General features: G+C 43.6%; 1 protein-coding gene across 1 annotated transcript; it reads right to left on the reverse strand.

The window, feature by feature from the left end:
- Nucleotides 1-31533: 31533 nt before the first annotated feature.
- KCNK17 (potassium two pore domain channel subfamily K member 17) lies at nt 31534-59550 on the reverse strand. Its single transcript, XM_076335554.1, has 5 exons — nt 59335-59550; nt 46776-46890; nt 36135-36301; nt 35400-35568; nt 31534-32379 (listed from the first exon to the last, which is right to left on the reverse strand). Exons 1-5 carry the CDS (start codon nt 59548-59550, stop codon nt 32084-32086), a joined length of 963 nt encoding a protein of 320 aa, XP_076191669.1. The 3' UTR covers nt 31534-32083.
- Nucleotides 59551-60948: the final 1398 nt, after the last annotated feature.

Here is a 60948-nt window from a genome sequence, read left to right on the forward strand (position 1 = left end):
ACTAAGAAAAGCTTACAGAAAGGACGAAAAAAAAAAAGTCAAGGCAGACTTTAAAAGATTGTCTGCAGTAGGTAGGTATGGGGATAGGCCCCTGCCTTAAACATTGTATAATTTCTGAAAATAAAAAACACCTGGAGATGAGGACTGTCAGGGCTGGTAGTTGTAGTTAGGATTCAGATTCCTGTTTGTTGGCTGATCAGAATTACAAAATAGTTTTACACTCAGGAGCATGGTTCTGCTATTTTAGCAGGCTCTTGGCACAAGAATGAAAGTTAGTTCCTTAATATGAAGACAGCATGAGGACAAATGCCTGAGATGGTGGAGGTTTGGCTTCACTACTTGCTTTGGGGGTATTTGGATCATGTAACGTTAAGCACTTCACTGTCTGGGGTCCCTCTATAATCAATGAAGAGAGATAAGGACTCCTGCTCTCCATCACTCTGAAAGAGCTTATGTCTCCCTAGTGACCATAGAGAAAGCCCAAGAAGATGAGCTAACTGACTTCGGCTGTACTTTTACATTACAAAGAGTTTCACAGCTATTCTGGTTTAAAGTATCATCTCCTTCCTCTCCTTACAGACCCCTCCCCAGAGATGCCTTCTCTCATTTACACCCCATCCAGTGGCGCGCTATCCCTCAGTTGTGCAGCTGTGCTGTAAACAGCCTTGCACAACCACTCCAGTGAGAAAATAAAAAAAAGGAAATTATTTTTCGGATGGAGTCTTCCAATCTGGTTCACACAGTGACCGCACAAGCAGCTCTATCAGCACAACTGGTGCACCCTTGTCAGGGGCAGGATAAAGCAGCGAAGGGAAGAAGCAACAGCACTAGCTTAGGGTAGTCATAATGTCCCAGAGCGCCTTAATCTGCCTCTGTGCTTCTAGAAAACACATTCATATTCCTGGCGCTGGGACATGTCCCAGATATGTCCAAGGCCCTTAACAGGGTAAAGCTTGAGCATGCACCAGACTCTCTGCTCTGTCTTTATCTTCCCGTTGTCCCTGTGTTCATGGGAAAAAAACCCAGAAGCATGGGTGAGACCGGAGCAGGGGTGTGCTCCCGCCCAGTGGTGCGGGAGCAAGATCCTCTGGCACCTGTTGTTGAATCTACAGGCATCTACTGCGAGCCAAGTCAGGTGCCTAAAAATTAAGTTGAGCAATTTCAATCCCTGCACTAGTGTGTCGCCTTGGGTAGGCATTTGCTTGAGAACCTCCTTTTCCCATATCAGATTGGAACAAGAACACTTTTCCAACTTTCCAACTCATAGCAAGAGCTGCTATAAGGACAGAGGCCACCAGGTCAGTGAGGTTCAGGCAAGCTCAGAAAACCTAGAAGTCTGTAGTTCCTTTGATGCCAAATTTGTTGATAAGACAATTCAGTGTAAGTGGGAGCCAAATTCTGCTCATGACAGAGCTTTCTTGTGGTGTGGCTTTACTCTGTAACTGCTGATTGTCAGCCTCTATTGTAACATCATTCTGCAATAAGGCATCCATTCCTCAGGGGCAAAAGAAAATGTATGCTTTGCACCAGTAATGAAAGTGCCATTGATTTTGCTGAGAGTTGTTATTACAATTATAAAAAGGTTCCTTCAGACTTGCATACTGACACATGAGGCAGTGAAAATCAAAATCACCCTCTCAACTGCAAACAAGCAGTGTGCTGGAAAGGGGAGCAGAGTAGTGGGAGTCAACTAAAACAACTATGCAGTCATATTCTGAGATATTGCCAGAAGCAAAGTTTACAAGGGCTTTCAGAAAAAGAAGGGGTGTGATGGCCTGAGTTTGATGGTAGGCCCAAAACATATCAGAATAAAAGCATCAACTTATACCAGAATTTTTAATTCCCTCAATGGAAAGGAGCGCAAATAGTATTCAGAGGCAAAGTTTTAAACAACAACAACAAAGCCCCTTGCCTTCAAATCGGTCTGCAATTCAGCAGCCAGCAAATATGGATGTGGAGTTCCATGATGGGAGCAAAACTCTGGCAACAGATCTTCAGAACGAATGCTATGATGTACACCTTCTCTGCTGCTTAAAACAGTCACAGGATAAATAGGCATGTAGCAGGTGCCAGTTCTCACCTTACGACAGCTTACAAAGCCATGGTAAAATGCATGTGGAGAGCGGGGGAAAAGGGTGAGTGAGCTGCAGTTACCTTTGTGGGTCTGTGTCACTTGACCAGGAACTTGCACACCAGACTGGACTACGCTTATGGAGAGAGTATGCACCTGCAGCCTGCTACAGCTGAACAACTCCTCTCCACCAGCAGACATAAAAGAAGAGCAAACCACTTAAAGTGGTCCCTATTCAATAGCTGGATTTCTATTTTCTCAGGCTGAAGGGTGAGCTAGCACAAATGCATCCAACACCACTGGTATTGCAAACAAATTGGCAGAGAGTACATCCTCTGTAAACATTAGTTTAGACTCGGAAGAAGCCATTCACAATTTGTAGGAATCCTTGATGCAGCAATGCAGAATTGTTCCCCAGCGTTGGCTGGCCTTTTTTTTTTTTATGTATGAGTGGGAAGCAAAAGAGATCTAGTCACAGAAGCATCAGCATTTAAACAACCCCAACTTAATCTTACCTAATATATTGGATCTTTTGCCTTAATTTCTTATGATAGCATTTTCTCATATAGACCTGTAATCTGGACATCATATTCAATGTGATTGTTTATCTCCTTAGGCCGGTTGAGTCTACATCTTGCAGCTTCTCACAAATATTTCCACTTATACAGCCAAAGTTCTCTACTAAGCTATTGTCATCTCACACCTCGATGACTACCATTTCCTCTTTTCCTTTCTTCTTCACTCTAAAAGCAATTTTTATTGAGCCCTGCTTAATTCTATACTACTGGCTTCATCCCTATTTAACGCTATAAGGGTTTCCTGGCCTCCTACAGCATGGTGCCTCATAAGGAATATATCTTAAGGTGGAAGTGCTCAAAGGACCCATCTCTTACTAGCACTCCAATCCTGAGAGATGAGTTTTGCATATTATGTTTGCATCCATCCAAGCCTGTGGACTCTGCCTGATTAGGGGGCTTGCTGCCCGTGTTAAGAGTGCAGAATCAGTGCTTGAGAAGAGACTGTTACAAAGAGTATCCACAATGGTATCAAGGACTGAAAAATATGATAAGAAAATAAGGGAGAGTTTAGAAGGATGACGTGTAAGATCTGATGCTTTTGCTTCTTTCAAGATACAACAGCTCACTGTGAGCTCAAGTGCTCACAGATTTATACAAGGAATACAGGCACATACTGTCCAGCACAGCTCCCTTTGCTTATGGCCTTGTTACAGCACAAAAATGTCCACACAGAACACTAGCAGAGTTACTGTGGTTGTGTAAGTACCTTGATAAGCAAATAGCAGTATATTTTTGCATAGACAACTCCTACAGTAATCAAAAAACAAATGTTCAATCTGGAAAGAACCCCAGAGTGTGAATACCACTGAACACAAGAAATTGCTGCATATATTGTTACTTCTGCTTCTTGAAACATATAATGTTTGGCTTTAATATTGCTTTCTACATCTGTGTCCTCAACTATGTAAGCTGATGTCTTACCTTTTTTTACTAAACTCTGTACGGTAGTGTAGAAGAGAGAATCAGTCAGTCCTTTGGTTGAGAAAGAAGTGCAAGGCTGGAGAGGCTGTCCGTGTGCAAGGCACAGCAGGCTGTCAGCTGGAACACTAACAGAGTGGGACATGCACTCACACTCATGAGTAACGGAGCTGTTACCTAGTTATGCACAGGCTGATGAGGGCTTGATATTGATAAATGCCAAGAAGTAGTGTGAAGCATTAAAGGTATGTGGGGGAGGAGGAAGAAGAAGAAGAAGTAAGACATGATATTTTCTATAAATCAGAGGGGAAAAAAAAAAAAAAGCGTGCAAAGAATGGGAACTTTTAAGCTACAGAACATGTGGTATCAAGGTGACCATCAGAGATGCTGAGGACATTGCAAGTGAACTGATAGCTCTTGTTTGTAGCATAAAGTTAATTACAGAAGGGAGCCTCTGCCCTAAAACTGATGAAACTGTCCTGTTGGCAGATGTACCAGTATGTAAGCATCCCTCTAACAGCTTTCTTTTCAGGGCTGCAGGCATCCCCAGATTAGGTGCATGGCAATGATGCCACTAAAACTTTGATGACCCAATCGGAGCCAAAGCAGAGATCTCGCTGCTATGTAGAAACTTGCAGGTTCAAGGGCCTGTGTAATCAAAGCTGTGCTGCAGCCAGGAGGGGAGGAAACTGGGCTCTGGTCTAGCACTGCACTGACAGCCAGCTAAGGACAAAGTCCTAAGCAGCTGCTCTTGTGTAAGAAGTCTGGGTTTTGGCAGCTTTACATGCAAAAAATGTTTGTAGCTTGTTTCTGGGCCAAGAGATAAGATGAACAAGAAAAAATGGAATTAACCTTTTATTAGAGAGATGAATCATTACTAGTCCATGAGGTTGCTAAAGGGGCTTTTCTGGACTCAAAGTCTGGGTATTAATGTAAGGTGGAGTACACAGCATCATATCATCAGGCACGCTAGCTAAGCAGGATGAATCGAAGCATGAGTTAGGGTGTGTGTAAGGCTCTCAAGGGAGGTGCATGCGAGTGGCTTTTTACGTGACAGAAAAGAAGGACAGCATTTTGGGAGCAGATTTTTTCATGGGACGACATGGGAGCTGAGGCTGCTCAGTGAAGGCTGAATTTGGATTTGGCCAACAGGAGGAAGTGTGGAGTTGGAAAAAATCAGTCTTGCAAGCAGGACGGTGTTCACACACCACCAAGGAACTGAGGTGAGCTAGCTGCTGCAAGGACTCTGTGTGGCACTGCTCCGCAGAAGGTGCAGAAGACACACCTGGCCTGGGACATCCCACAGATCTGCCCTGTTATAGAGAGTGTCCTAAGGCTGTTATTGTGCTTTGCAGAGTGCTAGCTGAGAGTGACACAGGGCATTCAAAACCCTTGGGAATATGCCTGTTGCACATTCAGTTTGCCAGTTCCTCCAAGTCTGGAAGATGAGCCCAAACACAGGCAAAACTCACCGAGACACATGAAGGAGTTTGGTCCCATTTCACATTCAGAAGAAAACAGATAGTTAGCTTTACCTTCAGATACTCGGGCTGTTTCTAGAGAGGGAACTTCTCACTTTTGCACTAGCACTGGTGCAAATGTCAGCTGAGGGAATACCTGTGTGGCAACACTTGTGCTGCCACTGTGTTAACTAGGCTGGTCATCTTAGCTGGAAAACCTGCGACTGTAAATATGAGACCAAACAGCATATGAATAACCACCATTAATGGACTATTTTACACTGCATGTGTATGCATGTGTTTGTGTGGGTGGTGAATGCATACAAGATGTTCCTACAGATTCTTGTAGAACGGAAATTTGAAAGTGGAATTGAAAGTGGTGAAATTACTGTGTGCTGCATGAAAGTAATAGAAATGTCATGCAACCAGATGATTTTTCCATAAGTCTTTGCTCTAGACTGGTATTGGCCTCACTATATTAGTAAGATTATGTTTGCTGGTAAATGTCCATACCAAACTGATGATGCATTAAGGAGCAGTGTTTTTAATCAATAAGTGTTTGTCTGTCTATAATGTTAATTTTATTCTCCCCAGCACATTCACTTTCATAGTGGAAAGATCCTAAGATGAATGAGCTCCAGCATCAAAAGAAGATGTCAGAAGAATCTTTAGAGGTTAGCATCTTTTATGTGGATTTGGAGGTTTTAGACACTTGTTAAATTTAGGAGTTAAAAGAGAACAGCTTTGACTGATGATGCAATGCAATGTTGGGATTGCAGGAAAAGAAGATCCCAGCAGAAGGCCAGCACACAGATGTGTCAGATGATACTGCATTCCACAGACTAGAAGTCACGATCTCCTCACTGAGCCATCAGCAGCATCGCTTCGGACTTCCTTACATTTGAAAGCATTCAGACACACTGGAAGAAATTCCAGTCATTGCAAATAAATTTAGCCTATTGCTAAAAAGCCAGAAGGTGCCTTGCAAAACACTCTCACTTTTATAGTAAGTGATAGTACCCATGTTCTTCACCTGGAATCAGTGAGCTAAGAACAGAATAATCTGGTCCATTTCAGTAAGTATTTTACTTTCCTTGTTTGTTCTAATGGGGTAAGGGAATTATTTTGTGACTTAACAGTTATGTATACTTTCCTGACTGTCTTGTTCTCTTTTACTTTTTGGGAATACAATACACTCAAGAAAGACAGCCCATGAAAGACTTTCCAGCCCCAACACTTAAAAGTCGCAGAACCACAGACTAATTCAGGCTGGAAGGCACCCCTGAGGCCATCTGACCAGACTACCTGCTTATAGCAGGGCTAACTTCAAAGCTAGGTGAGGTTGCTCAAGGCCTTGACCAGCTGAGTTTTGGAAATCTCCCAGGACTGAGACTCCACAGCCTCTCTGGGCACCTGTTCCAGTGCATGGTCACTTTCAGGATGAAATTTTCTTTCCTTATATTCAGTCAGAGTTTGCCTTACTGCAAACTGCATACATTGCCTCTTGTACCTTTCCTGGTGCATCTAGAAGAAGAATCTGGCTCAGTCTCCTCTGTAGTCCCCCCTCTAGGTAGTGGAAGACGGCAATTAGCTTTCCTATTCCCCTTCTCTTTTTGAGGCTAAACAAACCTTCTTGTCTCAGTGCCTCCTCCCATGTCATGTGCCCTCAATCATTCTTGTGGTCCTCTGCTGGACTCCCTCCTGTAAGCTGGACACAGTTCTCCAAATGCAGCCTCATGAATACCAAATTGAGGTAGTTGTCCTGCTGGCAAGGTTCTTGCTAAGAAAGATCCTCCTTCTTGCCTTTCTTGGAGGTGGGTGTGACATTTGCTTTTCTTCTTGACATTGGGGTCCTCATCCAATTACCATAATCTTTCAAATATGATAGAGCATGGCCTTGCAATGACACCAGCCAGCTCCCTCATAAGCCTCGGATCCATGCCATGCCATGCCATCCCATCCCATCCCATCCCATCCCATGGACTTGTACACATCCCCATGCTTATGCTGATGCATTTGTTTACGCAGTCTCTGACTTAATCTTCCCCTACCATTAGCAATATTTGTCTCCTTCAAACTCTGCCACAAGGCACGCAGCTCTGGGAGGCTGAAGGCAGACTTTGACAGTGAAGACTGAGGAAAAGAAGGAAATGAGATCTTCAGCCTTTTCTGGGTCCCCCATTACCAGGTCTCCTGCTCTATTAGGAATTGTTCTGACCTGGCAATGCTTTCTCCAGGGGACGTGTGGGTGTCCAAGTTCTGTAATAAATTTTCACTTTTGAAAATCTGGACTGTTTCTGGCATAATTTCAATAAAAAAGTTTTGTGAGAGAAAAGAAAGCAGAAGGCTGTGAATGTTTGCAGAAAAAGAGAGCTATAGACCCAAACAAACGGTCTCTTGCTGGGCTGTTACCAGTCAGGTTATTCCTCACGTAATGGCAAATATTTTCCATTTTTTAAATTCAGTTCATAAAAAAAATCATTATACAGGGGAAAAAAAATACAAACCCAACAACTCTTAATTCATTCCCCAGACTGTAGCTCAACACAAAAAGAAAACACAGATGTTTCATAACACAGCTGTAGAGTGAGCTTTTCCAGGTTTGTGAATTTGGCACCCTCCTGCCTCTTTGGGACCCAAATTAATGGCTCAGGGCAGATGGCCCCACTCTGGATGTGACAAGCAGGTTTCTCAGTGCAGCCATGACTGTGATGCTGCAATAGGGATCAGGAGGTAAGCACAAGCTCCACCAGCACAAGCTCTTAGGATTCAAGGGAGACTGAACCTGAGATAATTTGTGCCATGGGTTTCAATGTTTAGGTTATGCCACAAAATCATAAGTCATTTGCAACTACATAAGCGATAGACACTGACTTCACAGCCCTAGGCAGGCTACCTAGATTAGAAATACAGGGAATTTGTAGGGTTTGTCACCAGTTTAAGCCATTCCTAGAATATATATGGTAGAGAATGGGTGTAGCTTTTGCTCAATCTTTTGTGCATTAGTTGGAGTTGTAATCCAGTTGCCTGAGGGCTGCAGTGACTGTTGTTGGTATAGCTGTAAATTATGACTTGCTTCAAGTGAAGAGAGGGCAGGAAGGCTACTATTGTCCAAAAGGGTGTTCCTGAGGCAAACTGCCTTGATTGTTCCTGTTAACAGTGATGATAACAGTGCTGTTAACATATATTCCTTGCTGGAAGCAGGTATTTCTTTACTGAAAGAGTGGTTAAACATTGGAACAGGCTGCCCAGGGAAGTGGTTGAGTCACCATCCCTGGAAGTATTTAAAAGACATGTAGATGAGGCGGTTAGGGACATGGTTTAGTGGGCATGGTGGGTCGACAGTTGGACTCGATGATCTTAGAGGTCTTTTCCAACCTTAATGATTCTATGATTCTATACCTAGTCACAGTGTGGCTGCCCAACATAGGGTTGCTTCCTACATGCATTCAGTGACTAGACTGAGAATCTCACTGCTTTACAAAGCATTACTTTCCAAATCTCTGCCATTCCACAACTGCATCATGTAACCTCCTTCATGTTCCCGTTCCTGCAGCCAATTCCTTCCAGATGCAAAGCCTGCAGTCCCCCCTCACACCTCTCCTAAACCACATACAGAATCAAACATCTCACTTCAAATTCACCTCATTTCAATACACTTTTTCATCGCTAAAAAGACTAGAATTCTATGTCTAATAACAAAAACAAAACAAAACAAAAAAAAAAGAAGTCTTGATGCTGAGGGGACAAATTATAATTGTTGGAATGAATTCTCTGCAGTCTGATCCTTCAAAGTAATCAGGACTATCAGTTCCCATTGCCCCCAGTGAGAGTGAAGGATTGTCAGTGGGTTCAGCTATACTACATTACAGAACCAATGTATTAACAGGATTACTTGTTGGACTACCGAACAAAGATTTCCTCTGTGAAGAATTAAGATGAATAAGATTAATGATTTGTAGAAAGGGAGAAACTCTGGGTACCAGGCAGATCCCCTGTTCTGTAGTCGCTACGGTTTATGCAAGGAAGCACAGCAATGCACTAAGCTTTCTCCCTTTGGGACCACGGAAATGGATCAGTCTTATCTTTTTGATGTGCTTTATCCAGATTTGTTTGGCACAGCAGCAAGCGGACACTTATTGATTTCTTCTGAGCTTACGGTTCTGTCATAATAGGGTCAGATTTTTCACAAGGGATTACTTAGCCTCGAGGGACAGAAGGGGACGGGAAAACAACATGACATTTTTAAGAATTAGACATTGCTTTTCTGCTAATAGAGTGCACAATGAAAGCACGTTTGATTTGCTTCTAGAAAATAGATGAAGAAAAAAAAGATTTGGATCAAGCAGAAAAGAATGGGATTTGTTGGTAGCAAATAGGCAGCATTTTTCACCTGCTGAAATACCTAGCATGCTATTTGAAGTAGATACGATAATTATGAGCACTATGTCAGTGCCCATAGAGACAGAAGAAAGGAGTCATAGTGTCTCTTACTGGATAATTAACCTCCCATTACCATCCAAAAGGGTGGGATGAGATAAGCTGTGTATGTGGCAGGTGGGAGGAGCAGAGCAGTGCAAAGAGGATCGGAGATGTGTGAAGGCAAGAAGCTAACCAGTACACAAAAGTGAGAAATAAGGGTCCAGTAAAAAGAAATGCTTCAATTCACTGCCTCCTCTTTTGCCTATGGCAAGCGACACAACATCAGAAACTAGGATGTTGTCAGCTCCTCAGCTCTACTTAACCTTCTTTAGCAATGCTCGTGCTCCAGACCTCTTTATTTCCTAGCAAAATCTTGTCATTGTCCCCAGGGAAATGGGCAGTTACGGGGTAACAGAGGCCAAAGATGTAAATGTATTCAGCTACAGAAATCTACTTTCTAGGATTTTTCACAGCATTAAGTCACCTGACTGTTGTTTGATTCAATAGAAGTTAGGTATGAAAGGACTTCTGAAATATCCACGAACCACTTACTTACCTGCCTTTTTAGGCACATGTGTACCTTTAAAAACGAGACACAAGTGACTCCTTTCTAAAAGTGATATGGAAGCTTAAGGCTGTGCCTTATGGTAGGTCTCCGGGGAGAAAGGTCATAGGAGTTAGGCTTTAAGCATCCTTAGGTATCCGGGTCTTTGCAAACCCTTTGTAGGTCCTGACTTTCAGCTTGCCTGGTAGGTCAAGCTAGTTGCTTAGCAAGAAACCTGAATTTGACTGTTCATAGATGGAAAGAAAAAATATCTGACTGGTATAAAGATGACTGCATAACATTCTCAACTCAGGGCCCCTGCTTTGTCTAGAGAACGGCTATGCCACCTCTGACACGGTGGCCCGACCACCTTGACATGACCTCAGACTCCTTAAAGGTTTATTAAGTGGAGGACTAAACGTCATTACAAGGCCCGGTTTATAAATAGGAGATGCTACACGCAGGAGGGCTGATTCATTTTGTCTGGCTAACTCTGTGGACCAAGGAGGAAGGCCTTTCACAAGGACTCGCTTGGCTCGGCCTTGTGTCTTCAGTTTCCCGGGTCTGCTTCATAACAATAAATTCAGGGTCTATAAAATAACTCTGGTGCGTTCAATATATTTATCTTGTTGAAAGCACAGATGTCCATTTCTTCAATGGAATAACAGTAATAATAGCTTGTCTTCCTTAGAGACTGGAGTGGTGTGAATAAAAGAGCTCTGCTAGACAGCAAAGTGTGCCAAATGGGCATATTTTACTAGATGAGAAAAACAGCTTGTCACTTCTAATTGTTCAAATTATATGTGATTCAGTTCTTCCTGCAGTTATTTTTAAAATGTTGTTAAGAGGGTATAATGTGCAGCTAAGAATAAAAAGGGTGTGAAACTGTTAGCTCCCCTGGTAGGTAGGTGGTAATAATGAACATTTCATAAAGTTCTTGTTAACAGACAAATCTCTCTAGTGCTGAGGAAGTCTCTCATAGCGCTAACAGTCTCTCACTAAAGTAATGGTTCTTAAGGAATACACACAGATTTTGACCTGCTGCTTTTCTTTTTTTCTCTTTTTTTCTTAATTATGACTTACAGAAAAGAGCTAAAATCAGAGTGAGGGGTCAGAACTCCAGGATAGCAAGCATTATGTCGGTGTCCCAAAATGGCATCCAAAACTGCTGATCGGGACCCTAGTGGATGATCTGCAGCTGGCTCACAAGCCGCGTAGTCTGCTCGGCACTGTGCCCGTCCCTCTCCACAAGAATAGCTGCAGCAGACACTTCTCTGCTTGCGCGGCAGGCCATGTAACAGGTCTCATTTTCACAGCATGGCCCACAAGTCCGGCATTTGGGAACTATTGGCTTAGACCTTTTCTGGCCTGTTAACTCCTCTTGTCCTTATGTGGGTATATAAAAGGCCTGCTAAAGTAGCTAGAATTCTCTGGAGTATCAGAGGAACTCAGCTCACACTGGTAATGAAGACATCGGGCAAGATTATTGAGGTTACTGAACCACTACAGTTAACAGCCAGATCTCAGCCCTACACCTCTGCCTAGTGTGGCAGGGCTGGGAGAGCAGTGGTCCCTGAACCAGATGGCCATGCCAGCAGAAGTCTCTTGTGCTGATGCCGTTTTAGCAGCAGAGCTGTGCTTCATCAGTAGAGCTTGGCTTGTCCCTGTGACTTCACCTGCTGCTGTTTCGCCAGGCCATGGCTGTGCTTGCAATATCTGCAAACCTACGGGCAGCAACCTCTGCACATGCCTGGGCTGTAGTCACTGAAACTCATGTAGCAGTGCTTGAACTAACTTCAGAGTTGTTAACATGGGTGCAGGCAGATATTAGCTTGGACGCCGGCAGTGTAGTTGTGGCATGAAAGAGCTAGCACGAGCCAGCTGCACTAGCACCTATCCAGCCTCACAACAAGTGTTACAGCCATTGCTGCCTGCAGGGCTATGGTGACTACAAATGGGGGCTTTCTGTTCTCGGGGGAGAAAATCCAGGAGCTTCTTTTTAGATTAAATAATCGCTACTCATCTGTTCCTTCTGGGACACAGGAATCACTGTATGGAGCAGAGATTGAAACCTGGGATACGGAGGGGATGGAGAGATGGAAATGGCAGTCTGGAGTGCAAGAATCAATGGAAGCCTCAAATCCCATTCAGGCTGTCCCAGTGCCCTTGGAATAAGACTAACTCATAGTGTGGACAGAAGGCAAAACCCATCACTGCTACAGGGGACATCACATCCTCACACATGCAAGTGCTCACAGGGCTTTCCTGCCTGCACCTCTGACATGGGGGCATTTACAGGCTGGGTGTATCAGTCTCGTAAACATGCCCTAGTCTGACTAAAGGGCTTTTTTTGCTAGGCTCCTTCATGGCCTTATCGTGCTGACCTTTGTTCTTGTTCAATTAACCAACTTGGTGGATAACCAGAGCCCCTTCAGCCTATGCCATACCTTGTTTTTCTGGCAAGTATCTTGCAAATCTTGTTATTGGCATTTTAAGTGCAAGCTTCCTGCAAGCATTACAGCTTCTGACTGTGGGTCTTGCAAGTGGCGACTTCTCCAACATCCTGCAAACATCATTTCTTTTCTGACTGTGGGCTCTGGCACTACAGAGTTCACTTCACAGGGTGATCTCCACATTTGTACTCACCTTGTGTGTGGGATCTCATCCTCTGGGGGAGCTTATCTCATCAACTTTAGATGTTTATGATGTTAATCTCTATCTGAGGTAGTCATGCTAAGCTCACTTTATAGCTAATGGAAATAGATGCTTTTATAATGAGATTTATCTGCTGTCTTTTCACCAGCAACTTAGGAATGAAATGAATCATGTCCTAGCCAAATCTTTTTTCTCTCCATTAATTATCAGGGGCACTTAGTACCTCTTTCAGATGTAAGTGTCTACATTGGATGAATCTCACCCTGTGCGACTCCCTCTGCTAGGTGTTTGTAACATCACCTGATTGTAATTTAGTTTTCATTGACATAATTGTAACTAAAAAATCTCATCAGTTAGGTCTAGTTTGAGGTTAATGAGTGATTTTCTTCCCATGACCAATTTGTCTGGGTATTGGAATTGATCTGACCTACAAAGCAAAATGAAAAGGGCTCTCAAGGCATGGGAGTAGGCTAACATTTAAAAAAAAAAGTCATGACATATCTCTTTAAAGAAATCTGCATCACGTGTTTGAAAAACACATTGCTGAGTAAGCAATATTTTAAGACTGGAAGAACTGTCATCGAGACAGGACTTCCGAGTCTTACTTCTACCTGTAGGATTGACTTTGTGGTCTTCAGGTCACTTACAGACAGCCAGTCTCCCAGCAGATAGCGTGGACTTGCAGCAGAGACAATAAAGAAATAAAATGAATTCTCAGTATCTTGAAAATTAGTTTAACAGAAGTCTCAGACTCAGTGCATAACTGTGATGAAAAACAATTCAGAGGACTGATCTGAGGCTTAATTATCGCAGCCATAAAAGGCTCTGTGACTTAGGAAAAGACAAGAAATAGCAACCTCAGTCCTAATCCCACTGATTTCAACAGAATTACAGCTAGTATGATCTGAGTTTCCAGACTTTGTTTTTAACCATTAGTTATTCCAAGCCCCCACAAAATGCAAGGCGCGTGACGGACAGTTCAATAGATATGTTTCTTTCTTGGAAGAGCTTAGCAGCCCAATCCATGTGCAATTTGCCATGCTCTGCCAATGCACCATTCAGGAGCCAGCTACCTCTAAGGTAAAGGATTTTGGTTCTCCACCCTCTTCTGTAGAAGCAGTCCTTCTTGGATGCTGTAATTTTTAATGGTGTTCGTAGTACCACACAAACTCTGGTTGGGAGCAGGAAAGGGAGAGGGGTTTACGAGTACACAAGCTGAACAAAAACTACAATATCAATTTTCTGCACAACCACTTGGGAGGAATGAGGAAACAACACTTAATTTCCTTAACTGTCTGGTCATCGTTCAGGTTCCTGGTTCACATTCCAGATAAGGTTAAATTATAATCCAGTGGGCAAATTACTTTGAAAAGAGGAATTTATTTACTATGGTGAATAACAGATGTTTGTTTCATGGACAGAACACATCACTGGTCAAATTCCTATCTTGAATTATTAAGGCCCCTACTTAATGGTGTCAGGAAACAGCAACGTTTGTGGACAGATAAAGGGATTCAGATGGGTCTTCCTACATCTCAATTCATCAGCAAAATTGTCATCAAAATCACAGCTTTGGAGCAGACAAAGTGAGTAACCTCACACACTAGCTGAGAAACTAGGGGCAGCAAAAATGTTAATTTTCTGACATGATATACTTGGTATTTGCCAGCAATAATTATTGGAAAAAACTGCATAGTAGAGAGAGTGATGAATCTTAATCTCTTAAATATTATTGGAATGTTAAGAAATTTATGGAAGAACAGCAACTCCTGTCCTGCCTTGCCAAGAAAAGAGACTCAAACCAGCACCAGTCATGGATTAGATAGGGTGTGAAATAGGGTGTGAAAGACAACTTTCGCAACACTCAGCTATCCCAAAGTGTGAGAGATAAAAGGCCCTCGTATTGAAGCAGTAGATTTCTTTGCTAATGATTGAAGCAATTCATATTAGGTAACACACATGGGCTACAAATTAGGAAAAGACTCCCTGCGGGGTGGGTCCCTATCTGATGGGAGAGTTTCGGAAGGACTGCAGGCTTCCTGCCCTGGCGCAGCAGCTCCACTGTTCCTGCGAGTGAGAGAGGGCAGGAGGAAGGGAGACAGCTTGGAAATTCACGGAGCCAGTCACACCAGGACTCTTCACTTTGGTACCTGAGTGAGGTACCCTGGCCAATAACTGGATGACGAAGGTTGTATGGCTTGCAGGGAAATGGGAGATTGCTATGTGTCTTACAAATCATTTTGGTGCCTGCTGTGCTTGCCTGGCTCCTGCTTGGATGCAACCAGTAGCTACTGTGTTCCCCTGCATGGTAGTGGTGGTGTGGGGGAGCTCTGGGATACAAATGATTTTAGTCAACAATTCTTGTCAACCCAAGAATACATAACAAAAGGCATTCCCAGGAATCCACTGATTAGCAGCTGGGAATAGCTTGAGCTTTATCACTTAATCCAAGCCACACAAGCAAGATTTTTGTGCAGACGCAGTAGTGGGTTTAGGCAAATGCACAGGCAGGAGCACAGTTTAAGACAGCAATGCAGACATACCCTGAAACCCTGATTCCCTTGACTTGAGTACTTACATCCAGTACAGACTGTGAGTGAAACCCATCAATCTGAATAGACAAGATGAACAAAGAGAGGTCCCAGGGTCAAGCAGCAGGTCAAAATGAAAACAGAGAACAGAATCCAGACCTCTAAACTACCAGCTAACCACCCAGTTCGCTGGTTTGCACTCATCTTCCCACAACACACTTCTGAGGCTAACACGAGACGTGTTCTGCCTCAAGTAATGCAGGCAAAGAAAAAGCTGAGATTTAGCGTATGAATACAGATGTTTTTGGTGTAGGTCTACATATAGGCTTGCATGCTTTTTTAACAGAAAGTGTGATCCAAATTGATATCTGGCTTGTCTGTGTGAGCGTGCATGAGTGACCCAGGAATAGTAAACTAACCCATGCATAATTTGGTGTTCATGAGCAACAGTACAATACAAAAGTCATACAGGCCAGTTCTTGCGGGCAGCTCTGTAATAATGAAAGGGCAGGCATAGCCCAGCATTCACAAATCACCTTACGGTAATAAACCCAAATACCTAGTACATATGACTTCCCCAACAAGAGCAAAACAGCTTGTACAGCTCCTGACTCTCATAAGCACCCCTCTCATCCCAGAGTATCAAGAAATTCCCACCAGAGATGGGGAAAAGCCTGGATCAGGCAACCTTTCTGCTGCAAGGCTGCAAAAGATGATATATAAAGAGAGGGGAAAGACAGTGATATTGAAGGTAATGGAAAATCCTTTCCCAGATGCCTGCTCCAAAGAACAGGGTGTTTTGTCCTTGTTTTGGAGCCACTGAGATCAGTAACAATAAGCAGTGGAATAACAGCAGGCCTGAGCCTGGCAGCCATGAACGGAGCAGTGGGGAAAGAGAGGCATGTTTATGGCTGTTGTATGGAAGCCATTCAAAGAAAAATGAAGGATTTTACAGCCTGGATAACCTACATCATTTAAAGCTGGACAATGTTGTCGCATGCCCTCACTTCATACCACTTGTAAACTGCGAGAAGAAAAGGTGAATTAGATTTCATCACTGCCTCATCAACTTCAATGCACTTTGCCACTGGCATTACTTTGCCTCGGCTCTGACTAGCTGCTCTGCCATTACCAGACTCCCATCACACAGAGCACCCTCGGCATGGCCTTCAGGAGCTGTATGGCTCTGTCATGCCTGGGCTGCTCCAAGGGAGAGGTCTTCCCCCGCAAAGCACAGCATGTGTCAAGTGAAGGAGCTTCCTATAGCTGAAATCTCAGGAGAGAGACAGGGACCTATCTCAGGCCCTGGGGATGTCTCTTATCTTTTGTTGGGGTGATCAAGAGAAGAAGGATGGATCTAAAACCACCACTGCCCATTGTGGTTTAATTGGCATCCCTGCATCCAGCAGCCCACTCCTTTTGTGCTCTCTTCTGTTCAGGTAACCATGACTTCTGCGCTATGCTCACGTCTCACCCGCTAACCTGCTCGTTCATCTATCTGTCTACTTCCCAATCTATCCACCTTAAAAATCACTTAGAAACTGACACAAAAGCATCCACTCAGACACTGATGTTAATTTAAATGAATCAATCTGGATCATCGCCTTGGGTCTGACTCTCATTTATATTTAAAATCACATTTCACAGAGCCAGGAAGTGGAAAAGTAGATCTTTCGAATTAAATTGGCACTTTCCATTAATGCCAGAAGTCTGCTGTTTAGTGCGGTGGCAATCAAACCAACCCAACCCAATGTTTTGATTTCTACATTCTCCAACACTGTGAAGAAAATGATCTTTAAAGAAAAAGGCTGAAAACATTTTAGCTGAAGAAACAGAAGAGGCTAAACCATTTAATGCATCTATTACAAAAAAAAAGAATTAGCCCCTGCAGATGACGTTATTTGCTTTTGGTGTCTGATGGTGTTATCTTTGAGCCAATTCTTTCTCACCTGCTTTCTTCATCTCCGGTGGCACTAGACTTGCTATGTCTTTCTTATCCATAGGGAGACATCCAGCAGGCCTTATTCTCCTCAGTCTTGATTTTCCTATGCAGGAGAAGTCCATGCTCAAAAGATACGGGGTAGTAAAACGTTTCAATAGTCTCTATATGGAACATAGAAAACTAAGAAAGAATCATAACAGATACATTCCTGTAACTCATATCTCTGCCCTCAGAGAGACTGGAGAAACCAATATTACAAGTCAGGTTTGTCCAGCTTCTTAACAGCTGGGTACTGAATTATATAGTCAGATAAATACATAATTTAAACCATTTGATTAAAAAAGAGAAGCTGCTCAGGGTACAGATAGACTCATCAATGGGTTGGAAGTGGCTCTTGGGCTGCCTATGAGCACCCCTATATTTAGGTTATACTGTGCAAATGAGAATGTGCACATCTCAAATGAAACATTCCTCGAACAACAGCAGCATAGACCAACCAAACTATTTCAAACAGGTAAGTGGTCTTGTCCAGATCCAGTGCCTGCTTTGTGTCACAGGGAGCCTCTTTTGCTTCAAGGGATGTAGCAGCTGCTGTGTCCACAAAGGAGAGGGAAAAGTGGGAGCTGAAATCAGAGGTGTCCCTCCTACACCAGGAATGTAGAAGACGCCACTATTCTTGACTTGGGGCTTAAGTGGAAGGAGCCCAGAGCTCCTACCTGGCCTCCAGTATGAGAAAGACTGGACAACCCTGACTGACCTGCTATCGAAATCTCTTACGTTTATGAGTTAACTTTCAATTCCAGCTGAAAATGTGACTGTGGGCCTACATTCTTGGCTGAGATAAGTTTGTACAAATCTACATTGTTTGAAGATATGATCCACTGCCTTTAATCACAATATGCTCATTTATCCCATCAAGTATCTGGCGTATATTTAGTGTTCTTCCATTATCTTGATCTCTAGACTTTTATGAGGGGGAGGAAGCATGCAGACTGGATCTGCAGTTTAACTGAGAACTTCTCAATAGGAAAATGGCTGAAGCGAGACTTGGCTTTTGTCCTGGTTTCGGCTGGGATAGAGTTAATTTTCTTCCTAGCAGCTGGTACAGTGCTGTGTTCTGGATTCAGTATGAGAATAACGTTGATAACACACCGATGTTTTAGTTGTTGCTAAGCAGTGCTTACACTGGTCAAGGACTTTTCAGCTTCTCATGCCCTGCCAGTGAGAAGCTGGGAGGGGGCACAGCCAGGACAGCTGACCCAAACTGGCCAAAGGGATATTCCATACCGTATGACGTCATGCTCAGTATATCAACTGGGGGGAGTTGGCTGGGGGGCGGCGACCACTGCTCGGGAACTGGCTGGGCATCGGTCGCCGGGTGGTGAGCAATTGCATTGTGCATCACTTATTTTTATAGAATCATAGAATAGTTTGGGTTAGAAGGGACCTCTAAAGGTCATCTACTCCAACCCCCCTGCCGTGGGCAGGGACATCTTCAACTAAATCAGATTGCTCAGAGCCCCGTCCAACCTGACCTTGAATGTTTCCAGGGATGGGGCATCCACCACCTCTCTGGGCAACCTCTTCCAGTGCTTCACCACCCTCAGCATAAAAAATTTCTTCCATATATCTAGTCTAAATCTACCCCCCTTTCATTTAAAGCCTTTCCCCCTTGACCTGTCGCAACAGGCCCTGCTAAAACGTTTGCCGCCTTCTTTTTTATAAGCCCCCTTTAAGTACTGAAAGGCTGCAATAAGGTCTCCCCGAAGCCTTCTCTTCTCTAGGCTGAACAACCCCAATTCCCTCAGCCTTTCTTCATTGGAGAGGTGTTCCATCCCCCTGATCATTTTTGTGGCCCTCTTCTGGACCCACTCCAACAGGTCCGTGTCTTTCTTATGCTGAGGGCTACAGAGCTGGACGCAGCACTCCAGATGGGGTCTCACCAGAGGGGCGGAATCACCTCCCTCCACCTGCTGGTCACACTTCTTTGGATGCAGCCCAGGATACGATTGACCTTCTGGGCTGTGAGCGCACATTGCTGGCTCATGTCCAGCTTTTCATCCCCCAGCACCCCCAAGTCTTTCTCAGCAGGGCTGCTCTCAATCCCTTCATCCCCCAGCCTGTATTGATACCGGGGGTTGCCCCGACCCAGGTGCAGGACCTTGCCCTTGGCCTTGTTAAACCTCATGAGGTTCACACGCACCCACTTCTCGAGCTTGTCCAGGTCCCTCTGGATGGCATCCCGTCCCTCTGGCGTGTCGACCGCACCACTCAGCTTGGTGTCGTCTGCAGACTTGCTGAGGGTGCACTCGATCCCACTGTCTATGTCACTGATGAAGATATTAAACAGTCCCGGTCCCAATACGGACCCCTGCGGGACGCCACTCATCACCAACCTCCATCTGGACATTGAGCCGTTGACCACTACCCTCTGGATGTGACCATCTAACCAATTCCTCACCCACCGGACAGTCCACTCATCAAATCCCTACCTCTCCAGTTTAGAGAGAAGGATGTTGTGGGGGACCGTGTCAAAGGCCTCACAGAGGTCCAGATAGACGACATCTGTAGGCCTTCCCATGTCCACTGATGTAGTCACTCCATCATCGAAGGCCACTAGGTTAGTCAGGCAGGACTTGCCCTTGGTGAAGCCATGCTGGCTGTCTCCAATCACCTGCCTGTCCTCCATGTGCCTTAGCGTAGCTTCCAGGAGGATCTGTTCCATGATCTTCCCAGGCACAGAGGTGAGACGGACTGGCCTGTAGTTCCCCGGCTCTTCCTTTTTTCCCTTTTGAAAAATGGGGGTTATGTTTCCCCTTTTCCAGTCCGTGGGAACTTTACCGGACTGCCACGACTTCTCAACTACGATGGATAGTGGCTTAGCAACTTCATCCGCCAGTTCCTTCAGGACCCGCAGATGGATCTCATCGGGTCCCATGGACTTGTGCACCCTCAGGTGCCTTAGATGGTCTCGAACCTGATGTACTCCCACAGTGGGCAGCTCTTCATTCTCCCAGTCCCTGCCTTTGCCTTCTGTGGCTTGGGCGGTGAGGCTTGAGCGCTTGCCAGCGAAGACTGAGGCAAAAATGTCATTGAGCACCTCTGCCTTCTCCGTGTCCCAGGTAACCAGGTCTCCTGTTTTGTTCCAGAGAGGGCCCATATTTTCCCTCATCTTCCTTTTATCCCCGACGTACCTATAGAAGCTTTTCTTGTTGCCCTTGATGTCCCTGGCCAGATTTAATTCTCTCAGGGCTTTAGCTTTCCTAACCTGATCCCTGGCTGCTCGGAGAACTTCTCTGTATTCCTCCCAGGCTACCTGTCCTTGCTTCCGCCCTCTGTAGGCTTCCTTTTTGTGTTGGAGTTTGTCCAGGAGCTCCTTGTTCATCCATGCAGGCCTCCTGGTGTTCTTGCCTGACTTCTTCTTTGTTGGGATGCATCGCTCCTGAGCTTGAAGGAGGTGATCCTTGAATATTACCCAGCTGTCTTGGGCCCCTCTTCCCTCCAGGGCTTTGTCCCATGGCACTGTACCAAGCAGATCCCTGAAGAGGCCAAAGTCTGCTCTCCTGAAGTCCAGGGTAGTGAGCTTGCTGTGCGCCCTCCTCGGTGCCCTAAGGATCTTGAACTCCACCATTTCATGGTCACTGCAGCCCAGGCTGCCCTTGAGCTTAACATTCCCCACCAGCCCCTCCTTGTTGGTGAGAACAAGGTCCAGCATAGCACCTCTCCTCGTTGCCTCCTCTACCACTTGGAGGAGGAAGTTATCATCGATGCAATTTTGTATATTCTTTTATCATTTATTATTATTATTTTCCCTTCCTTTTCTGTCCTACTAAACTGTCTTTATCTCAACCCACGAATTTTACTTCCCCCCCCCCCAATTCTCTTCCCCATCCCACTGGGGTGGGGGGAGTGAGTGAACGGCCGTGTGGTGTTTAGCTGCCTGCTGGGATAAACCACAACAGTTTTTATAAACAATTTACGGTCAGTGCTGGCTTTAAACACTCCCTATGATTCCTCTTCGGACGCTCCTAAGAACATATTAAGGCTCCTAAGAACAGCACTCTCCATTGCATGGTAACGAAGCGGGAGCGACAGCAGCGTCAAGTGATGGCTGCTGGTGTGTCTATGTCACACAGCAGAGCATGGGCACAGAGACACCTCGTCTAGCAGCATTACAGCTAGCAGCACAAGCACGACAGATGCAGTGTAGCACAGCACCTGGGAAGGAGGGTCTTTCCAAGGAAGCCTGCTGCTTTTAAACCAAAGCTAGTTTCTCCAAAGACAGCTGCTGTGCATCATTCAGATGTACCAGCTTAGGTAGGAATAGGTCAGTGTTAGTCCACGTGCCTGTGTTGCAAGGGGTATACATGTCCATGCCTTTTCCAGCTCCCAAAACAACTGGGCTGTTAAAGAAGAGTTTTAAAAAAACTTCTACCTCCATCAAAACCAACCACAGAACCACACAAGAATCCTGGGTGAAGTGTGGAAAGAGGAGATCTTTAAACATACGAAGGGTATAGGAATAAGCAGTTTGAGCCTGGAGCTTACATTTTGGGGTAGAAAACCAGAAAACCATTTTACAAAATGTGAAAGTAAAGAAAAATGTTTGAGCTTTTACCTCTTTGTAAAGAAAATAATTGGCTTGGATTGAGCCCTTCCCTGGCAGTGTTTGCAAACCAAACATTACACAGCTGCCAAGTGCCTGAAAACCAAAATGTGAAACGGACCTCAAATAAAAGCAAAAGTGATTGCTTTATTTCCATCAACACAGAAGACGACTAATCAGAGGCCATCAGAGGCCTAGACACAGGGCGAGTAAAGACCTCTGGGATGTGATTCATCCGACATCTTAATGTGCACAATGCCAAGGCCTCCCATACAAGCAAGTGAAAGACACACACACTATTCAGGTGAAATTCATCTCATCCTAAAAGCGGGTCAGAGAATCCATACCCTTGAAGTGCCTTTAATTAAATTATATATATATATATAAAATATATTAGGTATCTACCTAATATTGGGTGAGATCAGTTCTTTGCCTAATCTTTAACATAAATCCATCTGCAACATTACAGTGCCCTTTTCAGTCAAACTAAGCATTTTAAAGAACAGTAGAAGCAGAAACAAGAACAAGATTTGAGAGATGGACAAGATAAGGGAAAGCTGGAACTGCCCTGTGGTATCTGTGCAGTGGCAGCGATTCCCCAGGTTTCTTGTACACTGAAAGATTTTACCAAAGCTACCTTTCACTTGCCATTTGGGACTGCATGCCTACAGCCACATGCATTAGCTAAAGCTTAGCATAATATGCCTGATGAAGCTTCAGGTGTGCTCAGACATTTTTTTCCCCACAGAAATGGGAACTAGAGTACCTCTGAGAAACTGGCAGCCACACAGACCACGTCTCATATTCCTCGACAGCTGCATGGATGCTGCCACCAGCTAGAGACAACACCCAGTTTAAGGGATTGTGTGGGTGCTCATAGCATGCTAACGGCACTCCACCGCATTAGTGGAGTGCATTAGAGATCTTATTTCTGAAAATATTGTACAAATCTTAAGCAGTGACTTCTCTCAGTATTTCTGAGAGCTACAGAATAAGGAACATTAATTCCATTTTATGATTGGCAAAGTTGAATTACAGAGAAGCGAAAGGCTAAAGAGAGGTCTTACTCCTCCTTTCAAGATTTGCCAACCTAACTGTGTTGGCCCAGAGAGTGAATACAGCAGTTACTGCAACAAGATAAGCCTTTATTTCCTTAGGGAAAGTAATATGAGCTTTATACTTGTTAGGAGGGTTTCCTGGTATAGCAATACCGATCAAAGTTAACTGGCAAATACTTCCTTGGGCAGATAAGGTTTGAATTACTCCAGAAACACATGCTCCTACAACATCATCCTATATTTCCCCCCTACTGTACTTCACCATTTCTCATATGCATAACCTATTGCATTCAAAACCCTGCTCCTACCTTATTGTGCACCACTGTGTGTCTGTGCATGTTTCAGCATCCCTCATGTCTCAGGTTAAAAGCGCCCTGATGCACAGCAACTTGCTGAACCGTACAGTGAGTTAACAGACATCTAAACCAAGACCTAGAGTAACACTCTTGTGCCTGTCTTGAGTGAAGGCATCTAGGGCTGCAAACTTGAAAGTTAGTACCTGTGTTTGTTGGTGAGAGTGAATCAACAGATTGCTGTGCAGGTCTCAAACCAGATGTAAGGTTAGTCACACCAGACCCTGCTTAATCAGCTGGCTTTGCTTGGAAATACGATAAGGGAGGGCAAGGCTGCGAGATGTAGCTCCTATTGGCAGTCTCTGACAGCTCCCTTTTATTGCAAAGCACATGGTGTGGAAGATTATAGGTGAGAAACGTGCTCACCCACCCACAGTTTGACTTTCTTTCTGCACGTCATTTATTTGTGTAATGGCATTGCACAGTTTTTCCAGCTGTATGTACAGCTACATCCTTTAAAACAGATCATTCAGGTCTGATGTAACTTAACTGAGCTCAGCAGAGCTTAACCATGCTCTGCAGTTCTGCATCATAGCTGGCATCCTCAGGGCTCTCCAGTGGCAATTGCTCTGTAGGTGCCTCAGGCCCCCTATTTATGGGCTAGTGACCTTCTCAAAATTGCTACTAGCTACTCAGCAGGTGCTCACTTGGGATTTGGGGCCAGGATTTGAAGCCTATGCCCCTCCTGAACTGGAGCTGCTAGGTACCTTGAGTTGAGTCTTTTTCATTCTCTGCAGGTACACTTCTTTCTCCCACTTGGTGTAACTATTTAACATTCACGGGAATGGATCCTAAACATCACATTTTCACATCTCCCATACCTTCACAAGTGAGTTATAGAGTCAACCACTGGCTCTCTCCTTTCTATTCCTGCAACAAACATTTAGCTCAGGAGGCTGAGAAAGGCTAACTTTTGTTTAGCCTGGGGCCTTTGCTGTGATACAGATTTAAATCCCTTGATTTTAATCACACAGAAATATGAACCTGCATCGCTTTGACCTAAATGACTTTCCTAACCATTTAGCTGCTGGCTGTTTTGAGGTGTCTCTGTTGGGTTTCCACAAACAGAAAAGTCACGTGTAGGTGTCTGTCTCTGCCGAACGAATCGTGGCCAAGTGCTGTGCGGAAACAGGTACCTGTCTGAGTCAGTCAGACATTTCTGCATCTATCCTTTGCTCTTTTCATTTCTGTTTGTTTTTGCAAGCGCACATGGACAATTCCTTGTTAAGGAACATGGGAGGTCTCCCAGTTATGTATTTAAGCATTCCCATACATTGTATGGGGAACATGCTTACCTTTCATAGGTCTAAGGGCTCCACTACGGGACAAGTCCATCTAATACCAAGATGTTATAGTGACTGAGAACCAACAAGCATCTAGACCCATGAGAGCTAACTCAGCGACATCTGTGACAGCAATTCTTAACACCGCTTGCTACTGCTATCCAAGCACTGGCCTATTCTTTCTTTTCCTATTATAGTCATTCCCTAAGGGCTAAATCCGCATAAAGATTTACAGATGTAGTGATTCATCAAGCAAGAGAGAGGGCAGGTAATAGTTCCCCACCTCATGGCCAAGTTAATAACTTATGAACAGTGAAACAGCTTCAAGAGTGGCTGAGATGGCCTGCCCATGCATCTTAGGTAGATGGCATTCATGTCATACTGCTGGCCTGCCCTACCTGAGTCAGAATGGAGACTTGAAAACGGGTACCTCCTTCCCAGATACGAGCCCCAAGCACTTTATTACATTTTTTCAAGACAAAACACTGGCTTTACATCTAACATCTGGACATAGTCCAGACAAAGGCACTTCACTATGCTTGAGTAACACTGGGGACCTGTCCACCTGTTTGGCTTTTTTTTTTTTTTTACTGGCTTGGTTAGCTCCTTTCATTATTTGCTGGATTCAGTGAATCCCACTGTTAGCTACTCCATGCACAGCATTGTACTCTTACCCTAAGAATTAGAGGTTATATAGGGGGTCATGCAGATAGAGTGGTAAATATCCTTATTTGTGAAATCATGCAGAAATTCTGTGACAGGTCCCAAACTTTCCAAAGTTTTAGTCCAGTGTCATAACAAGAACACTATACAGTACACTCCTTTGAGGCTACTAGTTGTCATCATTATATTTTATGTCATGTCAAAAGACATCCTCATATTCAATTGTTATGCCTTCAACTCATTGCTCAGCTGAAACATTCTGTTCTGAGCTCAAAGGGTGACAGTATCATGGAACAAATAGCAATAACATCCAGGGTTGCTGGATCTCAAGAGAGATCCCCGGGGAAGACTTCCCTGCTCAGTTCCCTAGGTCACTCGTTGCAGCATGGTGCTTCCTCAATTACTGCAGCTAATGCTGTCTCAAAAGGAAGACAAACTTGTGTGAAGCCATCACCACCTTCCTTCAGGCTTTTCCTGAAGATCTTAAGTGTTGCCAATTCCTTCAAATTCTCCGAAAGCCAAATGAGTCTGGAGCATGGCTGCAGCTGACACCAAAAGCTTCAGCTTTCCAGTGAATTACAACCCACTTGAAAGCAAGCCATCTGAGACTGTCTGGACCCCCTTGCTCCCCTCATGGAGAAGACTAGCAGATCAGAACTGGTGCAGATATCAGGGAGATCTCAACGCTCTCCAGAGTTGGGATCTTAAAGATGTTAACTTTAAGAGAAGAGAGTGGGAGCAGGAAAAGTAGTCCCTTCAAATCCTCTGCTCCTCCCCCTTCTCTTTGCTTTTTATACAATGCTGGCCCCAGCATAGCAGAGGAGGACTCTGCTGTACATACTTCTTCCTGGCACAGGAGAAGGGTTTGAGCACGCAGAGGAAACGCAAGAGGAGCAGAGCTGATTTTGGCCCAGGAGTGGTGAGGGAACTCATGCGGGAGCAAGACTGATTAGGCAGAATCTATCCTTACTGTGCGCCTCCCTGTTCGGTTTTCGCATCTGTGTCTTCTTCAGTTTTGCCTCTGGTGGCAGATTTGTACAACCCCGACTTTATGCATTGGTCCTTTTTATTCACTCAGATACATGGCTGTCTGAAGTCTTTCCATAATCATTGACTAAATACAGACTGATTCATTTATTTAAGAGATGGTTTTTAAAGGCATTACCAAAACAAAAAAGAATGTATGAACCTAATCAAGTTTGATATGCAGGTTCCTTAGGAATGAGTAACAAACTCCACAGGCTTCTCTCCTTCTCCGCATCTTCTTTCCTATTATTTTCCCTCCCTTTCTGTTTTCATCTGTTATAGCTTGCTTTGGTAAGCATGCTCTTGTTTTAATTTAGAGATTTTGGAAACTTCTGTTACTCAAGAACTAAATCTTATGTTCCAGTGAGTTTAAGTCAGTAGCAGGGAACATGGAAGAAACAGGTACATATTACCATAGAAAATAAAACAGTTTCAAAGCCTCTCTAACTTACACTGCATTGCTTCTGCCCCAAGAGGTAGCTCCAGCACCTAGACTCAAGCACTATGGATCTATCAATTTTTTACTGGGAATGTTTTCTTGTACAACTTCCCTTAAAATAAAGGTACCTTAGCTCAAAACTTGAAAAGGAATAAAAAGTTTTAGAGACCATATCTGCACATATATTAACTTCAACAGCTTTAGAATACAATAATCCTTTGAAACCTTGTTCAGCATTGAAGATCTTAAAATAGTTTTCATGTGTTTTCTTTAAGTTTATGCTGTCCTATCCCAGAATGCATAGTTTCTGGATGCTATGTTGCTGATGTCTCCTCCAACAACAGTGGCAGCTTTTCAGCAGCTCTTACTGCAACATGCATTGACCTTGGAGATACCAGAGGTCCTCTCTAACCTGCTCAGTGCTAGCTTAAAACATGTATATCAGTTTATCTCTGAAAAAAAACCCCAAACAAAACAGCTGTTTGAATCTCTCCTGAGACATGAGAATTTTTAAGGGCACAGATATTGTTCCATTGTAATCACTCATCTTTCCGAGAAACCTTTGAATCTTTGCCCAGAACTGCACAGCATGACAGATAGTTGCCTAGATGTTCAGACTCTACTCCATTTCAACTGTAAGTTTCCACATACTTATATGAGATAGGAAAAAAAAAAGTAAAATAAAAAAGAAACCTTCTAAAACCAAAAAGGTGTTCAATAGCAATCACAAAAACAATCTGCCCTGATGCACACACAGCCAGGACTACTGGAAAGAGAGACACTACCAAGCACGTGGTTCCCTAAGCCATAGCATAACAGTACCGAAAAAGACCAGGGTTTTTTATTGCATCCCCCTCTTCCATTAGCCAGAATATTTATTTACAGAGATGGCAGACACCAAGCTCATATTATAAGACCCAATTACATTAAAATTTTGCCCTGATTCAACTGGTAGGTAGCCGATTAGTACTAACGTAAGCCTCTAAGTTAGAAAGGTGAGGTACAATTTGCCTTACCTGAAGTGTGTCACCGATGAAGCGTTGAATCCCTTTACTGGAACTTGTAGGCAGATATATAACAATGACAGGAGGCTACACTAAGCTGAACATTATTGCACATTTTTGGAACAGCACAACACACTCTAAACATCTGCAGGAGACACTGCCCCCCTTCCCCCCGCAACTAATTCTATCTCTCTGTACCATCCTTCATATAAAGCTGTTCTCTGATTGCGAGATCTCTGAAAAAGAATTAGTGTCTACAAATTGCCCAGCGCAATGGAACCTAAATCTTGGTTGATACCTGCATAGATAAAAGAAAATTCTGTATTTTTTTTTTTAATAAAAAATGTACGTAAATAGACTACCCCATTGAGCTCACTCAGACTGGAAGGATCCATTTCTTCTCTGGGAAGAATCACGTCTACCAGGCCTGCTGTGAGTACAACCTGAACGTTTATGGAGATAGTTTGAAGACATTGGCAGACTGTGAACTATGAGGAGGAGGATGGCTTGACCTCGAAACACAGAATCACAGAACAGTTGAGGTTGGAAGGGATCTCTGGAGGTCATCTACACAAGCAGGGTCACCTAGAGAGGGTCGCTCAGGACCACATCCAGACAGCTTTTGAGTATCTCCAAGGATGGAGACTCTACAACCTCTCTGGGCAACCTGTGCCAGTGCTCGGTCATCCTCATAGTGAAAAAGTGTTTCCTGGTGTTTAGGAGGAACCTGCTGTGTTTCAGTTTGTGCCTATTGCCTCTTGTCCTGTCACTGAGCGCCACCGAAAAGAGCCTGGCTCTGTCCTCTTTACACCTTCCCTGCAGGTATTTATATACATTGATGAGCTCCCCCTGAGCCTTCTCTTCTCTAGGCTAAACAGTCCCAGCTCTAAACTGAGCTGGGATATCAGTGTAAGATAAGATCTCATCAGCCCACCACTATGAGAAAAATGACATCCTGGATTTTTTTGACTCAGAGACCATTATGGAGAAAGGGCTTTTTTTGTCCTAGTCTAGGGATCTTAAAATACTGTAGTCAACTAGACTATTAAAAACTGTGCAGTTCTGAGCAGTCTGTACTATGTTGCAGTAACATCTTATTACATATTTCTGGACATATCTCTCCCCAAGGGGTAAACATCTCTTTTGGACTAGCTGAAAGAGCCAGCATGAGAAACACTGAGGCTGAAGCCAGGACTTTTCCTTGGAGTAGGGGAGCTAGAGAGAGGCCTATTTTCTTGCTTTAAGGGATTGATTTCCTGGGAAACTGTATAAAGGTCAGAAGCACATTATGCTCTGTGATTGTGAAAAAGCCTCTGAACACTGATGTTACATAAATATTTACAACTACCACTACTAACCAAACTTGCTTCCCGCCCCTGCTCCTCCCAAGGAAGAAAACAGGATAATGGGGAGCATTGACTTGTGAAGAATAATAGCAGTGAAAGCCTAACCTGAAATCACTAATGGAAACTGCACACTTATCTGAACAGGAAGAGATGTTATTAAAAAAAAAAAAATCAAGGAGCATCTGTAATTTTCCAATGCAGATTACAGAAGACTGCAAGTCAGCTGTGACAAGAATGATAACAGCACCATGCTTTTGTTTTCTTTATTTTACCCTTGAGCAGATAACCTTTCATATTTTAGTAGAGTAGACACATTGGAGATGATGTTTTTGTGATATTGCAAAGCTCTACTTTCTTCGCATCCCTCTGGGGACAAATTAATCCGTGTCATTTAACCACAACACAACTTTATGAAGAACAGAAAGACTAGAGGCACAGCAGTTTGTGGGGACTCGGAGGCAATAATCTATTGTCCATATCAAAAGCTAGCTGAGGAATTGTCAATAAAAGGATATTCATAAGTGACAACATGCTCACTTGGCATCTGAGAACCCCGGCAGAGATGGTATTTGACTCACTTATTTTGTATTTTTTTAGGTGATCCAGGACACAAGCAGGCAACTTGCAGCTCTGGAGTTACGTGTGGCTTGCAAGCAGTTCAGATGTGCCTCCTGCAAGTATGCTGTATCAGACAGTTAGTGGCAGGACTACGCTGGTGGTGAGCGGCTGGGTGATACAACAGCACAGCTGCAGAAGGAAGTGAATAAGCAAGGATTGCTGGGGCCAGCACTGAGTCACCTTGAGACCCAGCCACATGCTTAGGTTTGTGGCTGAACCTTGACATACAGTGGAAGCACTGAGATCTATGAAGAATTAGTTTTTTCCTTTTTTTGGGACTACTCCTAGAGTTCCTCTTCCTTTTAGCTCTCAGAAGTGTGTATTAGCTGTCCTAAGGCATGCAACTCTGTTTGCACTTCAGTGGGACCAGGGTGCCTAAACCTCTAAGGCACTTTTGAAAATCTCATCCACAAACTACAAATACATGGGAGTATGAATTACATGTGATTAATATAATAGACATTCAAACTGAAAAGAAGAAATTCTTCAAGCTAAACCTTCTCATTGAAGAGCAGAGCTGGTAGAAATCCTCAGAGCCTGTGACATTTCAAGTTAAAGTTGAAATAGATTTAGCATAGTCATTCCCATGCTTTGGCAGTAGAAACTCCTACTACCTTCTGGGCATCTAGATTTTACAATACAGTTATGTTTACTAAGTTTTGCACCGGAAAGAAGGTGCAAAGGATATGCATAAAAGGGTATCACATTTTATGCTGTGGAATTGTGATTCACTTAGGTTTACAGAAATACACTTCAGTCTTACTGTAGGCCAGCCCATTATGAACATTAGTAAAACCTACATTGTGTGTCCATCAGTGAAAACGAACAAGACAAAACATGGAAGAAACAGAAAAGTTTATGCTAAAGGCTGTTAAAGAAGTTACCCAACGTTCAAAAAATTTAAATGTATTTATTTTGCATCAGTTTCCCAACTATAACCCGAGATTTCCACTACCTTCCTTTCTTATCTCTGCTGCCCATTGAAACAGTATTTGCGAGAACATTTATTACTATGGAGTCGGCAAAAGGCCGATGACAAAAAGGCTGACAGACTAAATTTCATCCAGCAGATTCCTTTCCTGCATTTTCTCCTCTAATCAGTTCCACCACATATCAACACTCAGACTGGCCTACTCTGGAAATACTTTTTTCATGATACATGTTCCAGAACTTGTGTTCCTGAAGACTGTAAACATTTCACTCACTGCATTTCTGTGAATCCAGCTATGAATATTTCTAATTGAGTCCCGTACTCCAACAAACCGTGTTTTCAGTTTTTTCTCCACCGTCCATGTGAAATCTTGGTCCAATGCAGAAACTGAAGGCTCACCCAAATGCTTCGTTCTGGTTTACTGCTATGGTCAAGTTTTCAAAGTTAATGCTCTAGGATGCAAGTAGCACAACAGGAATAAGAAAATGAGAAGATTAGACATGGCAGCAGGAGTTAAGACTCTATTGGGACTTTATAATGGCATAATTTATCAAAAGATTTCTGAGAATTTAATGGAATTTAAAAAAAAACCCAAAACAACAGTTGTTTCATGATTGACACAAAGGCCAAATAAGCAGGTCTGGCATTCAACTGATCAAAAGATAGTTGTGCTTATATAAAAGATGTTAGCTAGAACAGATACACTATTCATTTATGACATGAGAAGTTCACCAGAATAGCATCTCTTGATCACAGTTGAAGATACTTCAGTCTATTTCTAGATTAAAGTAGCCCTTGTTAACATTGGCCACAGGATAATGTTGGAACCACTGGCACTTCAAACTGCCTCTAGCCTTCCTTTTCTGGCTTCCAAGATGTGGCAAAATAAAAATCTATCTAAATGAACTGTCACATTTATCTGATGACATTTGGTCTATATAATACTTTACAAAGGATGATCCTATGTAAGTTCTGAAGTAAGGAATAGCCTAACTGCCTAGTCTGTTTTTAATATTAGTGGAGCTCTGATGTAGAAATTTCTTTTAAAAAATTGAATGATCTGTTTCTATTAGGCACCTCTACAAGCTCTGCCTCATTGCCATCCAGGTACTAATAATCAGAGAGCAAAAGCATGTTACCACCTTTGGCAAGCACAAGCATATAAGTGATGGAGTACATTTGCAGTGACTGCCAGGTGACTTTAAATAGTGCTTTTCATTAAGTCTTTTAGCAACATGCAATTAGTTTCCTGCATTAAATGGCACTTGCTTTTCTAGTTGTTGTATTTGCAAAATGCCATACGTACAATTAGAGGCTACAAGAACTTTGCACGCAAAGAAAAGGACAACAGCTAGTGTTGCATACGGATGTCAAAGTTTACGTCATATATTGAGGTGGGAAGGTAGGTAATATCTCTGTAAATCTACTTTTGTCTAAGAGTCCCGTTGGTAATTCTTGGTGGTGCTGCAAATGAAACATTTTGTTGTCATTGCTCAATTCAGAATAGAAGCATTTCAAGCTCAATAAGCAAGCTTTCACCCCATGTGAACATCAGGGCAGCTCCACTCCCACATTTCTAAGTGGTGCACCTCTGGTGCTCAAAAACCTAAAAGACACCACAGGTATGTTTCTTCCCTAGAGAGCTTCTGTAGGAGCTGTGTAGGTGTGAGATTCATCTGGTCCTTTTGTTTTTGTGTCTTTGTCATTGCAGATCTCCACATCGTGAAGTCCCGTCACGCTATTTTTGTTGCCATCCATTAAGTCTTCTGCCATCTCTGTGCTGCTCTTGTTGCACTTACAGAAGTCACTGGAGCTCTCTAGAAAGTTGATGCAAAATTTGATAACCAGTGCTAGCCAGGCCATCCCAAAGAGGATCCACAGAGAGATTACATTCTTGTACCAGCCTGGGTAGGTACGGTCTGGGTTCATCCCTACAAGAGAATCACCCAAAGCATTTCTAGATTGGATCAAGAGTGCCTCAAAGGAGACATTACATGTAAAGCAAAGACAGTGGAAATATGACCTAATATTAGTGATTTCTATATAAAACATGCATATGCCATCTATTTAGCATGTGAACAGATGTTGTAAGCAAGTATGTTTCATAACATGTCAGCAACAGCCTAGAACTCCCTAGGAATTATAAAGATTACCCATAAGAAAGAAAAATAAATCCCAAATTACATCTATGTCAAAGTGAAATTATTCACATTTAAGCGCACAGTTTCATTTCTCTACTTATCACTCAACTATCACAATATTGTACTACTATGTAACAGGGGTCCCCTGCAGGCAGAGATGTAAGTGGGTTTTATGTACCAGTGTATGTATCTTGTTAAGCCAGATACAAGCAAGCGAGTCTCCAAGAGCCGGAGGAAAGGGGCCTGAGCAGTCCTAAAACCTCTTAAGAACAACCAAGCCTTGGAAGACAGCTTGAAATTATGCTACCTCTGTCTGGTTGCTCAGCTAGGTACTTTGTGATCCCTTTGGAGCAAAGCCGTATTTTTGGTTGTGTTTCCACAATGTTTAGTGCAAAGAGGCTTCTACGTGCTAAGTTAGTGTCGGTAGTAATATCAATAATAATACAGGCAAAGCAAAGGAATGAGCTCAGCCCTATGAAGTGACTGGGCTGTATCTGTAAAGCAGGCTGGGGTACCCTTACAAACACAGGTAAGGTACAGGATACAAATCAGTGGCAGCAAAGTCTTTGCATGGGCTTTTTTTCTACTGCTTCTCAAGTCTCATTATGTAGTTTCCTTACCTAAGGAAAGTTTGTCACTTTAGAACTGAATACCTACAGCGCAGCAGATACTACAGAACACCTGATACTTTTGAGACAGAGTGTGAGGAGTCAACATGTATGAGGTGGTACTTCCATGAACCTGGAGGTCACTCTCCATACCACGTTCCAAAGAAAAGTACACATAGGGCTGGGTTGAAATGGGACATCCACAAAGGCAGATGTTTAGGTATTTATCATCTGTTTTATGTAGGAATACTGTCCTGTCATTACCTGAACAGACTAGCAGTTCCCAAATCGTGGTCCATGAACTGTTAGTGTCTACAAGATTGTGATACATATTTACTGGTCAGTGGAGCCATATTAAACAGCCAATCCTTTACATCCATTTACTTGGTATTATTATATATTATATAATACACATTGTATGTGTTTTCAATATAATGGGACCACAAGACATTTTGAGGTTGTCACTAAGCCACTGGTAAATGTTTGGGAGCTGCCAACCACTTCTGTGGTAACTACTCTTTGGGCTGGCTTTCTACATCAAGGTGAACTTCAACCAGGAAGAGTATTATATTCATCCTTCAAACAAGCACCTTTCACCGATGCTAAATTCAAACGTTTAAAAATTGTTTGCTTCTAAATAATAAATGAAAACAAGAGGGAAGGGCTATTTAAGGCTTCCAAGGAGAATGCTTTATCCACAGACACCATCTGATAGGTGCAGTCTTGGGGATGAGCAGATCAGAAGCAGCTTAGGACCAACACGGCACCCTGTGTCCAATAGAAGGGCTTACTGAGTGTGTAAATTAACAGATTTCAGGGCCAGTAAGAGAAGCTACATCAGTATTACTAAATAAATCAGGCTAGGGACCACTCTATGACTTCAAATCCAAGTGCCATAGCCTGGCTTATACTTCCCCCAAAACAGAGCAGCTGTGTTTGAAGTGAACATCGGGCATCACTCCTGGCATGTGATATTCCCCAGAATTCATGTGGTCCAGAACAACGCCAGAGATCACACTAGTGGGGAAACAGCGTGACAGTCACTTGAACCCATGCCCTCGCCCTGCTTATTTTTAAGTTGAGACATAAACTACAAACACAGGAATGTAAGGCCAAAATGTTTTGGCCTCTACATACCACGGGTCACTGATGTATTCAGTTATTCCCATACCAAACCTAGCGTATCTATGGCAGTATGCCAGTTACAAAGGTATCACACAGGTGAAGATACGCCTGGAAGTGGGAGGTATACTAGTGAAGAGCTTCAAAATTAGTTATCAGGAACTGAGAGAAGTAAAGCTGCTGCAGCACAGAGTTCAGCGTCATTTATAAAAATCAGCATAGGAAAATGCTGAACTGGCTAGCTTTTGTTAAGCTCCATTTGGCTACCCTTACCCAAGCTTAACTTGATTCCAGCTCATTTAAGCATGCCTACACAAGCTCAAGTCATAACTTTGATGCATTTTATAGACAAGTCCTAAGGTAACCGCCACTAAGGTGTCTAAGCATCAAGCAAGCGCTACAAAGAAAAGAAAATAAAGAATCCGTAATAAGATGTTTTAGTCTTTCTGTCTCCCAGGGATTCAAGGGTGCATGTGTTTCTATAATCAATGTGTTTTTAATGAGAAAGTCTTTATCAAAAAGGTGTGTCCTGTGTTTCAGCAAATGCATCGGGCATGGGTCCAAACCCATTTCCTCTGGCAAAGGGTTTTGGCAACCAAAACTAGGCTGTGCCTGGTGCCTGACAGTCTACACCTAAGTGACTTAAGCTGCCTTTTAGCAAGCAGTTGTCTGGGGTTTTGACAGAGGAAATGGTGACTGTCTGTTAATGGTGATGCAGAGTAGCATCTGCTTAAAACTAATCGCTGCCAATGCACTGGAGTGCACCAAGTGTGCCATCAGTGACTGCTGCGATTAAAAACGTAGCACTCCAGTCTGGTGGTGTAGTCATTCAAGGGACAGATCACCTGAATGCTGGAAGATTACTCATCGACTGGGAAACAACTTATTTGCCCTTCCACAGGTGGCATTGCTATCTCAGAAATCATGTCTTCTCCAACCCGTCAAATGCCTATCACAACATATTTATCATCAGGTCTGTGGATTGGTAGTGGTGTAAAACTGCCAAGTTGGGAGCTTCATATGCCACACATTTGGCTTTGATATTTAGTAGGTGAAAGCAATGAAATGTGAACTACTTACCAATCACATAATCTCCAAACCCTATAGTGCTGAGGGTAACAAAGGAATAGTAGAAGCCTTCTTCGTAAGACCAGCCTTCTTTGTCAGAGAACAGCAAGGGAGGTAGCAGGAGGAACAATAACAAGCCAGTTACCAGTGCACAGGTCTTAATCAAGAGGGAAGCTTTTTTCTAGTAAAACAGAAAAAAAAAGAAGAGACTGTCACAAGAAGGGTGGCAGGGAAAGTCCAGCTCAGTTTCTGGTTGAAGATGATGCTGGACTCCATAAAAACACACAAACATTCGTGACATTGCACTAGAATAAACGGTGTGGCACTCCCAGTCAAGAGAAACTGGGCATCACCTTCATGAGTCCTAAATTCATGCCAGTTTAAAGCCTGTTCCACAAATGTTCCCATGTAACTTACACATGCAACTCTAACTATGACTGATGATAAACAGACCAGATATTCTAGGACTGTGCAAGGCTCTAAGGCTCTGGCACTTCTGTTGCTGCAGGGGAAGCCATTCATCACAGAAATTCCCTCAATTAATAAACAACCTTATCTGACACCTCATAGGGCTGTCATAAACTAAATTTATTTGCTTCCAGTTATTCCTGAGTATTATTGCTTTTTTGGCCAAATAAGTAGGCAGGCTATCCTTGTTAGTCAGAGGATCCCAAATACCAGACAATGCCCTTTCTGTCTTTTCTTTCCTGAACTTGAGGGTGAGCCATACCTGTCCACATTGCTTACCTGCCAGTGAAACACCTCCTCTAGGCGATGGGCACAATGCTGAACCCCCAACAGCATCAGCTGCCCAATTTCATTCAGGAGTACAAGGTTCAAGGGAATCCCAAAGAGTGCAAACAAGATGCAGAAAATTCGACCAGCCACAGTGCTGGGGCTCAGGTTCCCATAGCCTAGGCAGGGAAGGAATGAGGTGTTAAATCTAAAATATTCTCTGCTTGCCCTCCTCCCCTGGAGGGGTGAACCTCCATCTTCTACAAAAGTTAGATGAGAAGGTCACTGCTCAAAAAGGACCTTTTTTATAAATAACTGTAAGTTACATCTATTGTTTGTCATATCCTATTGTAGGCTAGAAAATAACATTTCTTTCCCTGCCAATTTTGTTTAGTTCCTTTTCCATTTACCAGTGAATTTCCTCTCCCCTACCCACTGTCCTGGCTGGGGTCTGACGTAAACGCAAAACTTCCGTTTATTTCAGTTTTTGTAAGCGTTGTTGGCACAGAGTTTGCTGGTAAATGATCCTGCGTGGCTGTCAGATGGTCTCTGAATCACAACAATAGTGTTTTAATTATAACAACAACCTTTTTCTACCTTTGTCCCACAGGACTAGTGAACTTAACACTGCCTCCTTGCTTATACTCCTCTTTTGCGCCACAAGTACCAAATACACCTTAAGCTTAAATTGTCAAAATGTCTGCCTAGCGTCAGTAAATCCAGAGAAATTATATTTAACCTGAGTAAAATACTTCAATTTCAGACCTAAAGAAAAAAAAGTGAGAGCGCAAACATCCACGGTTGACTAGATGGAGTCCCATTCCTTCGCTAACCTCTGTCCCACACCAGCTGCAGTAAGCCACTGACCAACAATGTAGAAAGGTGTGCAAATGAGCTTGGGGTGTCTACACCTTTTGTGCCAAATTTTGTGCTGACAAAATCTCTTGCTGTGGACAACTCTGCAAACAGTTAATTGTGCACGTGCACCAGCAAACTACCCCCAGAAAAAGGTCTGGCAGCAAACTATTTCACAGTATGTATATAGGCTGTCTTTTCCTCTCATTCCTACCCCCACAAATTCAAAATTTTGCTATCTGGAGGACTTTCCTTCCAATAATTTTAGGCTTGAATGATTTGTGAGCCCCCGGGCTTAGCGTATGTGGTAACACACGATACACCTCCAAAGCAATGGCCCCAGCAGCCTGTCCCTGGGAGGGGGCAGAGCATCCCCCAGAAAGAATGGGATGCTGTTATGTAACTAGAGGTTGTTTTGAAATACCATCAAAGGGGCTAAATTAAGACTGTACAGCAGCCTTAATTCCAGTGCTATGTTCTTCACTTATGAGCAGCTCCACAACATTTACATGCCTTCCCCCCCCCGACGTAATTGCTAACTTCTGCCAGCTTTCACCATTTCTAGACTAACAGGTGTGATAAATGAGAGACATGCAGGCAGGTACATCTGGTAGATGATCCCATCTAAGTGAATTTAAGGGATATGTGCCTGGTGCAACCTGTTTCACACTGTCTGCGCCATGTTTCGGTGGATTAGTTACAGTTTCTCTTTTACGGAATTAGGGTGTTTTGCAGGCTGGTCTGGACCCAGGAGAAAGAGCTGGGGAAGACACTTACTGTAAGGCTGGAGTCTGAACACATACATTTATAGCCAGCCATTCCCAACGCTGGTTTGTTTGGGTTTTGTTTTTTTTTTTTTGATTGTTCCCCCCCCCCCCCCCTTCTTTCCCTTCTATATCAAGTTTAAAAAGACTGTGTAATGGCTTGGGCCATTCTTTTTGCCATAGCTTTCCAGGTTATCCAGTCTCTAGAGAAAAACATCAGATAAGAAAGGAAGAAAGGTCCATGATCTCAGGTCACTGTGTGAAGTACAGCAGTCTTCAGGATTTTGGGGACCCCACATAATGCTGACTGGAGAGCACCTAAGGTTGAGCTGCACATTACATTTAATTTAGAGCAGCAAATTCAATGATGTAAGAAGGTCCAATGTGTACAGTAAGCCCAGCACACCAAACACCAGATCTGCTTTGCATATGATTTATTGGGCTGCCTTTTCCCTTGGGCTCAGCAGCTCAAGACAATTTCCTGAAGACTTGGTGAGCAGTTGCTGTAAATATGCCAAAAAGCCATGACCCATTAGCTTTTTATACAGGATACAAAGTTTGATCAAACAGCGCAGGAGACTTTAGATTATGCAAAATGGCCAGAAATCTACGTCTGGCTGCTGACACATCCTTGCCTCTAGACTAGACAAACAGATGCCAACCTAGTTGTATATAAACCTCAATTGTTATAAAACTCAAGCAGGAATGGGTAAATGGGACTTACCCTCTTTCAGTAAATGGAATGAGGATAATGGGTGTCTTATACCATTGTGGGCTATACATTAGAAGATCTGAACCAAGTTCAAAGACTAAAACAAACTACACTGGCAGCTGTGTCACATCCCTCATGAGCCTGCTACTGGGATGTCACCTGGTACATGCCTGCACCAAGAGACACCAAGGGATGCTCTCCAAAAACTACACGGAGGTCAAAGTGTAAGCATTTTCACTGAAGCAGCTGGATTAAATGCCTGTATAGCTTCTCTCAGTTTGAAATAAAGTGCAATGTAACTTAATCTTCCTTAGAAGAAACAAAGTAAGAGTAGTTTTATTTCTAGATGTTCATATCCACATGCTTTAATTCATATGCTTCTGTTACACATAGTAAGTAAATTCAGTTTTGTTTTCCTGCTTGCCCATTACATTCCTGTACATAAGTGATTCAGAGGCTCTGCCGACTTGCTAAGAGGAGAAGACTGATGTGTGATTAACAGATTATTAGTAAAAGATCTCTTCATTTGCAAGACAGTGTCCTACTTGCAGTGCCCTGGGTTCAGCCAAGGCAACTGCGACTTCCTGCTACCCACAATGGGAGGTTTGTTTGGCTCCCGTTCTCACTGCCCAGACGCAAAATGGTATTTTAAGCAAAAAGCGCTTAGAATGAGAAAATATGTATCATTCATAGGCTGAAAAACATTTAAAAATTCATCAAATAATTTCAGCTGTAGGAAAAAACAGAATTAAATTTTCAAAAAAAAATCTGGAGGAAGAGCCACTTCTCTAACCAGTAACTTTATCAGTGGTTTGAGCATTCAAATACATTTTGGGGGAGATTTGGTTTAACTCTTTCTCCTACCTGAGTGGATACAAGTCATCTCTTCCCACAGGAATGACCTAATACTAAATTTACAGAATGTTCTTGTTGACAGTATTTTGCTTTGAACACCCAGACACTCAGCAAAGCCTGGGAGCCAGGTGTCTTGCCTAACACACGAGTGTCTGATCCACAGGGCAGTTCAACGAGGGGTGCTAGTGCTAGAATTACTTTATTTTGCATTACACATTTAAATACTCAGAGAAAGATGCTCCACTTAGCAGCTGGGGTGATCTCCAGTGAGCCACAATCCTGTTCTCCCAGGCACAGATGGAAATTGCATACTGGTCTCCTACACCCTCAGGGAGTGCTCGAACCACTGAGCTGCTCCCACCACCAGCTCCTCCTCTAACACTTTTCAGAAGATCTAAACTTTTCTTTCCCTTGTGCTCCTTACAAGTAAGCGGAATGTTTTAATCTGGGCTAAATGAAAGTTTTTGTTCATGATGAATTCAAACATTGCATTGAGAAAAAATGCAGACAAAGTGGGAAAAAGAAAACCCCAAGCAAACCTATCGATTACTCACACAGCCTTAAGATATGTTTGTCTGGTTCCTGAAAATGTGAGCATGGGCCCAGCTTAGCTGGAAGGTGTCCCTGATAAAGCCCTCAGTAACCTGGTCTGACCTCATAGCTGACTGCTTTAAGCAGAAGGTTGCACTAGAGACCTTCTGAGGTACCAGGAAACCTGAATTATCCTATGATCCTTACAAGCATTAGGATTTTCAAAGGTCATTTGGTACTACCTACATTCAACTGAACATCAGCCAGTCTGGGGTTCCTATCCTCCCTCAGACTTTTGAATGTCTCCACGAGCACTAGCTACACTAGTGGATGTGGTCTACCTGGACTTCAGCAAGGCCTTTGACACTGTCTCCCACAGCATTCTCCTAGAGAAGCTGGTGGCTCACGGCTTAGACAGGTGGACTCTGCGCTGGGTCAAAAACTGGCTGGATGGCCGGGCCCAGAGAGTTGTGGTGAATGGAGTTACATCCAGTTGGCGGCCGGTCACGAGCGGTGTTCCCCAGGGCTCAGTACTGGGGCCGGTCTTGTTTAATATCTTTATTGATGATCTGGATGAGGGGATTGAGTGCACCCTCAGTAAGTTTGCAGACGACACCAAGTTGGGTGGGAGTGTTGATCTGCTCGAGGGTAGGAAGGCTCTGCAGAGGGACCTGGACAGGCTGGATCGATGGGCCCAGGCCAACTGTATGAGGTTCAACAAGGCCAAGTGCCGGGTCCTGCACTTCGGCCACAACAACCCCATGCAGCGCTACAGGCTTGGGGAAGAGTGGCTGGAAAGCTGCCCAGCAGAGAAGGACCTGGGGGTGCTGGTCGACAGCCGGCTGAACATGAGCCGGCAGTGTGCCCAGGCGGCCAAGAAGGCCAATGGCATCCTGGCCTGTATCAGAAATAGTGTGGCCAGCAGGACCAGGGAAGTGATCGTGCCCCTGTACTCGGCACTGGTGAGGCCGCACCTCGAATACTGTGTTCAGTTTTGGGCCCCTCACTACAAGAAGGACGTCGAGGTGCTGGAGCGTGTCCAGAGAAGGGCAACGAGGCTGGTGAGGGGTCTGGAGAACAAGTCTTATGAGGAGCGGCTGAGGGAACTGGGGTTGTTCAGCCTGGAGAAAAGGAGGCTGAGGGGAGACCTCATCGCTCTCTACAACTACCTGAAAGGAGGTTGTAGCGAGGTGGGTGTTGGTCTTTTCTCCGAAGTAACAAGCGATAGGACGAGAGGAAATGGCCTCAAGTTGCGCCAGGGGAGGTTTAGATTGGATGTAAGGAAAAATTTCTTTACTGAAAGAGTGGTGAAACATTGGAACAGGCTGCCCAGGGAAGTGGTGGAGTCCCCATCCCTGGAGGTTTTTAAAAGACGTGTAGATGAGGCGCTTAGGGACATGGTTTAGTGGGCATGGTGGTGTTGGGTTGACGGTTGGACTCGATGATCTTAGAGGTCTTTTCCAACCTCAATGATTCTATGATTCTATGATTCTATACACAAAAGAAATGAATGTGCTTGGCTTCTCAAACTTCTTGTGAGACTTCATCTTATACTCACCAAGTCTACTCTAAGCGCAGGAACACTTGTCAGCTGGACACAGCCACCGAGCTCAGAACACCTGGTATGGAAAGTCAGTTATTTCCAATTCATCCATCCACAGAGGATGACTTTGCTAAGGCCTCCCCAGTTGTGGTAGAGACAGAAACAGGACCCAGAAACCCCAAGCAGCCCCCAGTATTTGCATTGGCATCTCAGTTTTATGATTAGAACAACCAAACAACTAAACAACTTGATTTTAAAAGCTAGTGGTGGCAGAATCTCAGGAACTGTCTTATATGGGGAAGCTTGTTGGGACCCTGGCAGGTTGAACCAGGGTGTGTGGGGGAGGTGCCCATCACTATTCATTTTAGCTGGTGCTGTGATGAAGCAGAGACCAATAATCAAGGCTGGTAGGCTGAAAAACATGTTTGAACAGAGTTATTTAACAGTTTTAGCCCTATGAAGTTCCAGGCAACAGCAAAATTTGGTCACACACTCCTTCAGTCAGTGAAAGGCCAGAAAAATGCCAGGGATGAGCACTGCAGTCGTCTGCTGTTTGTTGTATTTGTACTGTGTATACACTGGAAGCTGTATAGTGGGCTTAGTCTCAACAGGACGAGATGGCATGCAGTCAGGAAAGCAGACCAAATTTGCCAGTGCTCAGGAGACAGCTCAGAGGATATTGGTGTGAGTACTATCCCCACATCCACCAGTGACCTCCCACAGACCATTGTACCATGTCCCACTTGGCCAAGCCTGTAGAGCAGCTCTGCCAGCTGCCACGGGGCAGGGAAAAGATCAACGCATCAAAGGTGTGGGGCTCTTCAGCAGCAAACTCCCCTACGCAAACCTGAGGTTCACAGAGGATTCAAATGTGAAAGTGGCCCTAGGCTGTTATTCCATGTTTTAACTACTTCAAGACATCAAGTTGCTTTAACTGGATTTCCCAGTGGATCATCAGCCAGCAATGGGCAGAAGCCTGGCCATTTGTCAGGAGCTCCACCACATACTGGGCAGCACTACAGAGGGTCAAAGTCTTAGAGAAACTCTTGCTGGCTCAAAGCCCTACACTGCCAGGACTTCTCTGCCCTGAACTGGCTGTTGTTTTTTTCCCCCCCATGGGAATCATCTGTGGCAACATACTAAATGTCTGTGACAATGTACTAAATGCCACCCCTCACTCAATACCCTGCTCCTTGCCTCTTTGCTACCCCCCCAATCCTTTGGGGCATTGCTGTTAGGAGCATTATACTGTGTTAACCAGAGAAGGGAAGACAGGAGGAAGGTCTTCCCCTTCCTTTCTTCACTGTGAGATGCTTTACTTGCCCTATTTTATGTTTAAAAAAAGGGTCTTTGAAATTCATACAAACGAGTACTTAGCTTTGCCACCAGAAAATGGTAAGGCAAGGTAATGGCATCCACCCACCCAAGATAAAGGGGGATGTTCAGGCCAGAGAGGACAATACTCTTCCTTCTACTCTAAGGCTAGCACAACCTCAGTCTCATCACAAATCCCTTCCCTAGCACCTTCTCTGAAATTACACCACCCTGTGGTCATTTGACTTCAGGAACTTTAATCCTGTGCCCCACTCTGAACTTGCTTTGACCTCTGCCCTGTTAGTCCAAACTAACTAGGAGGAGAGTAAACACAGAAAGGAGAGACTTTGTGTCAGCAAGGGATAAAAGATTTCTGAGATAAAACCACAGCAGCAAGTTAGCTTCTCTTTCTTTAATCATGTTTAGTACTACAGCTCTAAAGGAAGTCTGAAGATGATTCTTCAAGGCATCGGAGAGGCTTCCTGTGCAAACATCTGCAGAAAATGAGATAACATACAAGATCTGGCATGACATGACATGTAAAAAGACAGCAATGAAGAAAGCACAGAAGCATAACAGTGGGGAGAAGGAATCAGCAGAAGGCCAGGGCTGCCCATCCCACTTGGTTATAAATGCAGTTCCATTCAAATTATGAGATTGGCCTAAAACTACATTGGCTTTGGGGCACTTCTTTAAACAGCAGAGTTTGGTTCATACACATCTGTTCTTTAAACCTTTGGGATTAGGGTACCAAGTGTGTCCAGCCTGCAGGTTAGAACTTGGCCTTTTAAGCAAAATTTGCACACTGCTTTTAATCACTAGTGAAAATAGATGAGGCTGTCATTTAAATGGAAGAAGGGTACAGCACAGAAAATGCTGTAACAGGAGACATGGGGATTCAGACCGTCAGTGGGGAAAGAAGCTCATGTCCCTCAGTTGGTGTTAATGGGGAAGGAAGCTAACATCCCTTCCCATATCCCAGCGAGAGTGTTCTGATAAAGACTTAAGAAACACACCAAGCCTTCTGAAGGGGGTTAAAGCACCTAGAACAGAAAACAGAAGCTGACAGACTGGAAAAAGCATCTTATAAAGGAAAGTGATGAAGGTAAAAAGTGATAATGGGTTTTGCAGTGCTGCTTGAGAAGACTAAGGAAAAACTAGCTGATGCAAAAGCTACAGAGACATTACATTGCATAAGAGGCCAGCAAGGCATGAATAGCATTAGTTGCACAGAAAGAATACAGAAGAGACAAACAGGACAAAGAAGGACTTGCAGCAGCCTGAACACATGGAGTACAGTCCACCCAGACTCTTCATCAAAACCTTTATGTAGTACCCCTAAATTCCTGAGAATCTCTCTTCTCCATTACCATTTTAACTCTACCCTTTCTGAACTCATTTGCCAGAATGCCTTGGTTTTTAACTCCTATACATTAACCTTGTGAGGCTGGACCCGCTTTCAATGGTTCCATGCTCACAGCCTGGGATAAGCTCTTCCTTGCCACATAAGGACACGAAAACCTCAACAAACCCTTCTCAACTGTGTCATTTACCCCATAGCCATGCCTTGTACATGAAGCTTCCTACTGTGAATCACTCCTCTGAACTTCATTGAGTTCTTTGGAAAGGACCTTGTCTCTTTACTTGACATCAATTATCCTTCTCAGTCATGCAGCAATGTCTGGGTCAATGAGGCTGCACCAGCCATTATCTCAAGAACTTGCATAAAGAAAGAGGATGTGTAACAGACTCAAGGTGAGGCTCTGTGAGGCCATCTGTATTTTCCTCTTCCACAACATACTGTTATCAACAGAGTGTTAAGACAAACCTGTATGCAACTAACAATTTAACTTGAAAAAGCAAAGTCAAGGGCCCAGTTGTCTGAAGGTCTCTGCATAGAGGTGACTTGTACAGCATTCTCAGCTCCACAATTGAAAAATCATGAACAAGTCCCTAGAGTCACAGCATCAGCTTTAAAACAATGAGATAGAGTGCTGTAATATTTGGATTTTTTAAATTTGCCCCCTGCTATCAAGTCATTCCATGCCTCCCCCCCCCGGCAAGGAGTTTACTTAAAGAAAAAAGGAAAAAGAGTAGCTTAGGCTTTCATGGAGTAACAGCCAGAAATGTTTAGTCTAGATCTCTGCCAACATCACAAAACCCCCTTATATTTTAACATGACAAATTCGATTCTTCCTGAATGTCATTAACTTAAATTGGTTGTGGTAAAACAGTCACTCTGACAGCTTAGAAACTGATCAGGATTAACTACTGAGGCAAGCAAAGCAGCTCTGAGCAGATGCTGCTTTGTACCAAAGGCTGGAAGGAACTGCCCAGGCTCTATGCTGGAAACCCACAGCCTGCGTAGCCCTGTCTAATGAGCCTCCACTGCCATCATCTGGTACAACCCATGCCTGGTAGCACAACACACCAAATGTAGTTCCCAGCCAGAACAATACACGTGCAAAAGAGCAGGGCAGAAACATGTACTGAGTCACAGGAAGGTGACACCACCTCCCCAACTCCACCATGTAAAAAACCCCTCTCTCTCCCTCTGAGCTCTTGTTTGGGGGCTTAATATTCTACACTCAATGTATTTTCAATAATGATCAGAGAAATCAAAAGAATGCACCACCTGGGTGCACAAAGAAAAGTCTCGATCTAAAAATGTACTTGAAATTAAAGAGAGCTAACAGATTCAACACAAGTCAGGAAACGCATGAGGGTTTTTTGATATTCAACAACCATCTCTCCACATACTCTCCCCCCATGGTTTTTATAATACTGGGTCACACAGTATTATAGAAAAAGACATCAGGGCAAGTTATTAATAGTTTTGGGGACTGGAGACATCCACTGACAATAATAGCATCTGCCTTAAGTAACACTGTACCTAAATACATTTTGTTTCTATTCTCTCCCCCTCCTGCTTATTTCTATCATTCCTTCATGGTTTTGTGCTGGTTTTGGCTGGGATAGAGTTAGTTTTCTTCACAGTAGCTAGTATGGGGCTGTGTTTTGGATTTGTGCTGGAAACAGTGTTGATAACACAGGGATGTTTTCGTTTCTGCTGAGCAGCGCTTACACAGAGTCAAGGCCTTTTCTGCTTCCCACACCACCCCACCAGCGAGCAGGCTGGGGGTGCACGAGAAGCTGGGAGGGGACACAGCCGGGACAGCTGACCCCAACTGACCAAAGGGATATTCCATACCGTATGACGTCATGCTCAGCATATAAAGCTGGGGGAAGAAGAAGGAAGGCGGGGGGACATTCACAGTGATGGCGTTTGTCTTCCCAAGTAACCGTTACACATGATGGAGCCCTGCTTTCCTGGAGATGGCTGAACATCTGCCTGCCGATGGGAAGTGGTGAATGAATTCCTTGTTTTGCTTGGCTTGCGCGCGCGGCTTTTGCTTTCCCTATTAAACTGTCTTTATCTCAACCCAGGAGTTTTCTCACTTTTACTCTTCCAATTCTCTCCCCCATCCCGCTGGGGGGAGTGAGCGAGCAGCTGTGTGGTGCTTAGTTGCCGGCTGGGGTTAAACCACAACAGCTTTATATTACTCATTTGCTGAAACTGACTCGACTGAATTGTTTCATTTATCCAGCTATTTGACTTTCATCTAAACAAGCATGTCCTCATCCAATACAGGTACTAATAAGAAGGAATAATTCATAATCGGCCTCCGAAGATTCAACAGCCACTATTAAGTGTTTTTCAAAATTGTTCCCTCTCCTTGTGACAGAAAAAGCTCATTTCAATGCACAATTCACCTCAGAGCTCTTGGCTTGGGAAAGTACAGGCAGTGCAGCACCGTGAAGTTCAGGCCCCAAAAGCTGTGTAACTTAGTAGGGATATGTACCAAGCTAATTATTCCTGTATCTAATCAGTTAGAGATCATTACCGTGCTGGCACTGACAAAGTATTTCTAGGGCTAGGTTCATGGGTGCTTACCTACTGCACGATATAGGCAAGCTACATGAAGCCCCACAGGGCTGGAGCAGCATCTGATAGTACAGGTCCTCATTCCCACTCCTTTCCCACCTATGAGGCAGCCCTGCGAGCAGGTAACTCTTACCAATGGTTGTTATTGCAGAGATGGAGAAGAAGAAAGACCCACTGAAGTCCCACCTGCCCAGGCTAGTGGTGTTTCCCTGGAGGGTTATGCCACTCTTGTAGGCTTGGATGATACCCTGCAAAGAGACAATAATGTGAGATCCCACAAACCCCCCTTACAGCAAGTTCATGTGACTGGCATTTCCAGTGCTAGCTGGTAAAGTCACAAACTACAACTACTTCCGACTCTGTTTCCCTTTTAATAGAGGATATCCTGTGCCTTAGAGACCAAAGAGCTGAGGTCAGCAAAGCCAAAAGCCAGCATATTGGGTCTAAGGAAAGGGCATCTACAGAATAAAAGAAAGTTGCACATGCACATGGTAGATCATACAGGTAAACGTGGAAGATTAGAGGGCAAGAACTACCTAGAGAAAGCCTAGCCAGATAGTTAAGACTGCCTTATGACATATTCATAAGGAAAAGAAAGTGTTTCCAGATGGGATATTCTGATGGCAGAAGTCCCAGAGCAGCGAATATACATGCACATGTAAATGATACAGATCCCCTGCCTATACTGGGGACGAACATATATGGTGTGATGTAGGAAATGGAGGCTACACAGGATGACCAGTCTGCTAGTATTGGGCAATATGTCCCCACATCAGGACTATAAATATGAATAAATGGATTAGATTATCATGATGCCCGATTCTGTTCAATCCACCTGGGAAAGCCTCAGAAGTCACTATGCTGAAGTGTGCAGTTATGCCAAAATAAGATATCAGATGTCTTAACAGTGCCCACATCTGACTATACCTTCTCATGCCAATAAAGTTAATGACATTGAACTGAGTTGTGTCCAAAAAAAAAATCACTAATCACAGCACGTACACTAAACAGTTCACATCCACTGACCAAGAATCCTTGAGAGTTGATTATCCTTGAATGCAAAGTATAGCCAAGAATACCTAAAATTCATCACCTCTGAGAAAGACGTGCAGATGCCAAATAATACTATCCCTATGCTAACAATAAGGCTGCTAATAAAGCTTTCACCATTGATAATAAAAGGAATCTCAGGTTAGATTTGCATCAGTTGTGGGTTTTACAAAGAAGTTGCAATTTATACATCCATCAAGCAAACCAACACTTCAAGCCTGCAAAGCAAGGAAGCTTTGTCCCATTTTGCTGATGTAACATGCTGTGATTTATATACTACTATACAGGGCTGTGAATTAAAAACTGTTACCAGAGACCCAAGCAGCAGCTTAACTACAAGGACCGTTATCTCTTTTCTCCAGAGCTACTAGTTCTAACACTAAGAGCAAGGAGCAGCTCAGATCAACACATTTTTCCAAGTAAGCAACACTGTTTGCTAGTTGCATTCTCAGAAATATCTTCATTTACTCCTAACTCAGGGCAATTTAAACCATTCAGGGTCACATTATAATCTACTAAAGTCTGACAAAATGCTCTTCTCTGCACAAGACAGAGCAGAGAGCCCTTGCTCTGAAAAGGGCTAAGGACCAGATGCCATATTACATTATGCTTCCTTCTATGAATTGTTGCCGTAACCTGAGTGGGGCAACTCACAGAAAGAATTAGTATGCAGCATGAATGACATGAAAGAATCGAGCGTGTGTCTGTTGCCCACCCCCGCCCCCCCCCCCCAAAAAAAAAGATTGTATCAGGAAGCCTCCAGCGGGATTTGTTTTGAATAGTTTGTGTGCAATTTCCCCCCCACCCCGTCTTCTTCCAAGGCTGGTATCTACATTGGGGTTTGTCAGGTTGTATGGGATGCAGGCTCTGACCGCCCTCTGTTCTCCTTGATCTCTGACAATACTTAACCTCAGGTTTAAGAAGTGTAAGGAGTTCTGCAGACAATGGCCTAGTCAGCAATCACAGGAATCCCATGAACATAAAATAACCCCCAAACTAAACCATATGGCAAGGGAAACACTGGAAATTTATACAGATGACCTGTATTTTTTCCCCTCCAGAAAATAGTGGTTAAATTTGAGAATAATAAGCTTGTTATTGTCTCAAACTTTCCTTCTGTAGCTTGTGATCTCTACAGTTTTAAGTAGTTAGTCTTAAACACATATATACCTGCTGGAATGGCATCAGTCCAGCTCTCAGATAAATTTATTATCAGCTTGATCAGATAGACTCAAAAAACTTACACATGCAGCATGTTTGTTGTCTGTTCTCCTGCTTGATGTCAGCTCAGCAGTTGACAACATTACACAGGACATCAAGTTTTTAAAGCCAGAAACACTTAAGAACCACAGAGGACTGTAAGAAACTGTGGCTGAATCTGCCCAAAGAAATGGAAGTTTCATGCAGAAAGGGGAAATAAGCAGCCTGCACAAGACATCACGTGAGAAGCAAGCAGCAGTAACCAAGTTGCAGTAACCAAGTCATTAAATGTTTAATTTCACATCATCGCACCACTTCCATTCTGCATGGTTTAGGACCAAGACACTGAGCAGTCGTGAGCACCCATGCTAGCTTTGTAGTGATTTATAACAGTGCAGGGTCTCAGAGTCATCATCTTAACTTTCCCTGAGCTGCTGCTGCTGCCAGGAAATACAGTGTTTGTCTTAAGAGTCTGCAGATAGGCTGAAGTATTTGCACTAAACAGTATGATGACCGTGCACTCATCTCAATGGGAAGGAAGGTACTGTGTAACTATTACTCATTGACAAAGAGCAAGCACTGAGCTTGCAGCATGCCAGCTGTTTTCTGTTTCTGGGATTGAGGCACTCAACATATCTGTGGTAGGTCAAGAGCCTTTAGCAGTAAGCCTCTGGCTAAGCAGTTCCTTATTAAATCTTGTTATCAAACATCCAGATATCATTAACCATTAGGCCCACTGTGCCTGCCACAGCCCAATACGGGGACCACTGAACACTCATGGCAAATCAAAGCCACTTGAATAAATGGACACTCCCAGGAGAAACGTCAAGTTCATTACTGTTAGGAAGAGCTACTGATGCCATCCTTAAAGGAGAAAGACTTCCTAGAGGGTGGAGATAAGGATACCGGCTTTTGGGTTTTTTTGTTTCTTTTTTTTTTAAGTAAAAAATGTTTTAATATCTAGAATCAGCCTTTGACACACAGCAACAATGATGATAGAAAATTAATTGTAGAATCGTTACAGTTGGAAAAGACCTTTGAGATCATCAAGTCCAACCGTTAACCTAGCACTGCCAAGTCCACCACTAAACCACGTCCCCAAGAACCATGTCCACATGTCTTTTAAATACCTCCAGGGATGGTGACTCAACCACTTCCCTGGGCAGCCTGTTCCAATGCTTGACAACCCTTTCAGCGAAGAAATTTTTCCCAATATCCAATCTAAACCTCCCCTGGCACAACTTGAGGCCATTTCCCCTTGTCCTATTGCTTGTTACTTGGGAGAAGAGACTAACACCCACCTCGCTACAACCTCCTTTCAGGTAGTTGTAGAGAGCGATGAGGTCTCCCCTCAGCCTCCTTTTCTCCAGGCTGAACAACCCCAGTTCCCTCAGCCGCTCCTCATAAGGCTTGTTCTCCAGACCCTTCACCAGCTTCGTTGCCCTTCTCTGGACACTCTCCAGCACCTCAGTGTCTTTCTTGATATTGATTGACATTAAAGATTAGTTCTACTGTTCTAAGAATCAATGGAGCTTGCCTTCCTACAGACACACCCACAGAGGCGGATTCATGAAAGAAATCCATAGCTAGCTATTAAAACACAGAAATTACTTCTGGCACAGGAAGTCATTGGATTGCAAATTCCTGGAGGCTGAGAGAGCATTCAGGAAGATATCAGTATATACTTGCCCTAATTTAGTATGTTCCTCTAGACTAGTGGAAGGCTAGTGCTCTTTTTCATACAAAAATTATAAGTGGTTTATCATTTTTGTTAGAATACAGGAAAAACCCAGCTAATAAACACTAATAGAACAACTGAATTCTCCCTGCTTTTCCCATTAAAGAGGTACTGATATATCTCTGCTGCTGATTTTCAAAAAAACCCTGAAGTATAATTTGGCCTGCGGGTTCAAGATTTCTAAACAGAAACTGAATCATACACATTGCATCACATCTGCTTGGTTCCCTTAGCCTGCCTTTCTGAGAACCAGAGACTTTTTTTTGTTTTGCTTTACACCCATTTTGAGGTGAAATTCTATGGGTTTTCCTTTTTCTCTTAATTAGGCTAGCAATTTATATGGTGTCTGCTCCAAAACCTGATGCATTAAAAGGTACCTTGTAGAAGCAGCATCTCAAATCCAGTGTTCAAAAGCAGATATCTGCCTGATCCAAGACCCCAGTCAATACCACCAACTGCTCAAACACAACAAATCTTGAAATTGCAAAGCTTGGGCTCTATATTTTGGGAACCTGAAAGGTCATGTGTGAAACTCAAAGAAGAATAGGAAGAAAACAGGTAGGTGGTTAAAGTAATCAGGAAGAAACAGAACTCAGTTCCGCTTTGGTTTCTACTGACAGACAAGCTACACAACGTAATTTCATTTCTCTGCACTTCCCCCCCCCGCAAGTGATAATAATTTACAGTTTACAGCAACTACTACATCTTTAGCTGACAATGCTTATCTCATTTTAACCGCAGATAAAAGTTTCTGTGGAAACTACTGTAACTGCTATAGGATTTATACATCAGGATCTCTGAGATTCTTAGGCCTTCACGAGTCAATGAAATTTTATTTGCAGGCTGCCACATTGCCTCATCAAGTAGGCTGTTGTTTCTCGATAGCACCATGCAAAGCCTACTTGCATGGTCAAATATTGTCATAGCTAGTGATTAAAAAACCAGCATGACTTCCATTCAAAGTATTCTGTTTAAATGTAGATGTCTGTCCTGTTACCTTTGTGATAAAACATGCCTCAGAATACCCAAATCTGGCCTCCAGCTCTGTTTTGCTCAACCATAATTCTGAAGTTTCAGTTAGGAACATCATAAACTAATGCTTGCAAATGCACACTTTATGTTAGATCATTATATCACAGTACAAATCAAAGTCTAGTTTTGTGTGTCCTTCTGCAGGGAATTCCCTCCTTTAATTCAAGCTCACTGGTAACTCCATGAGGAAGCTGTGGATTTCTGTTGACTCTCTTATCTAATGTATCTCTGACCTATCAAACTTATTTTAGGGCAGCAATATCCCTTCTTTCCTTCTCTTCTGCTATCAATTAGCATAATCATTGCTGATCCTCCTGTAGAAGCATCCAAACACAACATTATCCCAGTTTCTTTATTGGAATTAAAAAAAAATTAAAAAAAAAATCACAGCCTGACTGCCTTTTAGCCCTTCACAGCTCTGGGGCTCTACTTCCACCAATGGTTGATAATGAGTGCCTCATCTATCCTGGAAAAGTCTTGCCAATCTACACAGCTTTGCACCAAACCCAGTGTAGTTAGTCATACTAGCAAAAATTAAACCACGACTGAATTACACTCTGAAAAGATCTCTTTTGTTCATATTGTCTAGTTTAAAAAAAACAAACCACACAACAAAAAAAAGGAGCGAGGTTGCTGGTTCTACCAGAAGCTTAATACAGACTCAGCCTACAGAGTTCAGTTCCCTCTTGACATTTGAGTGACATCTTTTTCTTCCCTGCAAAAAGTAGGTTTATTCTTTTCTATTTGCTGTGGAGTCACTCCATCCTTCAGCTGTACCTGTAAGTCTCTCTCATTTACCATGTGTGCTGCGTTATCAGTTCTGAGAAACTCCCAGCTTCCTCAGCTCACACACTGCCTCTCTTCCAAACCCCTCTCAGTGCACGTGGGCCCCTCCACCACCAGCTTGTGGCTGCAGCACAGCTTCTGATCGCCAAGTGCTGCAACAGGTGACTATTTACTCTGACCTCCTTCGCACCGACTAAAAATTTTGTCTTTCACCTCTGCACTGAGTCACAACTGCATGTGACTAGGGGACAGCTTTCAAAAAAAGGCATTTAAGATCAGCAATAAGGAATAAATGCATGTGTATATGTAAACTGAGACACTACTTGCCTTGCAATCTCTATCTTCAGAACACTATGCTTCTCTTTCCTTCTATAACGTTTACAGCAAAAAATAAAACTTTATATAAATGATTAGTCAGTCTAATTTTAATTTATCTGCCCCTTCCATAACACCAAGATATAAAGTGAAAGGAGGGAAAGCAAAGCCCTGGAAGATTATGATCCTACCAAGGATCTCCATAAGAATTCCTGACTCTCAAGCTCAAAATTTTTTATTTGGGGGGGGGGGGGGGGGGGGGGAGGGCAAACTACTTTTTTCTGGAGGAAAGTATCATGGAAGGAGTCATACAAATGACCCTTTTATAAACTGCAGCTCCAGTCACCGCCATTGCCCTGTGCTTCTGAACTATGGCATTTTGGCCAGAGTTCACAGTAATCTTGAGATCGCAGGCAAAAGCAGTATTTCCTAATTGTATTTGAAAGCAGTTCTCAAGGAAGGCAAAAAAACATGCGAAAGGACTGGGGTAAGAAACTTCATTCCCAATTTTAGTTGAAGTTTACATGTTCATATGCAAAAATCAACTTCTGCAGTTGAGTACGTGCCCTCCTGAAAATTGTTTGCCTCATTTCAGACACTTCCTCTCTTCACCTTCACAATCTACCAATGAGGGAAAAGAGGCATTCCCAAGGCACCAAACTCCTATTTAGATTAATGAGAAAATATAAACTCACATAAACTTTATGCCATGGAAATTCTGTGCAATGTTGGTATATAAACATTCATTTACATCTCACAGAATACCAGCTGTAAATCAGAAGAAAACAGTTAACATTAGCCTTGGTCTCAGATTGTGAGGATAAAGGTCAATTAACTTCAAAATAATTAAAAAATAGATTATGAATCACACCCTTCCCAGCCATGACCTCTGATCCCCTGTCCTTTTGCCTGGAGTGGAAACTTATCTGAATTCTGACCAAAAGAAGAGCAGGCACAAGGTGCATTATGAATTCAACAGAGTACAGCTGTTTTCTTAACCACATGTCACTTGAATAACCTGAGACCTGATTAAATAACTGCCCCCACACACACACCTCCCCCAACCACGTTTGCTAATATAATCAGTACTAGTTCCTCTAAACTAAATGAACCCTACCAGCCAAAGCACTTTTACTTTGCAGCTGGGTCTGCACTACAGTTTCTAGAATTCATCTAAACTTACTCTTCAACAGAAAAGAAGCAAGAGATGTAGTAAAGTATGGTAACGATGCAACCAATGCTACCCTAAGCCACTAGTACTTTTTCTGAAAATTAAGCTTTTATACCAAGGAAGAATCTGTGGCATGATTCATGGGACAAAGGATTGTTGAATTCCAATCACTTCCTGAACCCCAATGATACAAGTAACTTGAGAGCTGGGCTGCAACAGAAATAAGTAGGGCCTGTTGAAAGGAACTGCCTACATCATCTACAGAACAGAGCACAGCAGGTTGCATTGCATCGTCTTTGTAAAATTGAGAAGTTTTCTCTAGTAGTTATTTTTCTTTTAGCTGCATTTAAAAAGGATAGAGTACGACAAACAAGTATCTGTAAAAATAACCCATATCTTCAAACAACTGACAAGAATTACCATTTCTCTTTTTAGAGGGCACCCCCCCAGTCTTTAGATATCCACTGCTAGTAGCGTGTCTCAAACCTGCCTGGCTGGACAGGTTATCGAGACAGTTATCGGTTAATTCCAGCTGGCTACACATCCTTACTTGTTACTTCCCACCCAGCCTGACCAGCTGTAACTGAGAATTTGGTAATATCAAAGAACATCTCTCTTTAGGTAGAGGCATGTAAATATAATAGGTTCCTGTGCTTTTTTTTTTCCTTCTCTTTTTAAGCACAGGTACTAGACACTACATCATTGACCAGAAGACCTAGGAGTGAGTCAGCTAACCAGAAGCAACAGTTCATCAGGTGGTCTCCTCACCTTCCAAAGAGTCCAACAATATAGTGCTAGCCTATTGCCTTACAGAATACTATATGCCTACTGCCTTATAGAATAAAGATTTTTCTCTTTAGCAACTTCTGTCAAAGGTATACTATAATAGGATATTATAAGCACAGAATGCACACTCTTGGTAAGGTACCCATAGTTCTTTTTAATTAATAGGTCTGGAGAAGAATGAACTGGCTATAACTTAACCAAAGTAATAGTACATTTTGGTAAGAAGGAAATTGGAAAGACCAATTACAGGGGATCAACCCTATTTCATCTGTGACAAGCCAATGGATATTTGACTAAAGTGGGTTCTATACAGATGTCACTGCTCCACAATACCAAGAGCCAATGCTGTTCCTTAAAGTCCATTATCACCAACTGGTGATCTCTGATGCTTACCCCTTAGTAGTCACTCACTGCTGCATCATCTGTGGGCAAGATGATTTTAGTAAACTGTATTTGCAGGGTTGTATTTCCTGACAGCTGGCACAAATCTCTGCTGGTTCAATGTCAGTGCAAGCCAAGGTATTGATGAGGATCTTTCAGTCACATGGGATCTCGTTGCTCTTGTAAACATCAACTAAAACTCTGTGTAGCTCTAGCTGTTGACTCTGGAGATAACAGTATCTAGATCCACCTGCAGGCTTTTAGTTTATGGCCTGCCTTTTACATTTAGGTCCTTCTCGCTACACTTTAAATCTTGCTAGACAAAAAAATAAATATTTCATTTAGCTCAGCTTTCATTTTCTCCTTCCCAGTTTATGTAACTGGGCTTAAATAGCATTATGTATCTACAATAATAGAAAGTGAATAGAACAATATAATAAATACAGAAAACAGCTGTATTAGGGAAATATGTATATAACACCAACAAAGTTTATAGCAAAAAAGGAAGGGTAACATGAAGAGGATGTCATGGTAACAGCCTAACACAGAAAATGCACTGTTCCAAGCCTGGCCATAAAAACAATCACCTGACTAAAGAGACACTGGAAAGTACAGCAGCTGTAGCTACACTGGTGCCTGTAACCACTGAAAATGGTGCAGGAAAAGGAGTGAGTTCGGAGGACAGCTCAGCTGGAGCAGAGCTATATATACTCATCCTAGGCAGTAAAACTGAGAGACTTATGCACTAGAAGTGCATCACGCTGAGTAGTGTGTCTAGGTGTCCCCTGCCTCCAAAAAGTCAGAGAGGGTCTCAGCTCCAAGAGATACGCCAGTACAGAAAATGCCCTCTGTGTGCAGCCTCACTCCCTGGGCACTTCTCAAATCTGGAACCAAATCACTTTTGCTTGAATAAAGACTCTCAGGTACTTTTTCCCCCAGCTGAGTCCAGCTACTGTTCTTCACTGTACTGAGGGTATATCGCCTGAATATATCGCTGCCTTATCATTGCATCTGTTTCCATCTTCTGTGAGTCTTATCATCGAGAGCTGCTTTTGGTGTGACCTCACAGCAAATAATTCTGGCATGTGAAGACCACCACCATATTTATAATAAAAAGCCAGATATTGCCCTCTTTGTATGTTGCCTAATTGCTCTTGAGGGACTGTTTGCTCTCCATCTTGTTCCTTATGAACACGTGTTCATGTCACAGACTGTATACAATATCAGAAAAATAGCCTAGGGTTAGATGGGTCAACAAAACCAAACTTATGACCTCCTTGAGTAGATGTTATGGGATACACAGTAAAGGCACACGTGGCCAGAGTCTCTCTGTTGTCCCCTGTGCTGTCCTTGTTCTAAGCATAAGTAACAAAAGCCAAGAAAAATGCAGATCAGTCTTCCCCATATACATACACAAATATATGTATGTATAAACACACAAGCATGCATTTTTGTTTGCTTATACATAAAGCATTCGCACATGCTACCCTCAACTATTTAGGAAATGTGGAACTGTTCAGCATCCTGCAGGGGAAGAGCCAGCCAGTCCCTCCAGGCAAAAAAACCCACCAACCAGCTGTGGGAAGCAGGGACCCACCACTACAGATGTCACATGCTTTCTAATACTTTTTCCTCTGCCATTCAAATTTTGTTGTTGATCTGCTATTTCCATCTCCTTCTGTCTTTTCTCCTGTTAACTAGAAAATCACTTCTTCCCTGGAAAGGATCTGAGCCATAGAAATTACTGAATGAGAATTCACCGGTCTAACTACCACAGCATGGTCTGTTTGCCTTTGCCTTTCTTCCTGCCCATCCTCACGCTGTGCTCTCCTGCTAGCTCCTCAAAGCAGGAGCTCTCTATTGCTCTCCATCTGTGCAAGGGCTGGAACAGTGGATTTCCACTCCCGGTTGGTAACTAGGAACTGAGCGATAAACAGGCTGTAAAATGATGTTTGTACATCGCTTAGCAAACTGGGATTTTATTCCATATTGGCCCCTATACACTTAAAATAAACAGAGTTTAGAGTTATCTAGGATGAAAGAGCTGTAAGAAAACAACGAGGAATTACCAGTAATGTCAAAGCAATTAAAATTCACACGCTGCTTTATGTTTTCACAAACACTCTTTATAGGTTTCTTAATTAGCAAATAATCAGCTGCGTATCTAGAATACAAGTTTGTTATCTGAAGAGGGCCAGTGATGATACTGCCTGATAAACTGTGTGCAATTTACTGCAATAACAATTTACTGCACAGAAAAACATCTCATTTTTTGAGCACACTTACAGTATCCAAGCAATTGCCCCACAGGAAATTAGAAAAGAGCGTAGGAAAGAAGCAATCCTGTGGATTATCTGTTTAAGAATTTCTCGCTGTGTAAGTTATTAAAAATAACACACAAACCCATTCAAACTCAGACTATGGTTTCTCAAAGCACGAAGGCATGCACAGACACTCCATAAAGCGAAACTTTTTTGCAACTTCCTCATCTAGGGCTTGCTCAGGTCACAAGTAAGTATTTGCATAGCATATTATAACAGCGTCTAGACTAAAGGGATTTGGGTGGCTGTCCTATTCCTGTGACTACCAGACAGTAGCAAGAATTAGTAGAGGTCACCCTACAGTAAAACAAACCATCAGAACGACATTAGAAAGACCTTTCTACGTACCCAGTTGCAATCATCATCTTCTCTCCACTACTACCACCTCGTTACTGTCATCCATCAAGTGAAACCCTTCTAACCCCAGGGCAAGAGCCATGCCTAGTGCTCACTGTTCAATGGACCAGTGCTGAATGAAGCTCAGCTAGACCTGCCTTTATGAAGTGCCAGACTGGTCTTCTCTGATGTATTTCTCACTTCTATTTATATTCTACAGCTAGCACAGTACACAGCACACAATATAAGTAAGAGTAGATACCACAGTAGCTTTCAAGGGCCCAAATTTATATCATATCTTCAACATACTACCAATTGCCACAGGGAATTTACTATCTAGAAAGTCAAGGGATGAGAGCCTGACATAGGTTACCAGCATAATTTTGTCTGCCAGGGCCTTGCTGAAACTCCTTGACAAGATTATCTATTTGATGGTTTCTGTGTTTCTCTCTCTGCTAGAAAAAAACTGAAAACGCTTATCCAAGTCCCTTTTAGGCCCTTTGAACCCCAGTGGCCAGCTACTGTGGTTTCAATCACCACCAAGCACTGCTTTTACAAAAAAAAAAGGTTTTTTTTTGTTGGCAACATCTATTTGAGGCAGATGGACCAAAGCAAGCAGTACATATTCAACCACCAGCACCTACTGAACTAGAACGGTTTGGATAAATATTCAAGTCACTTCAATATTGTAGGTTTTTTTCTTTTTCAGACAAAAATTGAACAAGGAGAGAACCCATTTATCCCACGTTGCTCATATCTGTATCATAAAATGCATTCACTTGTACTTTAATAAGACGGCATTTAGTCCTGCTTTACATTTTGCAACCATCCTGTGAAGATCCTCAAACATTAAGGATATATCTAAGTTGTGTTACCAGGATTTTTCCATCACCCTTCAAATAACAAGTAGAAAACTGAAAAAGTTTGACACTAATATAAAAACCAATTAAACTTACCACGACAAAGCCTTTCCATTAGAATTTACCACTTGTAAGATGCCATAGGCTGTAATTCATTCTTAGTAAGTTCAAGAGCAAAGCAAACCCACCTGCAGCTAACCTCAGGTAATTATCACATAGCGGGAAGCTCTGCCACCACCTTCCTTCTCTCGGGACGCGTCGCTTAAAAACTCGCGAACGCCGCAACTCGCGGGAGGACAGCGGAGAACAAGGGAAGCTCTTTATCAGCAGAAAGAAAACACGGCCCGAAATACCCGGTGATAAGCTCAGGAAAGCCCAGCTCGCCCGGAGGCACAGAGAGCAACGCGGCGCTACGCGCTCCCGCTCCGAGGAAGCTCCCCACGGCGCGGAAAAGGTTTTCCACGCCGTGGGCAGCTTCTTCGGGGCAGGACGATGTCTGCGCATAGATAGGAAAAGAGTTTTGTTTTGTTTTGTTTTCTTCGGGGGGGGGGGGGGGGGAGGATTACTGGCAGGCAGGAGGCGAGGTTGCTGCTGTTACCAGCCCCCCGTCCCCCCCGGGACGAAGGCAGCGCCTGCCCCGGCAGCTCCCAGCCGGGCAGGTGCTCTGCTCCGCCGCTGCCGTGCCGGCGGAGGGGCCGGCAGACCCCCGGGCTCACCTCGATGAGCCGCTGCAGGGCGGGCCCCTGCAGGCAGGTGTGGTTGGCGAGCAGCTCCCAGTGCTGCTGGAGGAGGTGTTGGGCCGCCTGCACCTCGGCCGGCCGCTCCAGCGCCTGCAGCACGCCGGCGCCCAGCCCCACATAGCCCAGGTAAGCCACCAGCAGCACCGACACCCCCCAGCGCCGCCGCTGCTGCTGCCGCCGCGCCGCCACCATCGGCCCCGCTGCCGCCACCACCCCCGGAGCTGAAGGAGCTGCCGCGCCGGGGGCGGGAGCGGGGCCGCCCACGAGAGGAGGGCTGCGCCGGGCCGGGCCGAGCAGGACAGGGCGGCCGGCCCCCAGCGCCTCCCCCGGGCCTGCCCCTTCCCACCCTCCGCGGCGCGGAGGGAAGCCCCGAGCCGGGCCAGGCAGCTGGTTCTGCCGCTTCCCCTGCAGCGGCTCGCTCGCTCGCCCACCCGGCCCGCCGCCGCCTCCTCTTCCTCCTCCTGCTGCCTCTCCGCTCCGCTTCCCACCTGTCTTCTCAAGAGCGCAAAACTGCCCTAGGGCTCCATTCTCTGTGCCGCGTGTGTCTGTGCAAGGACGGGCACCGAGTCACGTTCGTCCCTTGGAGGGATGCTACCCAACTCCCTTCCCAGCAAGCCGAATTGCTTATCTAGCCAGCTGGTACCAGTGACAGATCACCATACCAGCAGCCTGCGTAAATCTAGTTTCCTCCTTCGCTCAGCTGCTAAGCTCATTTAAAAGGCAATAAGCAGGTGTTTCTGATAACGACTCTTCGATATAAACAGCTGTAAAGGTGACATGTTTGTGAGAGGCTTTTTGTTGTTTTCCTGTGAAAGATGGGAGTGTTTTCTTCATCTAGGTAGTTCCTGAGACCTGTTTGATTAATTATTTTCTTGTATAGAACTACATCAAATGTTCCCCTCTGTTCTCTCACCAGTAGAAAAAACAACCAAATTACTTTGGGTGTGTAAAAAGTCTGTGATTTACTTATTTTGTTGCAGAATATGAGATAAAGGGGAATAAACCCACTAAATTTCTGAACAGGACGCCTTTATACACTGTCAGATGGTAATGTCTTCTGATGCTGCCCTGGGATATTTTTTTGCCAGGGGAGCGTTCGTACTGTTACAAATAAGGCAGCCTTCAAACAGGTATTGCACCACCGGAACAGTTATGGTAATGTGCTAATTCATGTTTTTCTGGGAGGTGCTTTAAACTGACTAGCATAAACTCATGGATTTACTGGCAAGATGCAAAACTTAATATGCAAAGGATACACCAATTCCAGTTTAAAGATATCATCCTGAATGCAGTCTTAAAAAAAAAAAAGGTATGCTGCTTATTGCTCAGTCTTAACTCTGCCTTTTCAATGTATTCATTACTGAATGATGTTTAAAATGGGAAAGAAAAAAGCCTTTTACAAAAATATATCTGAGAAAGAAAAGATGCAAAGATACTAAAAAGTATATATACTCAAGTTTCTCTTTCGTTTAAGATCAGGAAATAGACGCATCTGAGCTACATTTTAACTGCGTTAAAATCGGATAGTTTATACAAAGCACACCAAGTATATCCATGCTGAAACATTACGGACTAAACATATAGCATTTA

This window comes from Aptenodytes patagonicus, chromosome 3 (genome assembly GCF_965638725.1).
Source record: "Aptenodytes patagonicus chromosome 3, bAptPat1.pri.cur, whole genome shotgun sequence".
NCBI lineage: Eukaryota > Metazoa > Chordata > Aves > Sphenisciformes > Spheniscidae > Aptenodytes > Aptenodytes patagonicus.

What these genes read in the sequence shown, in the direction of transcription:
- KCNK17 (XM_076335554.1), bottom strand. Translation starts at nt 59,550, where the DNA reads ATGGTGGCGGCGCGGCGGCAGCAGCAGCGGCGGCGCTGGGGGGTGTCG. An exon ending in AGGAGGTGTTTCACTGGCAG is followed by an intron (nt 35,569 to 36,134) that starts GTAAGCAATGTG and finishes CTGTTTTACTAG; the next exon opens with AAAAAAGCTTCCCTCTTGAT. An exon ending in GTTTGGAGATTATGTGATTG is followed by an intron (nt 32,380 to 35,399) that starts GTAAGTAGTTCA and finishes ATTCTCTTGTAG; the next exon opens with GGATGAACCCAGACCGTACC.